Raw genomic sequence first — 70,112 nt, 5'->3', positions numbered from 1 at the left:
AAACTCTGTTTCCTCTTCCATCATTGAAACCGGATGAGAACAGCCTGTAGCCAGGATCCTTTGCCTCTGCTGAGGGCTTCCACAGGGCTCAATTCCCAGGGCGGTCAGGCCAGGACCTTTCACCAACATCACATTCACTGCAGAGTGAAGGAAAAATCGCTCTCATGTCTGTGCTGCTGAATGAGAAGCTGAAGCTGAGCATTGCTGAGGAGCAGTATCATGTATTTCAGAATACATGTTTTCCTCTTACTGAATGGTAATTCACCAGCACTGGCAGATTTCCCTTTCGGATTTCCCAGTGAGTGTTGGTTAGTCCAGACCTCAGCCTGGGGTCACCAGAACCACAGCCCTCTGAGACAGAAAGCATCGTTCAAAACATAAACACTGTTAAACCAAAATGGCAAATTTTCACAGAAATGAAATATTCCCTGAAAGAAGGGAAACTAAACACAGGCAAGTTTAGCATGTCCTTTCTAAGGATGAGAAATTCATTTTGAAACCTAGCATCACCCATTTAATTTTCTGTTACCCTAAAATTCTTGCTTTCCCTCCCTTACTCCATTATATTCTATGATTCTATGATTCTGTGATTTGTTCTGATGTCAATAGCAGGAGGGTAAGAACATCTCCATAAAGATTTCATTGTCCACTTTGTAACTCAAGCACTCCTGCAAAATTTTTAAAATCTAGGACATTTACCCATCCAAACCATTTGAAATGTTTAACCATCTGAAGGATTTCTCGGCTGCTTCCTCGAGTGTGAAGTCAAACATCGCCTATCCTGCGGAAAAGGGAGAGTGGGAGGACATGTTTTTTACATGTTGTACCTCCTCGCCTCCTTTGCACAGTCTGATTTCTTGCTCACGGCGTAGGTAACGGATACAGTATTTAAAGGAGATCTATCCTCAGCCAGAGAGGACAAGGGAGTAACAGGTGCCCAATCTGAATTAACTGACTCACCCCTAGGTGCAAAGCTGTCATCACCAGCCCCGAACCTGTTACGCGGAATAAAAGGCTAACATGAGAGGCACAAGAGAGCCTTCCCTCCCCGAGCAACCTGCAGCATATGGCAGGATTTCCGGTGGCACGAAGCACGACTGCCAGGACCTGCCTTCCCTTCGATGCTTGGGCCTTTTTGCAGCATTCGGGAAGTGCGAAGAGGCAACAGGTGAAACGCGAACCTGGCCCGCTGTGCTCACATTAAATTCCTCGACATGTGGTGTTTCACGCGAGTGGGATAGCTGTCAGACATTGCCTCCAAGGACACGTTCCTCAGCGAGCTCAGGCTGCTCAGAAAATCCTGGGTTCCTCTTCCACGCCAGGCAGCTCCTGGTTACCTATCTCTGCACCGCTGCGCCAGGTTCTGCCTGCTGCAACTGCACCGTGAAAATTGGGGCATTTATCCGTACCTCTGTGCTCAACGTTGACACAGCTTAGCTAAGCGCATTTCCTTTCACACCCTCACCACAGCTGCAGACTCCCAAGAGAAGCACCTAAACCTCCTAGGGACTGTGAACAGCCCCAAGAGTGGGACTGAAAAGTAAGCTGAGAGGGATATGTCCACAGTACACACTGCCATGGAGGAGAGGGGTTACCTGAGTTATCTGCAGATGAGCTTGTTCAGGCTCTGGAAGTAGATTGGGAGCTCTGGAAGTGGACTAGAAGGTATATGCAGATGCTGCTTGCAGCTGCAAGCCACTTGACATCAAACATGATGCATTTGGCACTAGAAAGAAAGGGTAGCTGTCTTACAGATTTTGCAGGAATTAATGTGTTGCAAACCCATCGCTTGAGATGTGAGGGGCCAAGTTATCTGCAACATAAAGATGAACAAGACCTGTGCATCAAATTTCCTACTAGTTTTCTGGCTGGGATGTCAAGAGGAGGAACAAGACAGTATTTTTTTGTTATGAGAATGTTCCTTTTTGGCCTGGACTTTGCCACATACATGTTATACACTGAAACAAAGATCAGGTACTAAGTAGGAGAAAGCTCCAAGCAGGGCTCAGTGAGAGACCATTTGAAGCTGCTATAAAGAGCTAAGTAACATCGCAGCAAGCTCATACCATGCCCCAGGCAAAGGGGTTAGTCTGACGTTGCAAAGGGGCAGAAGTGGAGGGGGAAGGTGACTTACTTTGGATATAAGAAAGAAATTTTTCACTCTGAGGGTAGTGAGACACTGGAACAGGTTGCCCAGAGAAGTTGTGGATGCCCCATCCCTGGAAGTGTTCAAGGCCAGGTTGGATGAGGCTTTGGGCAGCCTGGTGTAGTGGAGGGTTTCCCTGCCCATGACAGGGGGGTTGGAACTAGATGATCTTTAAGGTCCCTTCCAACCCTAACCATTCTATGATTCTATGATTCTATACTTTGCCTCTGCACTGCTCAGAGGCTTCTGCTCTACTTGTGACTAAGCATGTCTTCTGGATGGCACATGAAACTGGTACAGAAGAGCACATGGAACAGGCTTACTCCAGTCGAAGTGTAGAACAGCTTTTGCTGCAGCAGCAGTCTGAGCAAGGGAACTTCAGTAGGAGTAGGACACCCCAGAAGTGCTGAGCTGTTAGGAATTGCTGATGGCTAAGGCTGACATTAGGAGAGCACCTACCAAGGAGCTCACCAAGCCACACAGCCATAGAAATCCTTCCCGCTGCAAACTAGCCATGCTGTTCATGATACACAAGTAGGGTAAACACCAGCTACAAAATCATCATAAGCCACGACAGCCAGCAGGACAGACTCCATGCCAGGCTAAGTCACAGTGAATCAGAGCTGCATGATGCGGCCAGCGTAGGAAATGATTTTCCTGTTTCAAAAACGTTCGCCAGTGTAGCTGGAAGAGAGGTAGGCAAATAGCAAATGTCCATGAGACAAACTGCCAAAGGAATAATGCTTGGGCATAGTGGATCAACTTTAAAATGGAGCACTTTCCTCATCAGTGTCACTGCAAAGACGGCACCACCAGAACGAGTAACACCTGAGGGGACAGGTGACATCGAAAGCCTAGGAAAATGAATACCATTGTCAAGGTTTGATTTTGTATTTATGCAAAGATTTTTTTTTTTAAATCTACTGTTGAAAACAATGCAAAAAAAAAATAATCAGTGTGTAGATGATAGTGGGAATATCCTGTGGAAAAAAACTTAGCTTTTCTAAAGAAGTTAAAACAATTAATCTTTTTTTTTCTAAAGAAGTCCAAACAATAGGTCAGATTTCCTTCAAAGTGATGTTTAATCAGAAGAAAGAAATGATTAGAAATTACTACTCAGATTTAGTAAGGAAGTGATCCTATTGTTCTGATGTTATTTTGTTTTACTGAGGTTATGAGAAATTGGCTCCCTCTGGTTTGGATTTTTCCAGGCTGGCACAGGACAGATGCAACAAATGAAGAACGCCAGTAGGACTATAAATGGAACAAAACTGTAGTTTATAGGCTTAGTTATGCCTCTATCTCACATACCAGAACAACAACAACAAAAAAATAGGGAAGGGAGAGCTATGTTGACATGGAGTTAAGGCTGAGAGTATGTGTTAGTAAATTTAGGGTAAGATACATCCCAGAGCACTGTAAATCCTCAGAACTTAGCATTAACTTGAAAAAGAAAAATCAACCAACAATAGCTCTGGAAATGCAGAGCTAAGGGCACCCAAAAGAATGTGATTTTGTTGTACAGAGCCACTGTTGACCAAGACAAGAGCATGATTATAGTTATGTCATTTTGACATTTGAAGCCAAGGACCCTACCTTTTCCTGCCCGCCACCACGGTAATTCTCCACAGCAGGGGGAATCCATCTCTGCATTTTCAGATATCTCCATCTTTGGTTTAACCTTGAGCCTGAATTGCAAAATTTCTATTCGTAGCACATCAAATAGTTACTTCCATCCACCCACAACAGTTTTCTATGAAGTTTACATTTCCATCTTCATCAATATATTTTCCAAATATCTTCCATAATTTAAACATTTGAATATTCGCAAAGATGAGTGTTTCATACAAGATGAGTTCTGCCACGTCAGAAGTCTCATGCTCACCGATTCCAGCCTGTCTCAATAAATATTCACATGGGTATTTATTTTATTTAACCTTAAAGCAAAGCAGCTCAGCTTTGTTGTGTAGACGATCCTTATATTTTCTTGTTTTTGTGAATTTGTATACAGATAAACAACATTCAGGATCTGACATTTCACTTTGATTGCAAGTCGCTGTAATTAAGAACCAAAGCTTTATGAATTTTAATCATCAGCTGTAAGTGGTACATTATCTCTAGTTCACAATGAAAGCAATCAAGTGGACAAGATATTTTTAGAGACATTACTGTGGTAATATTACATTAAGTAGCGGTTAGTACACTATTTTCACACCCAGTGATTTCACGCATTAATGCGGCTATAGATCAGCGTTAATGACAAGAGAAAGTTATTTTTCAAGTAGTATGAGAAGGGTGGTTAAAAGAGCTACTGGGGATTTACACTTCAGCAGCCGGAGGGGCACCTCAGTGGGGCTTCAGCTGAAGACGCTCCAGCATCAGGGGCTGCTTCCACTCCTCCTGGAGACCAAGGCAGAAGCCCCCGTCATCCCAAGCGCGTATGGATTAACGACAGGTGTAGCATTCTATCCCCTCTTCTTGGGAGGAAAAGAAGGACAGGAGGGTAGAGCAAGGCAAAGTACCCCGATGCTGGCAGTAACCTCAGAGCTGGTGGGAGAAATCACACACCACATCTTGCCCAAGGCTGTCACTTCAGAAACACAACGCTCGCCGCTTGCAAGGAGGGCACAGTAGAGAACAAATCAGAAACACCCTGCGGCTTAATGGAAAAAAAGGCAGGGAGTCTGGCACATTTTAAAGTTTCAGTGTGTGCTACTCCATGCAGATACAACAACACTGTCTATATAAACCTGTAAATACAGACATCTCTTTTTCCGAGGCAGGAGAGACTAATGCACAAACCACACGGCCCCGAAAGGAGCACTTTTAAGGTACTATTGTCTCACTTAAGGATACTAGTTCATTCAAAAATTGTTTGTCTGAAACTAGGGCTAATGAGAAACACTGTTCTGGGAAGGAGAAATTCTTCCTTCTTCCTGGAATCTCGGATCTGGCATAATAGGAGAAGCTCCAGCAGCCTCATCCCAGACCTGCAGGCCATTTTGTTTTACTGCAGAGGTCCTACGAGATTGGCAGGGCTGGGATTCGGAGAGCCCAGTAGCTAGTTGTACTAGAGAGAGAATACGCCACATTGTCTGGGTGTCACGGTGGCAGACAGCTGTTGTGACAGCATCCTGAATTCTGTTGGAAAAGCCCTCACAGAAAGCTAGTTCAGCCACACATAAGGAGGCACCCAGAGGCTGATGCCCCTGCAGCCAGAACTTACTGACACCAGCACCATGACAGCACTTTGCCGTTACAGCTCATATCACCTGGTTATCCAGGCCAGCTGTTGATGACAGGTCATTGAAAAAATTTATACGGCATCCAGATGCAGTGATATAATGGCCTCTTTTGCTACTGTCCCTTACACAGCACCAGTTGCATCCCAGTAACTGGCCAGCCCCCAAATTCGGTATAGAAAGGTCTGCACTTATATCACACGGAGCTTTCTTCACTGCCTCCTTTTGCCTCTCCAGAGTTAGCTACGTGTAAAATGCTACTTTGGCATCAGTTGGCACACGTAGAGGTGTCTCTGCTAAGTGTGAGAGACACAGGGAACAGATACCTTTCTCTTATTCCCTTACACCAAAATACAAATTCCTTCTTTGGACTTCTCCGCAAAATGGGACTCAAGTCAGTGCCCTGTTTGTGATGATGCCACACAGGGATGCTTCGGAGAAACATGTAAGTATGCCCCCAAGAATCACAAAATCATTGAGGTGGGAAGGGACCACTGAAAATTGCCTAGTCCAACCCTGGTCAAAGCAGGTTGCTTAAGGCTGTATCCAGTCAGATTTTTTAATATCTTCATAGATGGAGACTCTGCAACCTCTCTGGACAACCTGTTCCAGTGTTCAACCTCTCGTCACAGTTAAAAAAAAAAAGAAAAAAAAAGTGTTTTCTTATGTTCAGACAGAACTTGTGTTTCAGCTTGTGCCTGTGGCCTCTTGTTCTTTCACTATATACCATGGAGAAGAGTCTGACTCTGTCTTCTTTGTTGTCCCCTCCTCAGACATTTAAACGCATTGATAAGATCCCCCTGAGCCTTCTCTTCTCCAAGCTGGACAGCCTTCTCAGCCTTTCCCCATGTAAGAAACACTCCAAGCCCTTAATCATTTTTCTGGCCCTTTCCTGGACTTGTTCCAGTAACCCATGTCGGTCTCGTACTGGGGAGCCCAGGACTGGACAACACTCCAGGTGCGCCTTACCAGTCCTGAGCAGAAGGGAAAGATCACCTCCCTTGGTGATGCTCTTCCTAATGCCGTCTGGGAGCTGTTGGCCTCCTTTGCCACAAGGGCACACTGCTGGCTCATATTCAACTTGGTGTCCACCAGGACCCACAGGTCCTTCTCTGCAAAGGTGCTTTCCAGCCTCTCAGCCCCTGGCCTGTACTCGTGGCATGGGGTTATTCCTGCCCAGGGACAGAGCTTGGCATTTCCCTTTGTCGAACTTTATGAGACTCCTGTTGGCCCATTTCTCCAGCATGTTGAGGTCCCTTTGAATGACAGCACAACCACTTGGAATAATCTGCCTTCTGCAGAGTGTTCTACCTGATACCGAAAAGTTCAAGTTTGGCTTAAATCTTGAAGGTACAAGGCATCATTACCTTGTAAAATTCAAGCACTCCTCTTGGTCATTTGAATGTCTAAGCACCCTTAGAAGTATATCTGAGAAGTACTTAGTTACATGCAGATCAATGTACCATCAGTATGAGATCACTGTATGACTCAAGAGTCAAAAGTAGCAAATCATAAGAGCTTTTTTCAAAGAAATAAAGCCTTTAAGGAATTGCCAAGCTTTCTATAGAGGTCATACCTGTTCCAAAAGACTTAAATCCACAGGTTTTTTCAAGAATCTGCTGAAACTATTTCGGTAACACTCCAGCTTTAAGGCCAGGAGGTGTCTTGTCCTGGTAGCTGTCTGGCAGGGTGCCATAAATACTTAAAGAATTTCCTTGAGCGGATCATCTCCCTTTAAATGTTTATGGATTTTACAGCTAAAGCATGGATCATCTACAATGTATGAGCAAATTCTGATGTTAGGCGTATTCTACACTTCCCCAGCCTTTGGAGACTTTTCTTTGTAACAGATTTTAAATTTGGAACATTTCATAGTCTGTGAAAGCAAATTGTTCTTGATTGTCAGTTGGGGGAGGGGGAAATTTCATACCCAGTAAAGTTACTGCTACTTCTCCATCAAACTGGAGAGGTGCACCAAGCTAGATTTTTGTAGACAACTCTCGCAGAACTTGTGTTACTCAATATTTTCATTAATGACAAGAATGAAGGAACAGAGGCTGAACTTATTAAACTTTTAGATGGCACCTTGCTGGGAGGGGCTGCAAATAAGCTAGAAAACAGACTTAGTATTCAAAACAGCTTTGACTATCTGAGAAAGTCTGGAAAAAAAATGTTATTCAAAAAAGACATGCAAAATTCTACAGTTACTCCAGGAAAAATCAGCTATTCAAATGCAGTAGACAGGAGCAGGCCTAGCTACACGGGAGCTACAATGGCAGCATTGAAAGACAGGATTTGGACTTATTATGGAAGCAAGCCCAAAATGAGCCAAAAATTCCATCACTGCACGTCTTTAAGAAGAGGGCAAATGTTGGTCAAGACTGACAGACACAGCTAGCCATGCTGTTGGGTAGAGGAATGGACTAGGAGGCATCCCAATGCATCCTTCAGTCCTAATTTCCAATTTTTCAGTGGTACTGTACTTGACAAGAAGGAAAGTTTCGCTGCTTGTTTCAGACTGATGGGTGTCTCTGAGCCATGCCCTATCATCACTGACAGACCCTCAATATCCCTTTCAAGATAGATCTAGCCCTCTGACGATAGGACGTAACAAGAAAACCAACAACTACTGCTTTTGGAAGTCTCTTCCAGAAGCTCTTCTCTCTGATCAGTAAAAGCCTTTCTCAAATTTTCTACCTAAATAAAGTCAGAATCAGTCTCTACTTTTTCTCTTTACGCCCCTTACCTTAATTAGCACTTTCCTCTACACTTCCTACTTCTAGTCTTCAATATATTTCAGTATCCAATAATGCTATCAGGACAGGATTTATCTTGCTTTGAGGACTGAATAAGCCAAGTGCTTTTAGCCTTGTGGGTACTCTACACAATACAGCTGCTTGCTGGTCCAAGGGCCTGGATTCCTAGCCGAAGGATATTCTCGCCAATCCTGTTAGAAGAAGATGTCCCAGGTTGCTGTAGAGGAGTACAAGCCACCTGTTGAACTCTGTGCCAGCTGTTTCGAATCTCTTCTGGATGCATGCATCTCTTGCTCCTCAGATCTTCAATCACCGGTAATTATGCACCCTTTATAAACTGCACGGTTTACCTGACAGGTAAAGTACAACTATTATTTTTGTAGCACAGGCAGTGCAGGGGGTACTCTGAGGTTGTGTGTTCAAGTTGCTAGCTTAGTGCCTGCTACAGGTTGGTGATTAGTCTACAGCAAAACAAAGACAATAAGGACAGTACCTTATGGTCTGCAATGGCCTTGAAAGCTTTAGAAATCTCTGGTGTCTCTGATGACCCTTTCATAATTTCCTTATCCTTTCCCGATCTTCCTCCATGTGTCTCACCTTTTATTTTTCCAAATGGAGATAGAGATTGATCAACTTTTTCTACAAACCTCCTCTTTCCTGTTGGTGATAGCTTTCAAGGTGGCCAAGTCCCTGAACTGCTCTCTAAGCCTCTGCTCTATAAGAACATTGGAGTAAGATGTGATGCCCCAGAAAGAACGTTCTAGATGTCCAGCTAAGAGGGGTATCATTGTGAAGGGAAGATCCTACTTCTGGGAAGATATGAACTAGTAATGCTTTGGAGGCCTTCCTGTCCTATTAGATATGGAATAAGAAGTTGTCCATCTTAGTGCCACTTGAGACTCAGCTCTTATAAAGTTTGAGGAGACTAAACTAATCACCATTAGAAAACAAGGGTCAGTAAGTGATAATTAAGTAGCTTGGGGATCTATTAAAAAAACTTTAGAAATCAATGTTTATACTATGTAGTTACAAATTAGCTGCAATGGGCATTGTTAAGAAACCATTTTTATAAGACAAACACTGAACATGTGCACATTAGAAGAGTTCTCCCATGATTAGAAATCACAGCACAACTCATTTTATCCCGTCCTTAAATTAGAAACTTCATGCCTCGGTTTATTAGCAGAAAGAAATTTTATTACATTCAAGCAATGCTAAGATACAGAAAAGCACAATTTTTGTGCAGTTCTACAAAAAAAAAGTAGTCGGAACAAAGCTGCTCACAATTACAGTTCAATGCTTCAATGTTTTAACAACTTGAATGAATTAAAGTCTATGGTGTCACAAATATCCAGGAATTCTCCAGTGATGATGCTCTTCAGGAAACAAAGTAGCTGAAGCAATGACATTGGTAGTGACAAGTACTGGGACTTTCAGAGGAACTGGAGCCCTCTCAACATCCAGCACTTGGTACATGAGCACGCCATTTGTTGCCAGTTGAATTAACGCATAAGAGCTCCTGTATTTCACATTGTTTGGGAATTGCTCCTAACCAGGAACCCCAAAGAGCTTTGCATTAATCACTGTCTGAGCTCCAGCTGATTGGTGCTGTTCAGCATGAACCTCTGCACAATGGCACCTCCTCTGAGACCTTCTGAAAGGTATGGGTCCCCAGAGCTTCCTTGAGGAGCCAAGTTCAACTACACCCAACTAATGGACAATGGCAGGTATGTACAAGCTGTCTGCTCCCCCTGATAAACGTCCTGTTGTCCCAGATGTCCCATGCCATCACATGTCCACTGGAAAACATGTACCTTGCTTAGTTAGCAAAATGCCCACTACTTCTAGCTGCTTGCCTTTCTGAACTGCAGCCACTCTAACCTGAACACCACCACCATCAAAGGCAGCAATTTACAGTCTCCCACCGCCCTCTGGAATTTGGGAAACGTGAATCTATTTCTCCACAGCACGCTCCACCTACAACAACCACTTCACATGATCACAAGGTGTCCGCAGAGCACACCCCATCTGTAATTGTTGTTTCTTGCTGTTACTATGCATCCATATCACTTGTGAAACACTGCCAATCCCAGGCTACAAAATCGTACCACGTTTTTGTTCCACATTCTCAACCAGCCCACCCGTATATGATATCAGTTTCTGCTAGCACAGATGTGACGATCCACTGCAACTGAGTAGTGCCAGAAGTGCAACAGATTGACACTGCCCCCTTTCTGGCAGTATTTCGACATCGCTTTCCACTGGCGTGGTAGGTTTAGGCGCTGGGGATTAGCTGGGATACACATGTGCTTGTACCAAACTGCAGCCCATTGACAGGCATCATTGTTATGTGCATGAAATCCACTGTCAGCAGGCACAAGCGACCTGCTCCCTTATAACGCTGTAGCGCCTTCCAGTAGAGACTACCCAGCAGCATGAAAATGGCTGCTTAGGACTCCCACATCAAGCTGATGCAAGCCTCCTTTGTTAACTTCCTTCTAGAGAGAGAATGTTTTCCACCAGCACGTGCTCCTCCATTTAACATCACTTGTATTTCTGACTATCGAGAGAGGCAGACATGTCTCGCGCTGCCTTCGGGCTCTGAATGGCTTTCTGTATCTTTATTTTCCTGCAACACTTCAAGGATCAGTTTTCTTCGTGCCTCAGAGAAGCGGTATCTAAATTGTTTTAAACCAAAACAGGGACAGAATAAGCTCTGCAAATCATTTTCTAGTAGAACCTTAATTACATCCTGCAGTGTCTCGTCCTGAGCAAACCACTAGCAATAAAATTCTGCATTTCATTTGAGAACCGACAGGGCTGGGTTTTTCTGTTTTGTTTTCCCCAATTGACATATACATAATCTAGCCTGGGACTTTGTTCCACAGCATTTTTGTCAAAGGCTCTGGAGAGTATGCCTGCAACTACTAAATCTTTCTCAGGTTCGCATTCAATTTGCAAGTTATACAACTGTAGCTAAAGAAAGAGATGTTCTGTTTGCAGGAAGGTGTTTGCCAGATCCCCACTGGCAATGGCAAAAAGTGATTTATGATCAGTTTTAGTTAGCATGGCCTCTCAAGCAGATTTAAAAAAGTCTTTGCAGCCATGGCTTAATGCCAAGGCCTTTTCTATAGGAATACACTCAATTTTAGCTTGTGTTGGTGCCCTGCGACTCAAATGCAAAGGCAAACGGGTACAAATATTGAATATATCCTCCTGATGAGACAAAGGGCTTTTTACCTTCTGAATCTACCAGATTCCCTCCATGCTCCACCATTACAAATCTGTGCCTTTCCGGTTTGTTATTTGTACGGGGGTGTTGGTGACTTTTAATCCCTCAGTTCATCCTTCTGTGCAAGAGCCCTACATTTTCTTAACTCCCCCAAGAAAGGTGGATTTGCCTGCTCCCTTTTTTAGGAGTACAAAAAACCAGGCTTAAATATATTTGTGGCCCCATGTTTATATGTGCACTTTCACATACAGTTCACACTAAACAGGTGTTTAAACAGCCCCTTTTAGGGCTGCTACACTCTGTTGCCATTATGAAAAATTCTTTCTAATACCGTCATCACTGTCATGAGGACAGGCATCCCCTGGCACATACAAATTCCGCAAGGGATGAAACCACTGCAGTTCTTGCCTCTTCTTTCAAGCACCAGATGTAGTTGGTTTGTGTCTCCCACAGCGTGCACAAGTACTTAAACTCTGACCTCAGGCTTGAGCTACAGAAGCCCCTTGCCGACTTTTTCTGGGATCCTCCGTTGTTTTCATTGCCTTCGCAAACCCTCAGGCTAGGCTGAGGGCTGGATTACTGGCCTCCTTCACTGGCAGACTCAGATGGGGTTTCATCAAGACCGAACTCTGGGATCTCCTGCACTTGTTTTGCCCAGTCCCACTCAGCAGTTGTGCAGGCCCTGCAGAGCCTTAGTCTGAGCCTTAGGTCATGACCTGGCCCTTACTGGGTGTCATTGTTCTGGTACTACACTTCTCATCCAATGCTCCAGTTGCTATAACAGTTCCATAATTAGCCTCTTTTGCATAAAATAATTGAATATTCAATACCAAACATCCCCAAGCCACGTACTGCAGATGTGGCCAGCTTTCCTGAATCCTGACAGCCACAGTCCAGCACCTCCACAGGGCTGTGTGTTACGGCGGACAGCTCGGAGCCAAAGGGGAAAGAAGCTCCACGAGGAGCTCAGCAACAGGAAACAATCTTGACTCTCTAGAAGCTGTGTGGCTTCTTGTGGGAAAGACTGGGCTCAGCCCCAGAAGCCCTGGTAATGTCAGTCACAGGTTTTGAACCTCAGCAGCCTGTATAACTTCCTTCTTCTCTCCGCTGCGCTTTGAGACTAGCTAAGCCTTTTGCAGCAGCCTAGCTCCACTGACAATTAAGCACGAAAGGTATAAGAAGAGCCACTTATCAGCTACTTCTCAACTTGGAAGCTTCATGTAAATGTCTGAGTAATTCCTCTTTTACTAGCACCACCTTTCCAGCTGCACATAAACCTTCTCTAGTTGTTGAGAACTTCAGTGCAGATAGGATAGCCATTCTTCATATGAAAAATCCACCATTATTTGAAGGAGTTCAGAAAACCTAAGACTTCCATTTAGCATAAAAGGATGAATTAAAGGAGAAAAGCTTCCACTGGCACCCCTGCACAAGCAGATAGTAGCAATTAGAAAAGCCAGACCACAGCTCTGAGAGAAACTCAAGATGTAGGAACCACGTTTTCTTTAGCTCAGTCTCATAACCAGCTTAGAGAACTAAACTCTTTCCCAAGCATCCTTCTTCTAACCTATGTTGAATATGTAAAGCAAGGACACCAGACTTATAGCCAAGTGATTTTCCACTCCAGGCACATGGAACCTGATGAAAGTAAATTTGTGGGTGTTTGTGCATGGTTTGGCTGAGAAAAAAAATGAGGGAGGGACTGTGTTTGAGAGAGGGTATCAAAGATCAGAGCCAGATGCTCCTGCACAGAGCTCTGGATTTGCAGGAAATTAAGAAGGTAGAGAAGGTGAGGCAAAGGCTGTGTTTGAAGTGAGAGTCAAGGGGTTCTGAAGCTTACAGCCATCCAAGGTGCTTGGGGGGAACTACAGCGCATGCCAAAACCACACCGCAGTGGCCCGGGGTGCTTTCATTATACAAAGCCTGGGAGAGCAGAGGCTGTAAATGTAGCTTCAAAAGGAGCTTCATCTTAAAGTCTTAGCTCTCAGGGCCTATTAAACATTTATGCTGACTACCACTCCTACTCTTTGCTTCAGAGGAAGCACCCGAAATAACCTTTGCTACAGACCGAATTACTACAGCTCTACAGGCTGTGTAGGAGACTAGCGGGGAGCTGTGAGAAACAACCAGAAACGGTGTTGGAACAGCGCGCTGATGTCTCTATTCAGTCAGCCAGGAAATAAGCAGGAAAATCTCGTCTGGAACCTGAGAGGCAAGACAGAAAACTGTGCTAGAAATAATGGGTGGATTAGCCATGTCGAGATGGGTAGGATTGAGTGAGGCCAGTGCAGGCAAATATAGATACGTAAGAGTACCGTCAATTTTTGCTTTTGCCTTACTTAAGGTTCACACTTTTGAGGGAGTCTTCAGACCAACCTCTAGTTTTGGATCTATGACTACTTCAGCTGTGAGAGACTACAGGGGAAAAGGAAGAATGCAGAACCTATGCAGAAATCAAAAGGAAGACAGAGGGACTCCAGGGGAAGATGGAAAGAAGAGACTAATTCCCCTGATTTGCTTAAAAATTATTTGGCTGTGCATCAGGAATTTAGGATGAGACAACCAGAAATACTCAAGGTTTTCATTCTAGGAAGCTGTTACTACTAATAGCAGATAATACAACATTCACTTATTCCCCTGTAGTTTACTCATACAATCACTCAGTTACCCAGTTGGAGCAACAGTTGAAGGACAATCCCAGCTACATACTCAGTAGAGGGTTGTGCTGACACACTAGCATCTTCCAAGCAGGTGTTCAGAAAGTCCCTCAAAGTCATTTATTTCAACAGATGCACTTATAATCCTGCAGTCTTTGCCTGTAGGAGCCCCTGCCTTCCAGTTACACAACCTACGGTTGATGCTAACATTCTCCTGTGGCCTTGCACAGATTGAGCAGACACTTGGTGTCCAGAGTTTATCAGGTCTTGTAGATTCAGCAGGACTACTGGTCTCCAGAATTTATCAGGCCTTGGGAAACCTTCACGCTCCTTCTCAGCACATGCTCTTCCTCTTTGGTCTGTTTTCTGGTGATAATTTCTCCATCCAGACTTCCAGATACCTACAGGACCAATTCAATTTCACGCAAAAGAGGCCTTTACGACAAGTTGAGTTGGTGGCTTATGTGGCTGACCACTCAGTGTTCACTCTGTAGGTAGAAACTTAAATGTAAATGTGGCTCCTTCCTATTAACAAACAGCTACGCCACCTCCTCCTGGAATCCAAAACTACCAAGCTGGATCTGGACTAGGAAAGATGAATGTTTAGTGTTGACATACTGTCCTCGTTTCGGCTGGGATACAGTTAGTTTTTCTTTTTAGTAGCTAGAATAGCCCTGTGTTTTTGATTTAGTCTGAGATTTGTTATGAGAAGAATGTTGGTAGCGCACTGATGTTTATAGTTGGTGATGAGACAGCAAGGACTTTTCAGCTTCCCATGTTTTGCCAGTGTGCAGGAGCACAACAGGCTGGGGAGGAGCATGGCCAGGGCAAAGGGCCCACAACTGCCCTTATGATTTGAACTTTGATTTAGGATTGAGGGCCAAATTGGCCAATGGAATATTCTATATCATGCAACATCATGCCCAGTATATAGATGAGGGTTGACCGGGAAGTTTGGAATTCTCTTCTGACGGCTCTGTCAGACTCTGGGAGCGCTGTCTTTTTCTCACTCTCTTTTTGGGCCTCTCACTTATCCAGAATTGTGGTGTCGGGACTTATCTGTTTCAGGATTGCTTGCTGGGAAGGGACAGGTGTTGGTCTCTGGGTGGTGAGCAATTACACTGTGCATCACTTGTTTGTATATATTGTTATGGTTATATATATATTCATTCATCATTATTATTATTCAACTGTTTTTATCTCATTCAGAGTCTCCTTCCCTTTTCCCCTTTAATTCTCTTCCTCATCCCCCAGGGGAGTGGGAGGGTGAGCGAGCGGCTCCGAAGAGTTTGGTTGCTGGCTGGGTTAAACCACGGCACATTTGAATACACAGACCCCATGAGGAGGGGACAGGCTTTCCCACACTCAACCTCATGAAGAAACATCCATCAAGTGGTCTGGATTCATGTTAGGATAGTGTCTGCTTAGCCCCAGCCCCTCTGACCTACATTCATTTGACTGCTTATCAGCACGGTTATTACGACCAGTACTGGATTAATGAGCCTGTCTCCTAAAGGCTGGCCCGAGTATGACTGAGCTGACCCAAACACTAAGTGGAGGGTAATTTTGAAGACTGTGTTCTTAGAAACCGTTTTGATAAGAAATGATCCTACGCATTACGTTGATGGCACCCAACCACCAACTCTCAGTCCTGCTGTTTCTCTTCTTTCTTGCAGTCCACATCCCTGACTCTGCAGAGAAGTTTACACAAATCAGTCTAAACCTTTATACCATAATGATGAGATTCATGACTTAATCCTAAATGATCAAATTGAATCAGGCTGTGGCAACAGCAAGAGGTCGGGATAGGAGAAGGAGCCGCTTACAGATTGAACAGACTGCTTGATGAATTCAGGTGTCAAGGGAAGTTCTCCCTCAGAAACCCCAAAGGGAGCGAGGGCCACCAGGTAGACAAGATCTGCATAAGGTTTGTGGGATTCCAGAGGCGCACGCGAGCGGAGCTCGGAGGTTATTTGCAGGGACTATCACAGATGCACACTCAGGCCTTCTCTGGCCAGTGGATACCTTTGCGACACAGTCTCCACCTACTGTAAGCCCCTCCACGCCAGTGCCTTTATTTGCGTAAGTCACAACAGCCGTCAGCGGTCGCGACACAGCCCTGGAGCGGGGCCGGACACCGCCGGCACGGAGCCGCCGCGGGAACTACAGCTCCCATCAAGCGCCGCGGCACAACGCCCCGCTCAAAGATGGCGGCGCTGCCGGCGACGGCCGCCATCTTTGGTTGGGGCAGCACCGTCCTCACCTGCCCCAGCCGACGGGTCGCGCATGCGCAGAGCGGTGCTGGCGGCGACGGCGGCGGCATGGGGCGGGCGGAGCTGGTCCTGTGGGCGCTGGCGGCGGCTGCCGTGTGGCGGCTGGAGCCCGCCGCGGCGGGAAGCCCGGCAGGTGAGCGGCGCTCGGGGCTCTTCACATCGCCCAGGTGTGCTGGTGTTGCCGGGGAAGGCGGGACGGGGCGCTTTTTCGCGGCCGGCGGGGAGGATCGGTGGCCCGGGCGGGAGCCTGCGCGTCCTGTGAGGGCGCTGAGGGGAGTTTCGCCTCCTCCTCCTCCGCCCGGCCGGGTAGCTCCCTCAGCACCCCGCGAGGGTCCCCGGGCTGAAAGGGAAGCCGGGAGGAGCCTCCGGCTCCTCCCGGCTTCCCTTTCAGCCCGGGAACCGCCGCGAGGTGCCCAGGCCACTGCCCCTTCCATGTCCCGCCTCAGCTGAGTGGCCCTTCTCCTTGCCCTTGAGGGCTCTTCTTTCCCGCGCTGTCGTTGAGCTGCATGGACTGGAGCAGTACTGGAGTGTGTTACGGGACTGTGGTGCATTGCTATTGCCAACTGCGCCAGAAACCCTGTTCAGCTCCTGCTAGTTGCTCTGGTAGTTTAATGGATTGATCTTAGAATCATAGAATGGTTAGGGTTGGAAGGGACCTCAAAGATCATCTAGTTACAGCCCCCTGCCATGGGCAGGGACACCCTCCACTACACCAGGTTGCCTTCGACTTTTCCTTCCTGTGTGTTTTAGATGCCAAATGGAAAACGATAACTGACCAAATCAAGAGAGCTGTGGAAGTCTATAAGCCATGTGTAAAGGAGAATTGCAGCTGCCACCAAAGGTGAGAGACTGGTTTCCTTTTGACCGCACAGGCCTCTGGCCATGAGAGGAAATCCTTTTGCCAGCACCAATGGATAGGAATTAGCTGGCAAATATTTGGGCTCTGAAGTGTTGCATCTGCAGCCATCATAGGTCATGGGGCTTGCAAGAGAGAGGTTATTAATGGTACTGCGAGAAACAGGTTGGCCTCCATAGTTGCAATAGAACGTGTGCCTGTCTGCAAACTGATCTCTCTCCTTGTTGTCCTCTGTGATTGAACAGCATACACCATGTCAGCGTTTCATGTATGATCACACAATAAACCCGTACACAGTTGGTGATATTTCTGTATTAACTTCTGCCTTCTCTCTCAGTGCTATGCTACTAACAAGTCTTTCTTGTGGGCTTTTAGAAGGGGAAGAAATCAAGTATGTGCAAAGTATTTTAAAAATAGCTAGATTAAGAAAGATTGTTACAGAATACAGATTCATTTGGTATGATAGTGTGTTGTACTTTACTCACTCCCTGTGCTTGGGCAGGGCTTCCAGTGGACTAGGGGAGGGGAGGATGTGGAGAAGTGTTCTTTGTAGGGAGTTTAGCTCACTGCTTGTGAAAACTGGAGTGGCAATGGATGTTTAACTACCTGATTTTCACATGACCAAAGTCTGATACAAGAGGAGCTCATTCAGGAAGATGCAAGTCCTGTTTATTATTTTATAACTGTGGAGGATTATGCAAAATGCCAGTACTCTACCTAATCTTCCTACAGTGATTTAAAGCAGAGAGCTAGAGACTTATATGTGGATGCAAGACCACTGTAGGTGGTACAAGTGTAGATGTAGCCAAACCAGACTTCCCATCTGTTACCACTGGTAGAGCATGACTTCAGCGTGGAGAATATTACAAGTGTGTAGGTCATCACTGTTAATCTTGGTAGGGACTGTAGGACTGGGTTTTTCCGATGTCTTTAAGCAGTGTTTTTATTTAAAGTGGAAGACAGAATACAGGGAACAGTAAAAATATTCTTTTGTTCTTAGGATTTGGATTTGAAATGCAGATACATAGATGCCTGTCGTGGTTTGTTTTTTTTTTTTTTGGACTGAGGGTCGAGACAAGAACCGAGCGGGAGCACCCACCAAACATGGTCTCGGGCAAAACATGACTCAGGCTTTCTTAATAAAACAAAACAATTTATTAACAGTTACTAAACAAAAGACAAAAAGGGAACGAAACCGGTTACTTGAGAGGAGAAAGAGAAAACAAGGCCCGATCTTAAAACAACACCTCCCCACCCCCTATTTTCCTTTCGTTCCTGGCTCTGTCTTCCCCCCAGCGGCGCAGGGAGACAGGGAATGGGGGAGGACAGGTCAGTTCATCCATGTTGTTCACTGCCGCTCCTTTCTTAAAAGAGGAGGAGTCTTTACACCATTTTTCCCTTGCTTCGGTGGATCCCCTACTCACAAAGAAAAAGTCCCCAAACTTTTCCAAAGTAAGTCCTGCCCGCAGGATTGCAATCCTCCCCATGGATCGCACCAGTTCGGGCTTTACCAGTCTCGGCCTCTTAGGGAGCTGCTGCCACTCGCGTCGGCGTGGGTCATCCCACGGTCTCCAGATGCCTCCACGACCTCGTCGTGCATTCCATGCCCCATTATCAACAGTACCTGGTCGCGCATCCCCTGCTCCACGACCTCTCCTGGTCTCAGGCATCTCCTTCCCGACGTGGGTTTCTCCACGGGCCACGAGTGGGTCGCTGCTCCGCCGAGTGCACCCTGGCTGCAGGGGGGCCGCCTGCCATCTCACACCGATTTGCAAGGGAAGCCTCAGCTCCAGTACACCTCCTCCTGCTCCATCTTTGCTGACCCGGTCGTTGTGGTTGTCTTCTCTTAGATATTAATCCTCTCTGGGGGAGCTCGGCCCGGCGGGCACCCCGGGAGCGGGGCGCTTACCGAGTCCCCCATGCGGCTCCCCGGCGCCATCTTGAGCACATGGCGCCGGCCCAGGCCCGGGCAGCCGCCCGGCCGGGAGCCGGGAGCGAGGGCAGCGCCCTCCTGCTCTCTCCTCGCTCCGGAGCAAAAAGCCCCTTCCCGCCCCTTTGTCTCAACTTAAATAGGGCAATTCGCAGAGGCGCCAATTTGGCTCAACCTCCCCCGGGGGGGATGGGACTCAGATCTGGTGGCACAGGGAGCAAATCCCCTCCCCTGCCACCAGAACACCCCCCCACACATCAAACTATCACAATGCCCAACTTTAAGCCTCCTATTTAAAAAATACCAGATGTGCTCACTTATTTTGGCGGTGAGATGGAGCACTATATCCAGCTTTTAATAGCAGATGAGTCTTGCCGGGCAACTGTTTGTGTACTCTTTTTGGAGTTTTTGATCTTCGTTGCTCTTGAAATACTGATAAGGAAAAGTCTCTTCTTGTTTAGCCTTCCAGTTTGTTTCCTAAGTTGCAATTAAGATACAGCCTAAAGACATCTAATCTTTAAACATATACTCCACCATCTCCTGCCCACCTTTGGGTAGAACACCTTCCCAAGTGGTTACAACCTCCAAATCGGCTTCAGAACGTGAAAGTCGATAGTAACATGAAGTTACAGTTGCTGTGGTTCTCGAAACCTCGTTTTTACTAAAACAGTAGTTCATATAAGGGTTGTTAAGGAGCACTGCTGTAGTGGCAGGCATTACAAAAGGATTCAGGAAGATAATACAGCACGCATGCTGCATGGCACTTAAGAAACTTAGTTCGTTTTGATAGCTGATTTGGAGGTATCCAAATATGCAGCAGAATGCTGAAAGCCAGTGCTTTCCCCCATGTGACAGATTCTACTTGTGTCCAGTCTTTTGTGATTCAGTGGCCAAGGACTGAAGGTCCTAACTTGTTCATTGCTACCTTTCAGTTGTCCCTAAGGTTACGATGACATGGATGTGCCGTAAAACTGCAACTTTCTTCCCATTCTCAAGCTCATTACATTTGCGCCCCTGCCAAACTGCTTATCCTGTGGTCAGCCCATCTGCACAACAGCAATTCTTTACTGTTTTCTACCTGATTATGAGATAGCAGTATCCTGGATATTGAAGGGGACCTCTTGAGATCATCAAGTCCAACCCCTCTACCCAAGCAGCGTTGCCAGGACTATGTCCAGTCATGTTTTGAATATCTCAAAGAATAGGCTCCACAGCCTCTCTGGACAGCTTGTACCAGTGTTTAACCAACCTCACAGTGGGATCACCCTTTGATCCATTGACACAGTGTCTGTCAAAAAGTGGGGAGGATGTCTCCATGGCTGTTACAATCTGACAGTGTTTGTTAAAGCAGTTAGATCTGAGGACCTTTAGACTAAATTTATGTAAACTGCATCCTCCTGTATTTTCTTATATTCATTAGGTTTATGTTTTCATACAGCATTCCTGGAGCTCACTGGTGATGTGCAGATGTCACAGAACATGGGCTACATGGGCTTGTCCTCCTGGGCTGGCTTTCACTGCACGCAGCGTTATTGGGCGATGCTGTTCCTTGCAACTAGGCTTTTACTTTCTTTTTTAATGTCTAAATAGCATGACATTATGTGAGGAATTTGATCTGGTGTGGCCCATCATTCATGGAAGGCCAGAGCACAAGCTTTGCAACTCAGAGGTTAAGTGAGCTGAAGGCTTTTACCCATAACCTGCCAGGGTATGTAAGGTCCTTTCTGGGAAAGTAGCTAGAGTTGTCCATGTTGACTTAGCCTCAGAGTCCTGTGCTGGGCTTTCTGTTCAGGCAAACAGCACAGAGATAGTCAAAGAGTGAAGCTTGGACCTTGAGTCTCTGAGTACCAGCCCTTCCAAGTGACTTAAGTTCTCCATTACGCAACACGTTAGCAGAGCTCCTGGAAGCTACACAGAGCTTGTTTTAGCTAGAAGTCTGTTCTGTATACTGCAGTAGTTTAATGCACAGTGTCCTCCCTATTGTGCATAATAATGGCTGATTGTTTTGTTTCAGTGTCTGGAAGCAGGACCTGGCTCCTTTTCAAGGTGGCATTTCCAAGGAGACAATATCAGATGTGGTGAGCCGAAAGCTCGGGACACACTACCAAATCATTAAGAACAAATTGTACCGTGAGCAGGACTGCTTGTTCCCTGCAAGGTAAGAGCTGTGCAGAAGATCTCGTCTGCCTAGCTGGGACACAGGAGTATTCTGACTCCACCAAGTTGAAAGTCATTTAGCACAATGATATTTCAGAATTCCCCATCAGAGCAGGAGCCTAGGAAATTGTGTATGAGGCTTAAATGTAGCAAGAGCTAAGTGTCATTGTTGCACTTCAGTGTACAAAGGGTTGGTTGGTTGTGGGATCTCAGGGAAAGCTGCAGATCAGGCCAGATTTAACAGGATGAGTTGCTTCATTGGTGTCTGTACTGCGCTGGGGCTTAGAGGCTGCTATAGGCAGTTCCCAGCCTGCATCATGGTGTGGCTCAGGCTCACCATCTCTTCTGCTCTGCGCAGAGAGAAGGGCCTGCAAGAGACTGCAGGATTCTGCTTTCTCCTTGTAGCCCTTTGCCATATATTGTTTCTCCACAGATGCAGTGGAGTTGAGCACTTCCTTCTGGGGATCATCAACCGCCTCCCTGACATGGAAATGGTGATCAATGTGCGAGACTACCCGCAGGTCCCCAAGTGGATGAAACCCATTATCCCAGTCTTCTCCTTCAGTAAGGTGCGCACACCTTTAAAAGCCAAGCGTTCCTGAGACATGCATGTCCTTCTTTCTCTTGGGAACGTATTTTTGAGGATGGTTCCCCACAGGTTTTCTGTGTGTGTCAGAATTGCTTGTTGTTTTTCGCTCTTTATATTTCCTTTTGCTTCCAGTTTTCTGGCAGATAGACTTGAAGATTTATTCAATAGAACAGTTTTTCCCCTCATTAGCTCCTCTTCCAGGTCAAAAAATGTACCTCTGCTACAGTGGAATGACGCGCAGCTGGATGCGATATGTGCCAGCATCGCTGTCATTTGCTACAATGCCTCTCTTAAAATTGTAGCCGTAGTTTATCAGCATTGTTGAGGGTTTTTCATCATCAGTCAGCTGTCATACAGTTAATCTCATTTAATGTGACTATTTCGTCCTCTTTTTTGGTACCACAGATAAGCGTTTCTTATTTTCTTTTCTGTAATATGCTATATCCTGTGAACCCTTTTCCGCTGGATTCCATTTTCCATCTGCAAACATGCGCACACACGCAGAGACGCGCACACACACATAAAGACATTTGCTCTCTGCTTCTCTGTTCCTGGACTCGAGAGCCCCCTGTGTGTTTTCCTACCTCTCCCATTGTTAAACCTGACTGTAACATAGTGTCTCATCCTTTCCAACAAAATATTGTTACACCTCAAACTTCAGCTAACCTTGCTTTGCCTTAGTGTATGCCCAATGTGCCCAAATCCTGCACCCTCACTACCTGACCCTTATCATGATCCTGTCCTTGGCTGAAGCCCAGCAGATGGCAAGATGCAAAAAGAAGCAGGAAACCATTTGCTCTTGCTAGTTCGGGCCCTAGTCTGTTTCTGCTAACTTGCAGCATCTTACTCTGAACCCAGGTCTTCAGCTCATGCAGTCTGAACCATAATATGATCCATAACTATTGCCTAGTCCCCAGCCATCCTGAAACTCTGGAATTTAATTACAGCATTGCAAGCACTGTCATTCAGTAACCATGTTTGCTGCCAGATGCAGTGGTAAAGCTTGCTGTCTTTCCCCTTGACCATTGGCACAGCCTTAATTCTAGCCATCAGAACCCAAATTGATGCAGAGCAGGTTGCAGGATTTTAATCTTTGCAGCTGCATTCATCATGCTGCTCCTGGGTGCCTTGCAGGACCCTGCAAGAAACTGGATTCTCCAGTAACCATTGTCCAATATCTGAACTGTAACCTCAGCCCTGTCCTTAACTGAAACCCAGTGATGGAGGCACAGCTCACATATTAGTGAGCCAGTGTTAGGAAGGCTCCAGGATGCTGGTTCAGGGTGCTTTCTAAAGCTGAGAGCGTAAGGGGTTGAAGGATTGTCCTATTCTATGTCTCAGAAGGCTGACCCTGGGGTGGTGGTGGAGCTGTCATGGTTTGTTACCTAAGCCTGTTTATAGCAAGACTGAGAAGGAACGGATCATAGAATCATGTACTCATTTAAGTTGAAAGGGACCTCAGGAGGTCACTCAGTCCAGCACCTTGCTCAGAGCAGGACCAACTAGATCAGGGTGCTCCAGGTGGCGTTCTGCCTGGTTCTGACCACCCTCAAGGACAGGGTGTCCACAGACAGTGTTTGACCTCCATCAGAATGAAAACATTTTTCCCCATGTTTAATTGAAATTTCCCTTGTAGACAAAGACTGTCACCTCTCACTCTATCTCTGCACTTCTGAAAAGAGTCTGCCTCCATCTTCTCTGAACTCTCCCATTAGCTAATAGGAGACAGAATTTAGATTCCCCAAGCCTCCTCTTCCTGTGCATGAACAAACCCATTCCTCAGTCCCTGTTCATATGTCGTGTGCACCAACCTCCCAACTACCTTGGTGGCCTCGGACTCTCTCCAGTATCTCCTGGTGACAGGTAGATGGATAATTGTACAGGAAATTTATTACTAGTGCAAGGAAGTGGCCTATAGTCTGGTTTCCTGAAGGGGTTTAGTCTTACTTAAATGCTGGTCTTCCCTCTGATTATACAGAGATCTAAGCATCCAGAGAGGAGTGAGGAACTGAAATTCTTACATGACCTGGATATTTGTTAGAGTGAATTGTTAAGTGATCTCTAGGAAAGTTGGAATGAACTGAAGTGTTGGAAACCTAAATTTCAAAGTGTCTACAAGTGCCTCTATCTCTGAGGAAATAATAATAATGCCTCTTAACTTATCATCAGTAGAAAACATTTGGAGCTACACATAGGCACAGGTATTTAAAAAGGCAAGTGGAGCTCGGGTCTTTTGCTATTTACTAATCAACTATGTCATGGACCTCCTTTGTTATTTTCTAGAATGAAAGTCCTGTGTTGTCATGCAGCAAGACATAGCCTTTGTAAAATCATTGAAACATCTCAATATTGGGTTGTCTTCATATGAATCCCAGCAACACCATGGTGACTAAAAAGCTCTCATAGCTCCTTACGGAACAGTAACAGAGAAAGCCAACAGAACTCCTAGAAGGGATGCTCATTACTGGTGGGCTCAGTCAGTAAACTGAGGTGGATGTTACTCTTATTCTTACACTGCTCTCCTTTTTCCTTAAGACTCCTGAATACAATGATATCATGTATCCTGCCTGGACGTTTTGGGAAGGAGGACCAGCTGTTTGGCCAATTTACCCAACAGGTTTAGGGCGTTGGGACCTCATGAGAGAGGACCTCAGAAGGTACGTTTTGGAAATGGTTATGTGTCGGAGCAGGTCTAATGGAAAACAAGCTTGCAGTAAAAGCTTATCTAGCACTGGACAGCGTTGGGCCAACATTGAAGTCTAAGGCGATAGGTCTGCTGGCCTGTGATCTGTCCTCCTGCCTCTCATTAACTACATACAGCCTAACTGCTGTATCGGAATTCGCCATGGAAACCTTGGATGATGTAACTAGGAGTTATAATTAGCTTCTCTGTTTCCAACACTTTAGTAAGGAATGCAGAGGACAAAGTATACACATTCTTCATGCTGTCAGGGCCAGATTACTATCATTTTTGGTGGGATAGCGTTTGTCAATAAAGCAGCAGTTATCTTTTGCCTGCAGAAATCTCCCCTGACACATGGAAGTATTTTCCTTTGTTTTCAGCTACATCTCTAGGAGCTGTGGTTTTTTCCCTGCAGGGATGATCCAGGATGTTTGTATAAGCTTCTGGAAGGGTAAAGGAAAGCCTTCATTAGATCTGCTTTTACTTGAGTATTATTGTGCAATAGAGAAACCAGGAATAATTCCCAAGAATTATTACTGGACTGAGAGTGAGACAGAAGACGTTTCTGACTGGGAGTCTTTCTTTTGGCAAGATCTTTGACTATTAGCAGAATAAGGGGCTGTTTTCCCTGGGGACTGACAAACAAAGTGTGCAACAGTGAGTTAACATAGAAACATGACAAGAAAAAACACCTTGACGTCAGTCACTTGACATCAGAATGCAAGGTTCAGTGTTTCCCTCTTCAGAATCCGAAGATCTGTGGGACTAACCATAGCTGAAGCCGAATGTGATGTAATGGAATGAAGGTCCAAAGCACTTGCTTATCCGTGCTTTCTCAGTGAACCCCGCGTGTGTCACTGCATTATAAGCAGATGCAAAGCTTGACCTACGCAGATCAGTTTGGGGATCAGGACCTACCTGTCAAGCCAGGTGCAACAGAAAAGTGTAACCAAGAGTTCCTCAGAGGGAGGCAGGTGGCTGCACTGACAGAAACAAAACACGTGAACCGTGATTTTGAAGGACTTACTTAGATTTAAAATGAAAGTTATTTGGGAAAACAACCCTCATGTTTTAAATGCGAAACACTAGGCAGGGTTTTTTGTTCTTGTTTAGATGCTTTTTTAAATGGGAAATGACAGTGGTTAGAAACTCTCTAGTCATTTTGCACTATCCATCTTCAGTGAAGTACAGAAAAATAAAGCAACAGTACAAAAAGTGAATTCAAATTTTAGGTAAATTTTCATACCCTTAAAGGTCTGGTGAGGGGACTGTGTGTAATTCATTGTTTTGACTGAAAGGTATTCTGAAAAGTAGCCTGTGTCATGTTGCCTTAAACACGATATTCACAGGAAAACCTGTTTCGTTGGACCTGGCTGAGAGTTTTTTCTGCTATAATGAAGAAAGTGATTTCCATCAAAAATGAAGAATAATAAAAAGAGATCATGCTGTGAAAACTGATGAGAGTGCTGTTTCATGGTTATACTAAATCATTTATTGCCATGTATAAACAATATTTTCAGATCTGCAGAAAAATGGCCATGGATGAAAAAAATCTCTAAAGGATATTTCCGAGGATCCAGGTGAGCATATTTTGCTGTAACAGGAGATTCTACTAACATATGCTGTGACAGCTGTCTGTATGCAGAAATTTATTTCCAAGACCTAAAGAAGCGTAACCCATAATGTATTTTTTAAAAATAACGGAAGTGAGACATTTTGTACAGCAACATTTTGCCATTAGTGATTCTCCATAAGAATTCCCATTTGCAAGTAGTTTATAATAAAGTCTAATATTGGAAACAGAAGTTGTGATGGATTTGCTGTGTTATTTCTTGATGAGCAAAACTGTCACGCTAGGAACAAGCTTGTTTTGTTCTGTGGAGGGAACTGCACGTGCATGATACAAATTTGAAGACACGATATTGATGCGTGTGCTTCTTGCCAATGTGTGAATACTTTTATTTACTACGCAAACACTCGACACTGAATCAAAAGTGTTCTTGCTTTAAGTTACCTGAGTGATGGGGGGTAAGATAGCAGATTGGTTTTGCCCACTCTCCAGTGAGAGTTTGAAACAATGTTAAACCCAATACTTTGTTCCTCTCCTGTCCTCAATAGGGAAGGATTTGGTAACTTACTAGGTAGGCTCAGGAGATGATGAGGAGTGAGTCTCAGGGATGTCGTAATCTTATTTATCGGTAGTGTTTTAAATCGGTGTCAGAGGGATCAACGCTGAAGATGCTTAGCATCTCTTAGCTCTCTCTGACTTAGAAGGGAGTTGACGTATTTGGCACCCATCAGGGTAAAGCCTGAAGGAAAAAAACACCTCTACTGATTTGTCCTGGGAATTGCTTAAATAATACTATTAAATATTTAGTCAGTAAAATAAACAAACATGGCCTCAAATAATTTTGGTACTCATTCTCTTCCGCTAATACACCCTTAAACAGAAGTATGCTGTATGGTAGGCACTTAATAATGTTTTCAGGGCACATGAGGAGGTCAGCCTCAGAGAGGCAGGGTCTTGAGTCCTGTAGTTTGTTAGCTGTTTTGGGTCATGTGGATTGACCATTACTGGTAGCATTTCTGTTGCAGAACGAGCCCTGAGAGAGATCCTCTCATTCTGCTTTCCCGAGAAAACCCAGAACTTGTTGATGCTGAGTACACTAAAAACCAAGCTTGGAAATCTGAAAAGGTGTGTGGGTGTTGTCTGTCTCCTGAGTGTGAAGGCCAGAAAGGGTAGCATTGCAATATGGCTTTGATGATTGATAAGCATCTTGTTGGAGAGTTGTGGGTGACCCTCTAGAGCAGGGAGGGGCTTGTAGTTCCCTTGATGGCCACACCTCTCTGGTGGATGAAAGCAAGGAGTCTCTAGAGTCTGGCTGGACAAACGTTTTTTTTCTCCATCTACGCTTTTTGTTCAAGGAAACCAGCACACATAAGAAACGAGCCTATACCAGTCCCTTCCTCTTCTGTTACAACAAAATTAGCCAACTGTTTCCCTTCTAGCCCTGAGCCGCCTGTGTAATGGTGTGAGTCTTTTTAAACCTTTTTCTGTCATCTCCATTTCTTGGTTATCTTGTTGATAACTTTCTGATAACTTTTTAGTTCTGTACTTACTCTACAGTCCAGCTCTCTCTAGACAGTCTTGGTTAATCTGGTTACACTTGGCTTCACATAGCCCATTGTCCCAAGCTGTTTTCCACTCTGTAACTGCCAACTAAACATTGTCGTTTAATGTGTTTGCGCTGGCGTTTGCTTACAGGCAGTGTGTAATTTACTGAACTTTTTTCCTCATTTGAAGGGTTGAGAATTCTTCATAATACTTCTAAAAGCCCACCAGAGAAGGTTTTCTCAGAAATGGGAATGGAGGGTTTTGAGACTGCAGCTTTGTTTATAACTGAGAAGGAAAACAAACATGAAATCACCATATAAAGCTTACTGATTTTTTTTTTTAATTCTCTTTATTTTAAGGACACCTTAGGGAAGCCTCCTGCAAAGGAAATTCCACTGGTTGATCACTGCAAATACAAGTAAGAGTTTTGATTAATAAATCTGTTCAAGGGCTGTAGGTTATTTCTTTCCTTGCATGATATAAGGTCTCATTTTATTTTAAGGTCTAATTCCAGCAACCAGCTCCATGCAGATAAGAAAGCTCATGAACAGACATAAGGCAGTTGAAAATTTGGGAGCTTAGCATGCCCTCTTTCAGTGTCAGCTTTCCCCTGTCAGGTCAGGAGGAACAAAGTGCTCTGAGGAAAGAAAAGGTCTTAGATCACTGTTGTGGTTTAATCCCACTAGCAACAAAATGGCACACAGCCGCTCACTCACCCTCCCCTGTCCCTGGAGGATGGGGAAGAGAATTAAAGGGGAAAAGGGAAGGAGACTTGTGGATTGAGATAAGAACAATTTAATAATAATAATAACATAAGTTTAAAAGTAATAATGATGATAATATATTAAAAAAATGGTAATATATACAAACAAGTGATGTGCAGTATAATTGCTCATCACTTGGTGACCAATGCTTGTCCTGTCCCAGCAAGCAATTCTGAAACAGTAAGTCCTGGCACCACAATCCCAGACAAATAAGAGACCCAAAAAGACAGCGAGAGAGATAGCACTCCAAGAGTCTGTGAGGAGACTGAGAAAGTGCCCCAAAAGAGAGAGAAAAACTTCCTGGTCAGCCCTCATCTATATACTGGGAAGGACATTGCATGATATGGAATATTCCATTGGCCAATTTGGCCCTCAATCCTAAATCAAAGTTCAAATCATAAGGGCAGTTGTGGGCCCCTTGTCCCAGTGGTGTTCTCTCCCAGCCTGTTGTGCTCCTGCACACAGGAGAAAACATGGGAAGCTGAAAAGCCCTTGCTGTCTCAGCATCAGCTATAAACATCAGTGTGCTATCAACATTCTTCCCATAACAAATCCCAGACTAAGTCCAAAACACAGGGCTCTTCTAGTTACTAAAAAGAAAAACTAACTCTGTCCTGGTTAAAACCAGGACAATCACTAATAGACATATAGATCAATTTTTTTTTTTTTTTTCAATCAAAAAGACTTTCTATCAATTTTTCTTTATATTCCCATACCAAGTGATGTGATCAAAATTATTTTTTCAGCAATAGTGTTACTGTCTTCAAAGCCATAAGGAATTAAGGAATCATGTCTCCATATGCATGCTGGGGCAAGTGTTGCCATTGGGTGCGTATAGCAAAAGAGAGAACCTGAAACATGATTGAGCAGATACGGTACTGATTCATACTTTGTATGTTGTTTGGGAGAATGTGGTTTTGATTTACAAAGTTTTTTATTTTTTAGCTGCTTTAGGGAGGGGTTTTTGGTGTAATATTCTTGTGGGTTTCTGTGTAAAAAAAAAAAAAAAAAAAATCAACTCTTAGTGTGTATGCACTTGTATGTCTGATGTTTTGTTTTTTCTTTTGCTTTAAAATTACCTAGTTACAATTCTGCCAGCTGGAATCTGCTGATACAAGAACTCAGTCATTTGGCTGGATCTGTGTTTTTGTGCAAATGTGATTGACTTGTCTCATTTTATATTTCACTAGACTGTTGCCCAGATTTCTCCCTTCTGTTACCCAGAGGCTTCCCAACTCTGATGCCTCCTAAGCCCCTCTTACAGTTTAGGCTGAGATATTCTTACATGCTTTTGTCGGAACCCAGGGTCTGGTAGGGTCAACGTGAACTTCTTCCTGCTTCCTTCAGTGTAGGTGCTGTAGCAGGCTGTCTGAGAGCAGCTCTCAGTGATTTGGCTGAGGTCATGGATGGTGGGAGCTGTGTCTGGAATTGGACAGAGGCATTTCCTCGCTTCCAGACCACTGTTCTTTTTATATCTCTACATATATTTGTTGTGTTCCTAATACAACAAGCTCCTCATCCCTGCCTTGAGCTCCTAGGTAATACAAAGCCTGCAAAATACCTTCAGATTTACTCCTTGTCACTTACTGCTGAACTAAATTTAGCTATAAGTCCCATCTCACCCAAAATGTATAATCCCCATCTCACCCAAAATAGCTTCATTAAAGGCAGAACTCCCTTCCCCCAGCCCAAAATGTTTGACTTCAAAGATTAGTTATATGTACTGAGGAGTTTTACCCACAGGAAAAACAGTTTTCCACATAATTGGAGAAATGTGGGTTTAAAAATGAAAGCAAGGAAGCAAACAAACATTCCTCTGAGATACAGTTTGCTAAGAGAAATGCCCCCCCCCATCAAGCCCACTTTACTAACTTGGCAGAAAATACTGAAAACAAAATGGTGGATTCTTTGTTATCTGCAAAGTCCATCTGCTGTGTGCTAGCCTGCTTAACCTCCTAGGATTGCATTCCCAAGTTAATACAAAACAATTAGATTCAGATTAAAGCAGAATCTCAGAAGAAAAAACAAAACAAAAACCCAACTAAGATAGGTGTGGCAGAGCAGAACAACGAACAGAAAAGCTCACTGCAAGATGAGAGAATTGGGAAAAAGCTCCTTGTGGTAATAGAGTCTCTGAAGTGTAGAGTCACAGGATCACCATCCACATTGTGACCTTCCATGCCTTGTTGGCAGTTATCCGTGAGGCCTCCTTTGGTTTGTCGCAGGCAGGACGTTTTTTCCGAGGTAGAGCCTCACGCCTTGATTATCTCCCTCAGTTCTGACAGGCAGCAGAAACTCACCTACCATATCCTTAACTTCACCTTTCCTGTGAGGAGCTTCAAATAAATATCTTCCCTTTGTTTTAGCAACCGGCGCGTAGCTTAGTGTGAGGGAGACACCCCCCTCCGCCCCTGCAGCTGCTACCTGTGAGGGAAGGCTGACTGCTACTCAGAGCCCAGTTTCTTCGTGCATGTCTTCACAAAATGCCGAGTGTAATCAGGTCCTTCTCTTTGCTTGTCCTTTTAAAGGTATCTGTTTAATTTCCGGGGAGTGGCTGCCAGTTTTCGGTTGAAACACCTTTTCTTATGTGGTTCACTCGTCTTTCACGTTGGAGAAGAGTGGTTGGAGTTCTTCTACCCCCAGCTGAAGCCTTGGGTGCACTACATCCCAGTCCGATCAGACCTCTCCAACGTCAGGTGTGAGACCCCAAGTGTGCTCAGTGGAGCATTGCATGCCACAGGAGAACACTGCTGTGTTTGGGAAGGCGGTGGGTTTGTGTTACGCTAAGAAGTGCCTCCGCTGCTGGGCATCAGACAAAGGCTCTTGGAGGTCATGTTCTTTTCTCTGTATTACTGCCCCCAAAAGAATTCTTTGCTCATATTACTTGGAGAGTACAGTTTCACTGGAGTGTGTAGGTCTGTCACCTTCACCAAAATCAGCAGACACTAGGCACTTAAATTTGCAAGTGGGCCATGCAGCACAGATAAGGGGGAAGAGGAACTTATCACTGGGCCAAAAACGTGCTCGCCCCCAGATTTCAGCATGCTGTCCAGAACTGATATGGAACAAATGAGAAAGGCAACTTTCTTCTCTGCTCTGAAATGGAGAGCACTAGTTCCTCGCTCACTTGTCAATCCTTAATCTCATCCTCCACGATAGTTTAGCTAAGGGACAATGTTCTCCATTGAGCTAGTTGTTTTATAACGGTTTTTTGGTCTTCGTTTTAGGGAGCTGTTGCAGTTTGTAAAGGAAAACGATGCCATAGCACAAGAAATTTCAGAGAGGTAAGCCGTGTGTCCTTTCTGGCTATCAGGCACTCTTCTTCCAAAGTATTTTCTTACACAGCTTTTGAAGGGGTTACCTATCAAAGACAACCTAGTGTTAATAGGGTGCAGTATAACTGATCTTCTGCAATAACAGCAGGAGGGTTGGAGAGCTTGTAACAAGCAGGGGGAACCAGAGAACAAGATTATACGCTTAGGTCCTTGGTTAGATGTGACCCGTGTCAGGAACCCCACTGAAAGCTATCAGAAGTTGGGAGCTTCCGTCTCAGTATGAGGCGAGTTGACCGCTGGGAACTGTGTCTGCGTTACAAGCGTTATGAACCCAGGCAGGCAGCGACTGGCCTCTGAAGCAGCGTGCATGAGTGCTGCTGGGGCTGTATCTGATACGTGAAGTCTGATATTTATTATCTCAGATAACAAATACCATCTTGAGGATAACAAAAGCACTGCAACTGTCAGAGCTGTGAGTGTGAATGGAAGCTGCGGAATTAAAGTAGGCGGTACAGAGCAGTGCGTGTTGTTTCTCATTTCAAACACAGAAGAGTGGAAGTTGATATACATATAAAACAAAACCAAAGACTCTTGTAGAAACTGGAAATTGGTTCTGACTGTGCCTTGTGTGTCTCTAGGGGACGCCAATTCATCACCGAGCACTTGCAGATGGAGGATGTCTCTTGCTACTGGGAGCATCTGCTGTCTGAATATTCCCAAGCCTTGACTTACAAAGTGAAGAGGAGGAAGAGCTACAGCGAGATCGCTTCTGAATGGCTGAAAACAGAACTGTAGAGACTTCTGGTTTTTTTTCTTCAGCTCACACTGATCTCTGTGGAAATCTGAAGATCAATGTATCTTCTTTCTTGTTGTCTCAGACTTCTTATCCTTTACACTAGACCTAGGAGAACAGCAATAGGCTACCTTTGAAGCCGTCCTCATACAGTGGGACCCTGTTTTACTGTCGCTGTAAGAACGTTAACTAGAATGTTGGATGGTGGCTGTTTAATGGGGTCGTTATGCTTGTCTCTGGAAGAGGGTTGTTAGCATTTGGGACTTAGTTACTACCTGTCTCAGAATGATCCTAAATCCCATTCAGTCAATGAGAAGCCTTTCTGTTAATTTTACTGGATTTTTTACCAAGTCCTCTGTGGGCAGAGATACACAGACTGTCAGCTGCACTCAGCTGGGAGATACATTCTCCTTTTTTTGGCAAGTGGTCAATGTTTTCTCACTTGTGCAATAGCACTTGGGATATTAGGTGTTCTCTGACAGAAGCAGGTACTGGGATTTGGGGTAACCTTTTTTAGATAGCTTAAAGCTTACGTTTCTGTCAGGTTTTAGAGGTTGATGGTAAAGCTTTGATATGCCATTGAAAGGACAACTGATCCTTGCACAGTTGAACTACCTACCTCATAGGGGAGCGGCCGGCGATGATGATGATGCTGCCGCAGTGCTAAGCCTGAGTAGCACAGTTGAGCAGTTGGCAACTGAGATAGAGACAGTTCATCCTCCAGCAGATGAGCTGGGTGCCTGCACAGCCACACAGAATGGAACCCCTGCTAACAAGCTCTCACCGGTCGGCTGGCCAGACATCCTTAAGAACCCCCAGAAAGTATACGCAGAGGTAGAGTCAGCTTTTCTTTTTTCCAGACGTTCACAGATTCTCTACTCTGACCCCCTTCTGTAATCTTTCTAGGGTGGTTTTTTTTTTTCTTTTTGAGGCTGGTGACATGTCTGCTCACTTCAGTATTTGCTTTCCTTTCCCACTGCTGTTACATTCCTTTTCTCATCTCCTTCAGTCCGGTTGAGGGAACATCTTCAGTCACATGGTGGCAGCTGCTCCTCACATTACTCGCTCTGAGATCAGTCACAGGTTGCTTGCACTCCCTGTGTTTATGACCGCTACGGGCCGCTCAGCTCAGCGGGAGCGTGACTTCTGAAATGCCCCGTGGCCCCCGAGTTGAGAGGCCTGGTAGGAAGCGACATCTTTTCTGGCATCCAAGCAGATGCTCAGAATAGCGTGGGCAGCAGCACGGGATCTCAGGAGGGCCGCTGCCTCCCAGGTTGAGCGGCCTTGACAATAAAGCAGCCTCAAGGCTTGGGAAGCAGCACGTTAACGGAAGAGAACGATGCAACAGCTCGTGGTCTCCTCTGCAGTCAGTTTGGATCAGAGAGGAAGAAAACAGTACAAGGAACGGTAACACTAAGTGCACCTACACGCGTAAGTGCTCACGCAGAGGCCTCGTGTGAGGTCAAGTGCCGGTTGCTGGAGCAGCGTGCCGGTTATGTGACCTGTGCCTGGGTTATCCCAGCCTGCGAAGGAAACAAATCAGGGTGTTAAAATAGTCTGGTTTCTGAGGAAAAGAACTGTGCAAGAGTGGACGGGGTTTTCTGGTTTTGTATTTTTAGTTAACAGAGAGACGGCACTCTGAGAAACTGAAACAGCTGTGTATAGTATTTTTAAACTGTTTTTAACAAAGTGTTTTTGGAATAAAACAAACGAAAATGAAGTTTCGCTGGATGTGTCATTGCTTAGTCAGAACCATACCAAAAGCTCTGGCTACCCCCCAGCTGTTTGCCAAAGACGCCGAGGTGGGTCTTCCTGTGTTTTCTCTCTCACACAGTGATCTTTAGGGTGTCTCTGCTTCCAGTCTCCTGTGGCAGTGGCTGGAAACTTCCTCCGGGCACTCGCCTGTTACCTGCGGACTTTTTCAGTCCGGTTCCTTTGGGGTTTTTTTCCGCGTAGCTAAACCAGTGCCGACACGTTACTCTGGGCAGAGAGGAGGCGGCCGTCGCCTCTCCCTGCGGCCCTCGGTGCCGCCGCCGCGGGCGCTGCGCTCCGCCGCGCCGCGCCGTGCGGTTCCCCCGCCGGGCGGGCAGGGGGCGCTGCCGCGCCCGCCCCGCGCTGCCGCCGCCGCCGGCGGGGAGGGCCATGGCGGAGGGGGTCGGCGCTCAGCCGCAGTTCGGCAGCCCCGCGCCGCCGCCGCAGACGGGCTGGGAGCGGCTCAGCGAGCTCTGGCGGCGCGAGTGAGGGCCGGGCCCGGCTGGGCTGGGCTGGGCTGCGCAGGGCTTGGGCTGCGGCGGGTGTCGGCAGGCGCTGGGCCCGGCGGTGCCCGCGGGCCCGCCATGCCCGTCCCGCCCGATCCCAGCCCTGCTCTTCCTTTGCAGCGAGCGGCAGCGGTACCCGGAGGAAACAGTGAACATCGTCAAGTCGGCCTTCACCGGGGGAGTCGTCGGCTGGTTGTACGGCGGCCTGCCCGCCTTCCACCAGGCCCGCAAGTCCTTCATCGAGGGCAGCCACGGGGAGCTCTTCCAGAACCGCGCCGACGCGGTGGTACGAGCCCAGCGCGGCCCCGGCCCGGCCGAGCCCACCCGCGAAGGCGGGAGCCCCGCCGGGGAGGGGGGCGGTGCACGGTGGGGAGGGGCCGGGGCTCCGTCGGGGGAGGGGGGTGCGCTGGGCATCGCCCGCCGCTGCAGGGACCGGAGCGTCCCCGGGTATCCCCGGGGAGCCTCCCCAGAGCCTCCGCGGGCGTGCGGGGCGCGGCGCCGGTGACGGCTCCGGCGGCGGGAGTTGCCCTCGGAGGCTGCAGTGTGTGGGGGCACCGCCAGAGTCCGTCCGGGACCGAGCGGGCTGCGTTAGCGCTGTGACACGTGTGACACGCGGCGCCGAGCGGGTGCCCGACTTGGGTACTGATCGTGCAGAAAGACCAAGGTGCTGCCGTTAGGGTGTAAATGTGCACATCTGCCTCGTCAAGGTGCCGCCCTTAGGGTGTAAATTTGCACATCTGCCTCGTCAGTTGCTCGGTAACTTAGCCGCTCCGAGTTACCCAAATTCTGCACGAGTAACTTAAAAGAAGTTGTCCCTAGTTACAGGAAAGGTTGGTAACAACGCTTACCGTCCTGTTAAATGGCTAGTCACCGTGTTTGGAACAGTCTTTTGGCTTTTAAACGTTAGCACGTCAGCAAGAGACCTCAAACTGGCATTGTCCTCTTATGTTATTAATGGGAGTTATTTTAAAGCAGTTTAAAATTCTTTTAGCTTATCGCTATACCTCACAACAAAGAGCATTTGTGACGTTTTATGGATTTGTTTGAACTTTTAGGGGTTTTCTTCAATTAAAATGTTGGTTACCTAGATTATTAGGAAAAAAAAAACCTTTAAAAATCTGCCTAACTTTACATCGTTCACTATTGAGATTGGGCCCACGAGGTAGTGGCCAGCAAAGTATCGGTGCCGGGCTCCGCTCTTTCCTTCTGCTTACTCTTGTGTATCTGCATCTGCATTAAGCACTTACACCACAGGCACTGGAAGAGAGAATTTATTTTCTTTTATGGTGTTGTCTGGAAATATTTTAAATTTTTATGAAGCTTCTGTTTATCACGTCTTTTAAAAAGCCGCTTATTGCCAAACTTTTAAGCACCAGTGCTAAACTGTAGAGCTTGATGGTTTCTTAACATTTAAAGTAGGTGGTTATTATTTACTTATTATGTCATTATTTATTAATACTTATGAACTCATAACAATGACGGAACTAGTTTCTAGTTTGCTCCCCCCCCCATTCTTCTCCTTGCTACTCTACTGTATTGTCGTCAGAAAGCTCTCCCTGTACCCCCAGGTGTGTTTCGGCACCAGAATTAGAAAGACATTACAAACTGGAATTAATTCTTGGTTGTCCTGTTGGTGGCTGGGGTAAACGTGAGTGGCTTTCCCGCTGAAGATGGCCGACTTGATTCCTACGGGTCAGGGTTTTATCCCCAAGTGATATCAGTCCCACGACCTGCTGTGAATACCCCACATTGCAGCAGGCTGGTGGTGCTGGCGAGGTGGAGCTGGGCTGTGACCTGTAACCTGTCTCCTCTCTCCCCCTAGCAATCTGCGCATCGGGCTGGTCTCCGGGGTTTCATCCGCTACGGCTGGCGCTGGAGCTGGAGAGTAGCCACTTTTGTGACAATATTCAAGTGAGTGTTTCCTGATGGTGGTGGGAGAAAAGCTGGCTTATGCTTGAGCACTAGTGGCAAGGAGCCCTTCGTGCCAGCAGCGCTCGCAGCTCCTTGAGGGGCTACTGGTGATTGATGGAGGCTGAAAGTGTTGTGTTAACAGTGAGTCTGATTGATAAGGTGTGAACACAAAGAGGATTTAACCTTTTGTAGTTATCCCAGAGTTCACATCTTCTAATGAACCAACACAAGAGCTAAAACTGGAAAAGGCCTCTTCCTTACGTCTAATCCGTGCTGTTATTGACTTGAATACTGCTCTTCCTTGTACTTGACGGCTGCTTTCTGCTTTTGTTTCCTCTCTTTTTTTTTTGCTTTTTTCTCTGGGAGAGTGTTACAGTGTGTTGGCTGTTTCTGGAAGAGCTTTCTATCTCATGCTGATTTTTCTCCTTTTAGTTATGTCTCATTACTCCTGGTTTTGTATATACTGGCATTACTCACAATTCCTTGTTCTTGTCCTCAAATGCTTGGAGATGATCGTCTTGTTATTAGGCAGTTGCTGAACATCAGACCTGCCAGTTGTATGTACCTCTTTAGGCCCTCAAATTCTTCCTGCGCGCACAGCCATCTCAGAGATAGCATTCTGCTTTCCTGATTTTCTCCCTCAGATATGTCAGTGCTTTGCTGACAATATAGCATCAAACTAAGCATGCTCTTCCGAGTAAAGCCCTTTTGAACTAGGAACATCTCCTTCCCTGACATTCAAAATGGTAAATCTGTGTGTAGTCCTAAGCCTGCATTGACTATATCTGCAGGTATGTTCTGTCTAAATTCCCCTTCTGCTTTTAAGGTACCAGCAGTATTGAACTAGCATTATTTTATATTTCCATCTCCCTAATATTTTTGTTTCTATCTGGATTTCTTCCTTGATCTCTCTTGGTTTCTTTGGCTCCTTTTGGTCTGGTATCTGTTCTTAGGTATAGTTAGCATACTGTTTGCTTTCTCTCCTGGAGCTTTTGACTTCTTTAAATTTTCCTGGGCATGACGTGTAACCTCCTCATCTTCCACCAGGTGTCTACCCCGCAGTCAGATCATCGTGCTTTTCTACCATCCCTTTGTAAAAGACGTTGAAAGAAGATATTTGCCCCAGAGCATTAGTTGCTTCTGTAAAGTCCAAGTTGAAGGTTTTGTCCCGTGGTTGTGCGAATTCTGAGTTTCGCAGTATAAAACCAAATTGTTAAGTTTTACCGTGTACAAAAGCTGGGGTGACATTACAGCGTGGGGAGGAGAGGAGGGTCGCTGTTGGCTTGTGGATGTCATACAGGCGGTTTGCCAAAGCGCGGGGGAGGATGTGGCTGCTGAACTGAGAACAGAGAGTGTTTTGGGCCTTAACTGATGTTTTTGGAGGAGATGGTGTACCTACCCTGGTGGGAAATCTCATGCTGCAAGAGTAGGTGACCCTGCTGACATCCTGAGTGTGACTTAGTTCTAGTGGTGGGGACTGTCTACATCAGGCAAGATCTTACCGACACCCGGATACAACTTCTGGGGGTAAAGGCGCTACGTCAGGACTGACCGACTGACAGGACCTTTTCATTGCTCGGTTCCTTTTATCCTTGAATATATGATGGAAAAAAATATCTGTGATTAAAAAGAAAAAGAATGTTCCAGATCCAGGCTGGGAATCCTGGTATTCTCTGACTGTGCAGCTGCCTGCAGTAAAGTCACAGAAAGCAAGGCACTTGTGGCTGGTGTGTGTGCACGTGGACAGATGGGCAACAGGGCAGTTAGAGGCACCCTGAGGGTTGGCTTACTGAAATCCAGCTTTATTTCAGGCTGTGTTTTGCTACCTGTCTTTTTCCATGTGCGACTGCTGACTTCTTCTGTGCCTTATCTTTGCAGCATGGTGAGCACTGGTCTGTCTGTGTACCGCAATAAAACCACCATCGGTAATTTTGCTTCGGCAGGAGGTAAGACTGCTGTATCTTTGGGTACTTTTCTCTTTATGAGCCAGGGTCATAAACGAAAAAGCATAAGCAGAAATCCATCTCTCTTGGATTCGGGCAGGTCTCTAGCTTCTGTGCTCCTGGGTTTTGTTCCCTGTTCTACCGACTGCTGTTGTGACTTTGCCCTGGTTTTTAACTGCCTTTATTTGTAACGGAGAGATATTGCTACACTTTTGAAACCATTGGGCAGTTTTGTGGTTACCAGTTCATCTTCATACTACTTGCTGGAGCTTTTTGGGTGAAAAATGCTTGTGTAGGGTAAAGGCAATGCTTGGTGCTTAAGCTGCTCTCATAACCACCTGTTTAGCAGGGAAAGTATTTCTTGTTTCCCCTCTTTATAACAGTTCAGTGCACTGTTTATAAGATACCCTTTTCATGCAAAGTTTTGCATGTCCACTTTTGAAAACAAGAGTCCAGTTAAATGATCTGCTTGTTCGGTTTCACAGGCTTTATTGCCTTTTCAGTTGGATGCGTGTTTTACTGATCTTTTCTGCCTTACATGGCACCTACTATTATTAGCTGTTGTTGAGTAGATACAAAAAAAGAACAGGGGGGAGGGATCATGCTCTAGCCTGGAGAGAGCTCCATTTTACTTTCATAGATACTTTTACTTCTTAGCATTTCTTGGGGAGTTTTTCTGAAGCAGAAGGAGCTTTGTGCAATGTTTTAGTGCAGAGACCACAGTGACTGTGGGGTCCCTCCCGCTGGACACGGCACTTGGTTTCTGCTCTGTTAAAAGTCGATGTCAGCTCATGGAGAGGCTCCCTCTGTCTCTGTGTGATGGCTGGTGGGGGGCTGTTTGTGGTTTCAGTGGGTTTGTGTTTTTAGCCTTCACAGGAGCCCTTTTCAGAATGCACTTGGGCCTGCAGGGACTGGCAGGTGGCTTCGTGTTCGGAATGGTGTTTGGGTGAGTCGTGACTGCTGCCTGTGAGTGATTGAGACACAGCTGCTCTTTAAGGGCATTTATTAGACAGTGGCCCCACGCACCAAGCCTTCAATCGTAGATGGGGCTATAGAAGCTTACCTTCTCTATCTCTCTTGGGACCTCGTGATGACTTTTCTTCCAACCTTTGAACTTTTCTTTTGCCTTCTTTTTTTCTTGATTTGTGCTTTGCTGCTTCCTCAGTGATAAGTACTTGGCACTCTCAATAGAGCATCTTACTTGCTGCCATTTGCTTATTAGAGGAGACACTAGCTACTGTTAAGCAGGAAATTACGAAGATGGGTTATAAACATGTCTCCTGTCCCTCTTCCTTGGTGTGGTCAGTAATGAGCCCAATGGTTATGTGCAGAACAGTTGGACATCAGTTTTAAGGAGCTATGTTTTCTATGGGTAGAGGCAGGAATGTAAGAGATACAGCTTCTGTGCTCCCTTCTCAGCTTCGTCAGCAACTGCTCCTATAGCAGCTCAGAATCCAGACGACGCAGAAAGGGTGTTGGATGTCATGATGACACCTTTTGAAGAAGGGAGCACCCTGGGAACTGCCAGCCCCCAGGTTAGGAATCTGTGTAAAGATTTTTTTACAAAGTAGGCTCCATCGAAGCCAAAATGGGCATCAGCAGCCATTAGGAAATGCTGAGGAAGAAACTGCATGATTGGGCTGCACAACCCAAGGCTGTAAGGTGGCCCACCTCTTTGTGTATGTCTTGCAGTTGTGTATCTCCTAAAGCTCCCTGGGGCGTGGAGGAACCCATGGTTCTCCCTCAGGGGCTTTGTCCATCAGGACAATGACCTCTTAACTCAGGAGAAGTTTGACTTTTAAAGAAAAGCTGGGATTTCTTCTCAAAGTACTGACTTGTGAATGTCCTCACAAATGAATTTGGGGATCCTGCCTGGACAAGAGAATGAGAATGAGCTTTATATGTGCTACTTAGCACTGTCAGGATGGTGTCAGCTGTGGGCATGCCTGGAAGCAGCATAGGGAGCTTTAACAGTGAAAACACAAGTACCTCCAGAGCCAGACAGAAGCTAAGCAGGGGTGTGACTGTCTAAATTATGGCTTAGGAGATCTACAGGGGTTGTTTGGGCACCTGAAGTCCTTCCACCCCTTTGCCCTATGTGTTCCTGTCAATGAGTAAATTAAAAATATGTTATCGAAGGGGCTGCAGTGAGTCACAGCTGAAGACAGGCTATGTTTGGTGGCTGACCCTAGAACAGGAGTACCTTAGTCTGTGGTGTGGTGTGGGTATTGGGAAACAGCATGCTCCACTGATCTGGTGGCTGGCCCCCGCATGCTCTTTTTGGTGATGCCAGTAAGTTATTACTGTTGTGTGTCCCCTGGGTGACTTGTGACTTTTCTGCTTCCTCCTCTAGGATCCCTGCAGGGGGCCTCTTGGTGATGATGCAGAAACTTGCCGGTGAGACCTTGCACGAGAGGAGAAATCGGGAGCGCAGGGAGCTGTATGAACAGAAGTTGGCAGAGTGGTAAGGAACAGCTCTGCCTCTTCCAGTCATTGACTAGAAGTGTGTCTAGGTCTGTGTGGTTCAAACACGTAAAGAAACCATGACACACTGGGTTTTCTAAACCTCAGTTCTTCTGCTGTTCAGTTTCTGGCGTGTTTCACATACCAGTTTGAGAACTGCTGTTTTGGTCTTCCCAGGGTTAGACGTTGCCGCTTGTTTTGTAACGAGTTATTTTGTTCAAAATTCATGCCCTGCCTGACCCAGTAACTCTGCATCTGGTTTTCGCTTTCGCAGTGGCTCAGAAAACAAGCGGGACCATTATTTCTTTACCAAAATTGAGAGAGGCCAGAACCCTGGCTTTTCCTTCATTGCTGCCTTCTTTCCATCCCTGTTAAAGAGAGGAAAGAAAAAGGACAGCTGGAGGCTTTGGGGAGAAAATTTTGGCTATGACACTGGTTGCGTGAGTTACTATATGACTCACAAGTAGTGCCAGTTCTAGAAGAAACTTTTCAAGCACTGGGATTCTGCAGTGATGCCTCTGTCGGAAGGATACAGGCATAAAATTACTTTGCACTCTCTCTTCTCTCATTAGGCAATCCAGGCTCAGTGTGACTGAAGTCTTAGGTGAAACGGAAAGCAACACCCAGGGAGGACCGCAGACGGAGATAGCAGGAGAATCTAGGAGCTACTGAGTCTTTCCCAGATCTCCGTTGTAAGCAGCTACAACATATGTTGATTCTGCTTGTAAAAGGCTTCAGTCAAGGGGTCATGGAGGTCTTGTGTGAACGCAGTTAGATCCTGTGTACTTGTGAAAAAGCATTTTGCTGAAAACGTTGTTCATGGATGCATTTCAATACACAAGAGCTTGGAAGGGCCAAACCTCTTCCACCTGAGAAGGTGGAAATGCAGACTCTGCAAGGCTAGGAAGTGTCATCTCTGTTTTGGCAGGGGGTGAGGGCAGCCCCAGAGCCTCTTCTAGAACCCATTTCACAGCTGAAAATGTCCAAACCGCCAGCAATGTAGAAATTTTCAAGGTAAAGGAGCCTATGAATAGTTTGGATACTAAAGGTCCCCTGATTCCAAAAGCTATTTATGCTCTGGTGAAAGCTGCTCTTCAGACAGCACCTGAAGAACTTGCTATCGAAGCACAGTACGGGCAGCACCACAGTAAGCGATTGTCCTCCTCTCACCATCCGCCTCCCACAGCTTGACTTGGCCTGGCTGGGACCGATTCTGTTTTGCTGACAGTGGTTTCTTCAGGCTTTTTGCAGAAAAACACGCTTGGTTCCTACAGTGGTTGGGGTATTTTGCAATCAGTGTTGAGGAAGGGTGGAGGAGTTGGGTATGATATGGAAGACATGTTTTGGGTTCCTCAACAGAAGTGTGGTTGAGGGGGTCACAAAAAGGACGACTTGTTTCTGGTGGTGATGATGATGGAAGAATTGGCACTGTGGGTGGTTTTTAACAACAATAAAAAGGCCTCTAATTTCATTTGAAGCTTGGAAATCAGGGGATTACCTTTGGGGGAAATGTGGTTCAAGACACTCAATAAAGCCATCTAGCAGTGGTATTTTGTGTTCATAAGCTTTTTATGTTAGTACAGTATGTATTTTATGTTAATATACAGTATTTGCATTAGAGAAATGTACTTGAATGATATCCCACGAGAAGAGCACTATCTAAGATCCAGCCAGTGAGCAATGAAGTCTGGTGGCAGTGTCAGACATTCCTCTATCTGGGCAGTAACAAAGACAAGAGCCAGGAGTGGGCCAGCTCTACCAGAGATCAACTGTGAAGTCATAGCTGTTACTTATTAGTAGGGCTGAAGTTAATGTGATAAGGGCCAGGTGGCCCATCACCATTTCCCTCAAAGCAGAAGGTCAGAATTCTGGTCTCCTTTCTTTGTTGGAGTAGTTTTCTCCTATTAAAGAGAATTACATCCAGGCAGGGGGTTCAGGCCTCCTTCCCACAAGAAAAGAGTAGTCAGTCTGTTCTGATTGAATATTTTCCTCTGTTGCAGCTGATTACTGTTGATTGAAATATGAACAGTCTATTCCACAGAGCACGTTCCACCTACCCAAAGCAGATTTTTGGCACAGCTTGCTTCGAAGAAGGTGTTGTGTTTTCTGACTTCTGAAATGAGCATTTTATTTTTTTAAACACCTCAGTGTAGTTCATTTTTCCGTTGAAGAAATATGTGTGTTTGGGGGTTGCCATCAACCAATTTCAATTTTCCTTTTCTGTGTGTAAGGAGGTGAAGGACCTGAATAAGCAGAGGTATGGATATGTCTCTCCCCCTTCCTGTTTTAAGCTCTGCGTGCATTGGTGACAGCAGTGTTACTGTCCTCTGCCCCCTCAAGAAACAAAACAGCAGACCTTTTGGAGTCACATTTTTGCCATTGTGGTTACACAGCGATGTTTTACCTTTTTCTTTTTTTTCCTCTCTCCTTTTTTTGCTGTTACATCCCCACCCACTATCCACACTTTTATCTGCACAACAGTTCTGATTACGTTTAGCTGTGTCATTGCTCAGTCTTTTTTATCTCTATTTTAGAGGCTATTTGATGTGATGTCTGAAGAATACTAATTTTCCTGTGTCTATGACCATTGTTGCAGGGATGTTTTTCCGTGGGAGTGTAGGCAGAGCCAAGGTGTAGTGGTTGTGTGGATTTTCTCTCCGTGTAAGGAAGGAAGAGCTGCTAGATGTCCTTATGCTGCACATTAGCCAGGGGAAGTGGAGACTTCTAGCTACACACAAGATTAGCAGCCATTTCTTGCTCTGTTTCCTGCTGAATTTAGTTCCCTGCACTTCCACATTTCTTGTATTCAAAGTCACTGTCCAAATGGAGAGTGAAGAGTTAGTTCAGAGCTTATTTTTTAAATACAAATGTGAGGGATTCTTCACACCCTCACTCCCTCTCCCTCCCAGCAAAAGCATAGCACTGAAGTTCCCGGTCCTCCACTTTCAGGGTAGGTAGCACAAGTAGCAGGGGTACAGTGAGACCACCTTACACTGGATTTTGCTTTTCAGAGAACGTCCCTTTTTGGGAGGGAGAAGGAAGACCCATCGCAAACTTAGCATCATCGAGCACCATGGCTGTGCTGCTCAGTTAATCCCTGATAAATTGTCAGACATGAGGTGTGTGGAAGTTACAGGTTGGGTACCTGAGTGCCATTTTGTCATTGCTGTTGAGCACACCAAACAGAGCTGTGTCTGGATGCCAGCTGTACCTGTTACAGCTTTGTCAACCAGCTGCATCACCTACCTTGATGCCACACAGCCTGCGTTTTTAGCAGCTGCAAAGTGGTGTCTGGGGCTCACGTGAATAATTGAAAGGCTCTACCACTTCCCAGCACGTAGAACAGACATCTTTTATTACTGAGGAAAGGAAACTGAGTTTACAATTTATTTTTTAATACAATTAAAGAGGAACCCCGGGAAAAATGTTACATACAAACTACCTGTGATAAACAGAGCAGCTCACCTGGTACAAAGACCCAGATATTAAGCTGAAAAGGTCTCACAGAAACCATTTGTGTGCAATTCACTGAATACAGCATAAGGCAAAGAGAAAACCTGATTCATAGTATAAGTGCTTAAGGAAAAAATAAACCAAATAACCTGCCCGTCAAGAATATAAAACCAAACTGATGCTAAAGGTATTTGTCAGTGAAACTTTGTTTCCTTTAGAAGGAGTTACTTAAAGTGTCACAGGAGTCTGTGATGATGTAGAAAGGTTTGGCACAGTGCAAAAGACAAACCTCCAGGAGGCTGTGCAATCATCTGTCAGGAGCAGAAGTAGAGCATGGGATAGCTGGAGGGAAAACGTCGTGCCGGTACAACTGTCAGAGCTGTGGTGTGGTTGGTAAGGTGGAAATGCATCGTGGTTATAGCAGGGAAGGAAGCACAATGCTGAAAATGAGCCAAGCAAATACAAAAAGGGTCTTCGGCCTGCAAGAAGTTAGTAGTTTGTGCTGGAAAGAACAAGCATAGACTGAAAGAAAAGGAAACTTGAAAAGTATGAGAGACACCATTGCCCATACACCAAGTCCTGCAATAAGGTCAGGCTGCTTTTTGGAAGCACTGCTTTCTGTGTCAGCTATGTTCTGCTTGCAACCAGAATGGACAACTGCAAAGAGTATTGTTTCCTTATCACTCACCTTACCTCCTTTTCTCTGTCAAAAATCCCTCCATAAGAATGCTCTGAAGTTCCCATTTCACTTCCTACAATGGGAAAGCAGTAAAAAAGCTGATGGGGCAGCGTGACTCTGCACGAGTAGAAAGGGAGCAGCGTCTTGTTTTTAACTAGCGACTTGATCCCTCAGCCTCTCATAGCTCAATCCTGTATAAGCCGCTTTTGGTCCTCCTGTTTCCTCCAGCGCTTTCTCTCTCAATATGTATGTGCTAGAAAAAAGTTAAATGGATGGAATATTTGTTTTCTGTGTCCTAGCAAGATACGCAGCTCAAGCACCAAAACATCTCACAAAGAGGACAGCATGGTGCTTTCAGACTGGTCTGGTCTGCTAACTACACACATGGACAGAGCAGTAAGGGAATGAGTGCAACTTGCAGTGGGACAGAACAAAAGGGAAAAACGCCTGTCAAACTTGGGGCAGTTAAGTTAGCATGCAGAGTTGCTTAGGAAGCTTGTTGGGGCTTTTTCCTCTTCTCCCCTCAAAATGAGAAACCACTTTTTCCTACACAGTAGGCAAGAATATAACCCAGATCAGATGAGTCCTATCCAACGTTAGCATCCTGTAGGCATCCTCCTTCAAATCCTGGCTGGGTAGAGAGAACACTGGCAGAAAGCAGCAGCATTCAATGCAAAAACTATATCCCTGTGTTGCTGTGAGAGACTCCCAAGAATCTGGAGAGCCTACCCTGATGAGTATTCCTAGGCAAATGTACACACACACACAGACACGTTTATCAAGCAAGGCCCTGAGTTACGTTTCATTACAGTAGGTCCGTGAGATAACCCCTGAGTGTTACAGAAATTTAAATGGCGCTTTATGAGTGTGGGTAGAAATGAAAATATAAAAGCATATGAAAGCTTGTACATGTGTGTGCGCAAAGGTGCGCGTGTGCGCGCGCTCACACACACCACCAGCAGCGGGCTGCGCTGCGGCAGGTGTGCTCCTGCATCTCTGAGTAACGCCCTGGAGGAGCCGTATCTTGGTACCCGGGTTGGTGAGGCCATCCTTTCAGGAGACAAAGGTTACGAGAACTTCTGCCACTGCTGTAGGTAAGCAATATTAGTTAGCCGTTAGGTGTGCCGTCAGTACGTATCGTTCCCTAAGAAGTCTCATAGCACTGAAAATAAGCATGAGGCATATAGTCGCACCTCAAGGTGCTTTTTCATGAAAAGTGCCTGCATTATTGCCTCTTTAGGAGAGAATGGACATGTATCTGGTCAAGTCCAAATCCAAAGTCCTCCAGCACAAAGAATAGTACTGGCAGATACCTGTGCGAGGCTGAATCTAAAAGAAGTTTTAGCTGCTCCCAGTCACAACATGGAGGCACAGCCTGACTTGAGGTTGTGTGTCAGGGTCTGGGGTCTCCTGAAGGCCAGCTCTGCGTTACTAAAGGGCGAGGTGGGCATGGGCTACCTACCAGGGCTCTGCAGGCCCCCTGATTTTCATAGAGGCAGCAGTGAAGCCAGAGGATCCCAAACTTTTGAACCGATGTGTCGATGCTGATGATGCTCCTCTTCTGCCCTGTTGCAGGAACACAGGGAGTCCTCCCAGCTGGAATTCCAGTGACTCCCTTGTAATGAGACCACCCCACAGCTTCTGTGGCATAGGTGGGGTTTTGTGTCCATTCACACAAGGTTATGTTGTCAGTCTTCTTGAGCAGAGTTTTCTACTGCTGTCATCCCCTTTCAGGGAGCCGAAGGGTCAACGCAGTAAGCATTGCTGTACTACAAACAGTGGGAACTGCAGTGCGGAATACACAGGATAAGAAACCTGAGGGACACAAAGGAAAGATTTTACTGATTTTCCCTCCCTCGTTTTTAATCCTAAAAGTAAGCCAGAACGTTGCAGAGCTGAGACAAACGGGGATCACCGGCGGTCGCCTTCCACAAGAGGGCTCCTGTTACAGTAAGGCCAGAGCTGTTCGGAGCCGGACAGCTCACGGTGGGCACCAGAGAGCCACAGACGGGCTCAATGCTTCCTGCCAAAACCTTTGGACGTACGGAGGTGCAATCCCTCTGCAGAGCCGGGACGGCTAATGGACGTGCTACTCTATTTAAGCAGCAACAGGACACGGCTCAGCACATCGCACAGTTACCAGACGACAGTCAGCCACTGAGGAAGCACAGCCTCCATCCCTGTCCACGCACAGCAGCTGTTCCAGGCACTGGAGTTGGGAAACACCAGCCACTTTTACAGAAAAAGCCTGGCAAACTTTTATAGCAAAAGAGGAATGTGGCAGAAAGGATTTATTCAATAGGTGAACTCCTGCCACTCCCATGACAAAACCCCCCAGAATTCATGCTAACCAAGGCTCTAGTATCTGTTCCAGATAGGGCCTTCCCCAGAGGAAAACATGAGTGGGTGGTCAAGTTTGGAAATGAGACGAGTAGCCTGAATGATAGTTTCTCCTCCTTTCTATCTCAAAAACGTTAAGCTTTAGATTACTGCAACTCACAGCGTGACAAATTCATGACTTCTAGGACTCTACAGCTGTTACTCTACAGCATTACCCTGGCAAGTCAGCATGCTGTGGTGAGAGAGGAAATGCCGTCACCGGGATAACGGTGCAAATAAGAACAGTTAGCCGCTAATCTTTCCTTAAGTCTCTTGACTTGAAAAATGTCTTTTTGGAGGACATGGCTCTGAACACAGCTGAACTTTCAAGCCAAAATGAACATAATGCTTTGTAGTCATGGAACATTGGTAAGCTGGACTCTTCCCCTGCCCGTACTTGGCAACACTTCATTATCAAAAGTAATTCCTTTTAAAATATGAGCGTTTCCTGGGCAAGTCTTGGAGGGGAAACTTTTCCTTCTCCATTCCTCCAACTGCTGAAGGGAATGGGGCTATCTCAGAAGTGAACTGGCATTGCTAATCTTAGTGGGAAAGATGGAGTTGTTCTCCCGTCACCATCGTTTTGTCAGTCTTTCGCTTCTGTATCAGGGATGTTCCCATGTTTATGCATGTAGATCTGGTACATGGCTCACAGGGCATCAGCCAGAAATCACTTCTAGGGGATGAAGCCACATGTGGGACCTGTAGTAGGGATGAGCTACTCACAAATGAGTCCAACAGGACAGGAACTATAAGATTGCCCAGTTCTCAGTTGGGAGGCACATACAATGACCACAAGGGCAGTGGCAAGGGATGTCACTGCAGATCCTGATAGATGGATGACTGTGCTACAAACCCAGCTCTCAGATACTAAGCTTCCTCACACAGGTTCAGAGGAGACACTGACAGTCAAAGTTGTCAAATGTTCCTTTTCTTTCATTTCTCTCTCCCTTCATCCTCATTTAATCCCTAAAAATTTATGTTAATTAAAGAAAGGAATGCCACAAAAACTTGCCTGTCATACATGCAGGGCCCATTCTGTGAAGAAAGCAGCGGAGCAGCCCAGGAAATTTGTTCCTCTAATGTTTTTCACTAGATTAATTTATAGAAATTTGAAATAAGCCAAACAAAGCAATGCCCCAGAAGCAACATGAGCATCATTCCTCTAGTTACCTGACTGGGAAACACCATGTGTCTGAGTTGGCAATAGGGCTCTACAGCTTTTATTTACCCTAAAGGACAGCACACACTCCTGTTAAAAGCCATACGTGGTTAAACATCGCATGAGAATCTAACAGTATTTGAGAAGCTATTTTGCCAAGAGAAGAATGATGAAGAAAACTACCTGCAAATGCAATCTGGTCATACAGATGACGTTTCAGATGTCACTTTAAAGCTCACGGGTGGCTTTGTACATTCTTTCACACCCTCTTCCACTGAATCCTGAGGCTTACAACAGTGAGAACAGACTGAAAAAGAAGATCTCTCATTAGTGTTTGGAATTCCAGAAGACATAGAAGTGCTGAATCCAAATGTCTTCTTCAGCAAAGTAAAGTATAACTGAGAGTGGGAAGAAAGGAGAGAGAAATTAAAGAAAATGAAAACTTTTAGGTCTAGTTACTTTGATTTTTCCTTGGCAGGACTCATCACTGCAGTACCTCTGAATATGGCTGGCCCATAGCCACAGTCTGATCTGAGAGAAAGCTCTGTTCTATATAGATGTTATCTATATATTGCCATATGGAAAAGCAGTTCTCATTAGCACAGGGCTAGGGCCTCAGCCTGGCAGAAAGACAGGTTGCTACATGTTAAGATAAGGTCTGAAGGGAAATAATGGTAAAAGTTAAAAGCTACATGTCACTAAATGCAGTTTACCAAGCGAGCGATAGAATGCCGGTGTTAGAACCCGCCAACCAACTCTTTCAGTGCTTTAAAAGGAGTTCAGATTAAAGGAGCCCCCTTAGTATCTCAGCATCTATGAATTACTTTTGTTTTAATAATTCAAGTTGAATTTCTCTGTACTATTATAGCAAATTGTGCATGCACAAATTTTACAACATGGATCCTAAGCTGTTCTTTAAGCCACCTCTAATCTTGTTTTGGTGCTTTGTGTTAAATTAATTGAAGAGCCACAAAAAAAAATCTAGATAGTTTCCATTCTTAAATTACTGCAAAGATAGGCTGTGAGCTCCTCAAAGTAGGAGGTTGTGAACCTCAACAAAGCATCTACATGTTTTGGTCACCACCACAATCACGCATCTGAGAACTCTTATTTCCGTTTTGCTCTGTCTTTGTCTTTCTGTTCTTCCCTCCCACACTTCAGGTCTTTGAAGCATGGCTTTTTGAGCTCAGAAACAACTCAGCATCAAGACAGCTCCCGACCTCAGCTTTCCATATGCCAGAACAACAGAAGTACTCTCAGACCTATTCCAAGCTCCCACAATAGCTTTTGAAAGGTGACCTGTAGCAACACCAGCAGGAAGCACTCTTAGGACAGATATTTCCCTTCCCAGTCAGGTGGCAACGCACGGCAGCACTGAAATGTTGCAACTGTACAAACCGAGAAGTTGGACTGAAGCTCTAGTTTCAGTTTCTTGCAGTCTATGCCTGGTCTGGAAAGCGGCTGTACAAAATAGCACCACCTGACTCGGCAAATCTGCTCCCTGTGCGTACTAGGAAAATGGGACTGAAGGGGAAATTCCGGTTTATGCAGCCATGTCCCGTGCTGTTGCAGGTGATCACGTTCTACCACATTGGTATGCTTTTTACATCTACTTCATAAGCTATGTGGTTTCTATATAAAAGACTATCTCAGAATGCTCCAGAATCGTACTAATTTAATGGTAAGGAACCTTTTAATTTCCAGCCTATATTTGTTTAGAGCCAAATCTTCCAATTCCAGTTCATTTTCTCCTATAATTAAAAGTTCATTATCCACACAGCCAACAGCACAGGCTGTGATCAGCTGTGATTTTCTTGGTTTCAACCTGCTCCTTTCCCATTGACATAGCCCCAGGGAGCAGCAGGGCAGAACCAGCACTGGGGCACATGAGTGGAAAACGAGGAGGTGCACAGGTGTAGCCAAGAGTCACTGCCTTCCAGATGTTCCCTTTCTCTGTGATAAAACACCAAAAGGAAAATGAGCTCAACCTGACTCAGTGGTCACATTGGATTTTCAAGGGATGTGGTTGGTGAGGAGGGGAAAAGGAAAATAGTAATGCTACCTCCACACCTCTGACTCGCGAGTGAACTTGTCTGAAGTTGAAATAGAGGTAGCAGAAGTCACAGGCACGACGAACTTACAAGTGTCCCTAAGTGAACCGAGTCCCCGCTGCCTGTTAGCAAGTAACCTCTTTCCAACGGGGGATACCGCTGCAACTGTGATGAGCTAAGATGCTCAGGCTGGTGGCTTCTGGTTTAAGTGGGCTGAACATAGAGCGCTCTCAGTGTGGGATTCTTGCCTCTGGACTTGACTTCCCCAGCGACCTGACAGAACTTGATTGGGTGGTATTTATAACATGTTGCAAGGCCCGCTGTCTTTCTCCAGGACTGCTTTACAAAGCTGCTAACGGGGTGTGGATAGGACATCTACTGCTGTGGACTTTCAATACTGACTGCATGCCTAGCTGCCTTTATAAATCCATTAGATCTCTACCCACATCTTTAGGAGCTTTCTGCCTAGGTTGGATTAGACATGATTAGCAACAGCTAACAGATGAGATTTTTTCTGAGCCACAAAAAACCAAATAAATCTACTCAGCTGCCAGCTAACCCTGAGATGCTCGAGGTCCCCTTTGCCATTGAAAAAACTCCTGGAGACATGTTTGCAGTTACTGAAGACTTCATAGGGTGGGACAGGGAACCTCACCTGTGCTGGTTTTGGCCACACAAAGAAGACAAATCCATCTCTTCTGATTGAGATTCTCCTAAAAGTGGGACATTACTATGCTTAAGTCCTTTCTGTGGCCCTGGCACTATGTGTTTTTGTGACTTTGGCTCTGTGACTTTTCTGAGGGATTGTCTAAGTAGGGTGTGTAGAGATCCCGTTTTGAAACTGTCAGTGCTCAGCTGTATCTGTCATGATCACCAAGGTCCTTGGCATCTTCAAGCATCTTGATACATAAAAATGGACCTTTGTGAATCTTTTCAATTCTGTATACCTCTGCTTTTGCAAATATTCTGACCTGGTGTCAAAACTCTCCATCACCCCTTCACTGTCAAACCTGAACCCTACTGCTGCCTGCACACAAAATGTAGGAAAGTCCTGAACTGGACTTAGTTTTTGTGACAGTAGATGCTGCATGAAAAAAAAAAAAAAGAGAAAAAAGGAAATGAGAAGAAGATACAAAAATACCTAGTGTGTCAGTATAGTTTCTATAAATGTATATTTTACATAGAAACTCCATAAGCAGTGAGACTTTCTTGAAAAAGGAGCTACACTTACCGTGCCTTCGGAGGTATCTTGCTGCTAGGATGATAGCCAAAAGGAAGATGATAATGATGATACTTGAAGCAGTAATGACATTATAAGATGGAGGCACAGTAGGGACAACGCAGATGCCTGTTTTTCCTAACAGAAGAAAGAAAACATAAATAAAGGCCCAACAATATATTGGCATTTTCATGTAAGAGCAGGTATGTGAATTTTGGTGGTTCTGGCCAAATTCTAACTCAGATATTCCACCTGAAAATTCACCTATTCAATGAACAGACAAAGCTGGCACCTAAATTTCTTCCATTCCCCCATATTTGCTATGTGCTGAAATTTTTAACGTGTCCACAGAATCTGAAATGCTGTGTCTTTGTCCTGAACAGGACTGAGACAAGCAATACTTGAACACACACAAGCTGCTTTTAAAGAAACTGGTTAGGCTTGGTGGGAAAGTCTGAGTCCATATCTAGGAAACTTACATTCTCAAAGGCACTCTGCAGTTTTTCTTCTTGTTTTCACCAGATTTATGCCAAATTTTTTCCCTTTGATTTCACTGGTGGGGGAGAATGATGCATTGAACAAACTAGAATAGACTTTTTCCTGCATGGCAGGAAAAGAGTGTTGTGGCAGAATTCAGTTTCAGTGGATCTGAAGCCTTTGGCTTTTGACCACTGGAGATGACCATTCTGCCACTTGGACATAAGATAACGGGCCATTCTTGTACAGTATAGGACAACCCTAATTCAACAGGAGGGACAGACTTGGTGCATGTTCATAGGACTTCAGATTTTTATCATCTGCACCTGGCACAGTTAAGAATCATTCACCTTCTAAGACACCAGTCTGATCTGCTGTACAATCTTCCCCTCCACTGTAGGGTTGGCCTCCTACGTTTACCAGAGACTGTATTGTCTGGAACTCCAGGTTCATGAAAGACTTGTTTGGAGGACCATTTTCATCATATCAAAATGGGAGTGGTTCCACATCTTAAAAATCAAAAAGTGGGGGTTTTGTGACTGCTGTTGTCACTGTTGTTTGCACCTTCCCCTGAGAATGTGTGGCAACAGCGTATTACTATTATTACTTCTTTTTGTTGCTCTCCTTTTCTATGTAGTATGATATTCATAACCTTCTTCCATTACCTTCTTCCATTTCCATCTCTAGGGACATTATGCACCTCATCCAGAAATAACCAATATTCATAAAGCACTAGTTTCTGGCATTCATCCTGAAGCTGAATGGCACCTCTCCTCACAAGCCCCTTTGATTTTAGTAAGATTGATGAATAAGATACCTTGATGAATAAGGTAAAATTCCCTAGGAAAAATAGCACTTCTTTAGCTTCCCTTGAAGGTGCCCTTATCTCTACAGTGAAAAGATCAGACCCAGATACATTTCAGATACTTTTCTGGTAACAACATTAAAAAAAATAAATCCTTTGGGCTTTAAAAATTTTCTTGCAACTCCCTTTCTACTGCAAAGCATCTGGACTGTAGTGTGCTGCTTTCCCTCATGCTGTTTCCACTTGTGCCTCAAGCTTTTCAAAGCATAGACTTATCTATTATGTTACCACTTTTAAGCCATGCACAGTGATGGAATTTCTTCCGTATGAGTTAACCCTGTATTAAACATGTGTATGAAAGCAGAATTTTGTCTAGACCCAGCTGACAGTTTCTGTCACTGCAGCAGGAACAAACATGCTTGTTAAACATGGAAATTCTTTTTAAGTGTAAGCCATGGCTTTTTAAGGCACATACATTTCTCAAGTCCCTCCATTCAAATACCAGGTCTGTTTCACGCAACTGGCAGCGAGACCATGCTGGTACAGAGGGGCACTGAATGGTGCAGCCTTAATCTGTGAGAGCCACTGAGGCTGACGTCACCGGATCACAACTGGATCCAGTTGCCCTCTCAGCCAGCTGTGACTCACAGTAGAGCAGCAGGAAGACAGAGCTGTCTGTAACTCTCCTCTCCTACCCCTGCTGTCTTACAGCCTTTGAAATATTTTGGTGTGCAGCTTACAGGCAGGATCACTGGGTCATCCTTGCATGAACAGATACACAAAATCTACTGATTTCTCAGAGAGGCAACTCAACAGATTTAACAAACTGATTTCGTAACACAAACTATCAATAAAACCTACTCAGAAGCAAACTGGTGGACTTGGCAAAGCCATTGTATTCAATGGAGCAAGTGATGCTGACGTCTTTGGTCACGTTGAGCCGCAGTTTGCCAGTAACGTTGTATGGGCTGAGGCTGGATTCGGACACCCAGCTGGCATTCCACACCACAGACTCATTGTTGAGGGCTCCAGAGATTTTGGGTTTGGGGAAACCTCCATGAGAAGAACATCTTACCACCATCTCGGTCCATTCACAAGAATTAGCGGATGCTTCTGCTGTTATGTTCGGCTTACTGAAGTCAGCTGAAGTAAGAAAGATTTAGTTACCATTCTGTCAGATTACAGTGAGGGCTGCAGTCCTAATCACCCACATTCAACGCAAAGACTCCCCACAGTGTATTCTTCCTCTGTCATAATATATTTGGCCTTTCTTGTGCCTTAGACGTTCTCCCCACAGCCTTGACTGGATATGGCCTTGGCCTTTGCTTCTCCTCCTCCCTGGGCAGTACACAGACTGCATGACCCCACCTCTCCAATGCTGCCGTTTCTCTCTACGTACAGCAGTTTGTGGAACAACAGAAGAAATCATAAAGCAGGTAGGAAAAATATAGGGACTGAATTAAAAATCCGTATTACGGGCAATGGTGGACAATTTCCTCTTCCCTCCCTCATGAGTCCCTTTCCAGCCAGAAGCTCACAGAGGGTCCTTCTCTGCTGGGCAAGGAGGTGAGTCACATGTTGGTCTCTCAGCTGGGATGGCCAGCAAGAGACTGAATTATATTTTCTGCATGAGAGCCCCTCCAGAAGGCCCAGCTGAGAGCAAGACCAAGTCATACTAGTCATTGCAAAAATGCGTAGCAATACACAGGTCCTCTCAGACCATGTTCTCACTGGACTTTTTTCTCCTTGTCCAAGACAGTTTTCAGAGGTTTCCCACCCACACAGTTTGTTCCCTGACTTCCTGCCTGGTCAGACGTACTGCTCTAAGCTTTTGTGAGGCTGCATGGTGAAATAGATGAGAGCAAAACTCGCTGCAAAATGACCCTTTTCGGAGCAGCTAAGGATTTGTCTGCGGTTTCTCCCTGCGTGACTCACCATTTGACCACAGGACTGCTGGGGTAAGGCAGACAGCCTTGCGGTTGTAACGCATCCTCCACGGCTTCTGCTGACCATGAACCCATGGTCTCGGCTACCGAGTAACTAGTAATCAGTGAAAGAAACATGCTTAACATTGCACGGCTGACCAGTGGCAGACGAGAAGAGACACGGATTTCCTTCTAGGCCCATTGCCTGTTGAGCAATACGGCACTGACATCCAGTCTGGAAGGTCCCTTCAAACCTCCTAGCCAGCTTCACCGAGGCTCCCAGCCTGATCAGTCACCAGGGAGTAACACCTTTCTGCCTCACTCAGGGTAGCTGGATTCCAGCAGGGGCGAGGGGACCTTTCCCTTGATCCCCACAATAACTGATCCCACTTTTCCAAAGGGAGCAGAAGTCTATCACAATTATTACAACTGATCTGTTAAGACAGCAAGGATTTCTGGAGAGAAAGAAACTGGAGTATTTGCGTGAAGGAAAAAAGATCCGTTGTTTCACATTTTTCATGCAGTTAACTCCTCAGCCCTCACAGCTAGAGAGGGTGCTGGCAGTGCACTTCCCTTTTTTCATATCAGTTCCCAGAAAGATCGCTAAATTTATCTCCTTGCACATATGCCCACCATGCCCTCAGGCAGGCAGGCAATGGCCAGACCTCAAGAGTTTGAGGGTTTTTGCTGATCAATCTTATTCCAGATGGGGAATGCTCATTCACTGGCTTGTCCGGAAGATTACTGGAACTCTCTGTTGCTAAAAGTATTCAAATGTATGTATATATTTATATACGTTACCAGTATCTTTGCCTTTGGTTGAAACCAACTGCCACAAAAACAGTGGTGGAAATGGAAAATAATATCAACGGAACGTTTTGTAGCCTCCAAGAAAAGACTCAGATTCGTTTTGAGCAAAGGAACTCGATGTGTTTCTTTAAAGTAAAAACCTCAGATCTCCAGCAGAGTTCAGCTTTAGGCTGCGGAGCTGCAGTGCAGCTGGCAAGCTGGCCGGCCCCCAGGACAGCCTTGGCTCCCAAGGAGTTGGATGCAGGGTGTGGCCACAGACAAGCAATGCCACCCCATTCCTCTTTCGGCTTGGACGCTTCCTGTGCACCAAGGGCTTGGTCTCTGCTTTGCCTAAAAGATAGCAGGAGGCAGAGGCAGCCTAGGGTACCCACGAGCAGTGGTACCTGAGATGTCTCAGGGGTGTCCTTACCCAAGAGGGAGGCATCAAGGGGAAGATGTTGGACTGGTAGTGGGAAAGGCAAAATTTTCTGTACCTGGGATAGCCTTGGAAAGGTAAGGAGGGAGGCTGCTAGAATGGAAATAGTTAACACACCTTCTGGCCTCTCTTAGGCTTCCTGATGAAAATCAACTACACTATAACTAAAGCTGGGAGGAGTGTCCTTTACCCCCAGAGGCTGGCACCAGAAAGCCTCAGGAGACAATCCACCTACCTGTAACAAAGAGGGCGACAGACTTATCACACACAACAGTTGGGTTCTGCAAAACTCTGAGGTGCTGAACTATACACTGGTAAGGGCCATTGTCCAGGATTTCCACGGGGGAGATCCACAGGGTGAGATTCCTGGAGTCCATCTCTGTCCGGTTCTCATACCGATTGTGCTTGGAGATCTTCTCCCCCTCTGCGTAGGCAAGCACTACCTCCGTAGTGTTCTTCTGCCAGTAGACTCGGTAATTACGTAGGGTTTCTGAGCTGGGAATTTCGTAACAGCAAGGCAGGCCGATTTTTTCCCCCACCTTGCTTTTGACTACTTTCTTGTCCAGTGCATAGCCTGTAGGTGAGGGCAAACAGAAGTCAATGAGACGGTGGTATAGCCTTGTGTGAGGACCTGCTGCAGAGAGCTCACCTCTTTGTGCTCTGTCTGCGCCCGCTAATGTATCTCATCACCCACCAAGCTGTTGACAACTTCAGCTCTGCACTGAGGGGAGGCCTCCCTTGGCATTGCCTTTTACGTGATGCTCCAGTCCTACTTAGGATCCCGAACTAGCGAGCACACAACAACTTCTGCATGGATTGGAAGGCAAAGACAGGAGAGTTACCTGTCTGAACAGAAATTTTGCTGGCCACTTAAAAAACTCCACACCTCAGAGTAAAGAATTGCCATTATTCATGTGAAAGGATAAAAACATACATACCCAAACTGCTACCCCCTCCGCTCTCCCTTTTCAGAGCTCAGTGTTTGGAAAGTCTGTGTCACCCTCCGGTGAGTTCCCTGCATGCCAAACAGGGCTGCAGTGGACTACTAGTTTGGGGCTTTGGGTTTTTTTCCTTTTACAAAGCTTTTACAAGCTTTCAAGATCCCAGAAGCTACAAGCAACCCTACAATGATAAACGAAGTTTACAGCCGTACTGTCATCAGCCTCCTAGTATTAGCAAATGAGCAATTTTGCCTAGTCTAGCTAAGACAAATTTTTATTTGCAAAGGCCCATGGGCCTCCTGTGGGGCTACTCTCAAAACAGTGCAGGCCTTCCCCAACTCCTGCGTAGGGGCCGTGCCGGTGCCATACCTCGTATACAGGCATGTGCCTACAATAACAAGGTGAGACCCTCGCTGGGGGAAATGAGATACAACTTTGCTCAGGTTAGCAGTAATCCCCCTGCTTCGCACTACTACTTTGATGCACTCAGCTCTCATCATCAGCCCTGCTTTCCCACTCTTTCCTCTGTCCAGTGGGTAGGCAGGAGCAGCCTAGCAAGGAGCTCCTGCTGTTGCTGGAAGAGTGACCCGTACTGATGTGTGGACCTGTGCTGCACCAAGGCCAGGGCACATGGCTGAGCTTTCGCCAGGGTTTGTGCAGCCTTCAGGATGATGCTTATCCCTGCACACCCTGCATTGTTAGCCCAGAAGGTCGGGTTGCTTTACGTTTGCCCTGCTTGCCTCAGCCTCACTAGCTAAGCACCCATCTCCAGTACTGGAAGGGGGATACCAATCTGTTGCACTCCATTGACTGAGAGCAGAAAAACAAGGAAACAGCCAGCCTCAGGAGAGAGAAGAGTCAAATTCCCTCTTCCTTCCCTGCAGAACAGATCTCAGTAAACATGTCTGAGAGAGAAAGTGGGAAAGCCCTGACCAGGGAGTGTGTCACTGATGGGGAGAGTGCAGCATCACCCCTCAGTGGAGGTGAGACCTCATGTGCACAGCCTTTGCCTGAAGCGTGAACTGAACGTTTGGCAAAGCTGAGCCTCAGAACTGCCACCCACCCCCAGCAAAGTCCGGCTGATGCTGGCTCACACATTTATTGTCATGGTTAATGCCCAACCACAGCCATGCTGCACATTGGCACAGAGTGCAGCGCTCAGGGTGTCACCGGGGTGCTGTGACAATCAGATTCAGCAGAAGTGTCCAAAACAGCCACAAGCTGGTTGCCCACCGGGGCTCATTTGCTTTGTGGCAACTCACAGACCCCTGGGACGCTGTCACGCAGCCAGCAGCAAGACCCCTGTGGCATGCTGAGCTGCCAGTGCTGGAGGGAGACAAGCAGATGTTCAGCCAGCGCTCCGGCACAGCTGGATCTTGGGGCAGCATCAGGAGCTGCTTGCTAAAGTTAAGCCCAGATACAGAGCCTAGGACAGAATATGAAATAAGCTTTCACAGCACACCTATCCCTGTCCCACCCACATGCTTTACATTAAATTTGTAGGAAACACACTGAAAAAAACTGGGGAGGTCCTGGCAACACTGTGGAATGTTATAATACTAATTAAATAAAATAGAATAAGTAATTAAATGAGCAACTCCTCATTTAACTGTTTTCCCTCCACTCAGCTACTTCATTGGTCTTCCAAAGAGAAATATTCAAACTGAATTTTTTTCCCCCCACAGCCTGTACTTCCCCTTAGAATGCATCGCAGACTCGGAGCAACCAGCCTGGGGCAGGCCAGGAACCCACTCAGCCTGCTGACCTGTGTCAGCCAACAACCAGTAGCAAAATGGTAGAAAAAACAGTTCTTCCACACCACACGGGATAACTGCCATACCCTGCCAGCCTTTGGCAGCCAGGAATTCAGGGATTTCTTGACCCCGGCAGTTTAATCACTACTGCTAGACCTACGCTTCAGGAAGAATTCTTGCCCCTTCAGACGTACAGTTTTGGCTTCCACAACATCCTGTGACGATGAGTTGCACAGTTTGATTACACGCTGTGTGAAAAAGCATTTCCTTCAGTTCACTTAAAAGCAGTCTGCTTTAGGCTGTGATTCTTGAAGTTCCTCCTCCTACATGTCTGCATGCATTTGTGTGTGTATGTGTGTTTTTTCCCCTCGACCACATCTTCGCTAGTTCTCACAGTTCAGCTCTTACTATTGCTGGAGAAACTCACAAGAGCAACCAGTCAAACTTTGGGAATGTGAAGCCCGATAAAGACAATTTTCTATTTTCTTTTGCAGCAATAGGGGAAGAGTAGGCGTACACTAAACGTCAGGGTGACATCGCATCATGAGTTGCATGAGGTTCTCCACATCTTGCCCCCAAGAGTCTCCTTTGCAACCAAAAGGAGAACAAAAACCTTCTTGGCAGTACATGTGCAGGGGCTGGAAATTCCTGCTGATGTCACATTTACCCTTAAAAGGCTCTGCACCCTTGAAACTGCAACCTGAATGCTACAAGCCTGAAGGAACCAAGTCCATGAAGAGTCATTCAGCCCCACAAAAGTTCCCTTTCACTTTAAAGGTGAACTGCAAAGCAAAAATGAAAATTCAGTTCTGTCCCATTTCTGTGCTGAATGCTCTCTGTAAGCAGGCTGTGGGGGAGGTATCCACCGTGGAAATAATTTTTAATGACTTTTCTAGAAAAAAACAAGATCTCTCCTCCTCCCCACCCCCTGAAGCCCACCCACTCCCTTGCTGTGCACGCATGTCGCTCTGTCACTGGAAATCCGCGGCATGTGGCAACACTGAACAGATGAAAGGGTTGACTTTCTGTTCCTCGGGCAGAAAAACTTACTTCGTTCAAACTATGTCTGTGCTGCAGATGCCCCAAAGAGCAGGGCTAATTAGAACAGAAATGTGAGTGTAGAGAAAAAACGTCCTTTCTTGCTTGCTCTGAGAGGCAGCAAGCAGGAGAGCTGTTGAGCCCGTATCCTTGTTTCCTTCACTCCTTGCCCAAACCATGTTTCAGAAATTCCCTGGCCACAGAGAGCTTGGTTATGCTAACCACACATATGGTCAGGTGGTACAGGAGAGCAGATTGTCTCTGCGACAGAAGTCCTGAAGAAACATTTGACTGTAAAAGGCAGCAGAAGACCATTCAACACTCTAGGGAAGCAGTGTTGAGGTGTTGGAAACCTTCTGATAATTCCTGGTGAACAGAAAATGCTTTTCTTTCCCCTCTCTTCCCCATTTCCCTGCCCTTCTGAACTGCTTTGCCTTTTTTCAATCTTACCTTGTGCCACTTCACTTTGCACACAACCCACAAAGCAACACACATGAAGGGAAAGGTTCTTCTTGGTGGACCTGGAGTCCTTTGCCCCTGTGTAAGCAGCAGGTAAGACAGTGGATCTGCACATTTTTTCAACCAACAGTCCTGCAAAAAGCTCTGAGGCAAATTGCTGGTGGCCCTCCAAAACCAGCAAGCTCAAACCAGCCTTGTGTTGCTTTTTGGCCATAAGGTTCTCTATTTATCTTTGCAACAGCAGCAGGTGTCTCTACTCTTAAATTATTGGCATCACTGACTTTGCCTAGGACCATGCACCTGGGACTTCTGCTCCGCTGGCGCACTGACATCTTTCCTGCCCTCTGCCTGTGCGTGGTCTGGAAAAACGGACTTGGGGCAGCTCTGGGAGGTGGTGCGCATCATGCCGTGGTGAGGGAAATGCAATTCTGGTAATGGGGGCTGGGCCAGCTGAGGAAAACATGTCTTGTGGAGCTGCAGCTTTCTCCTGGTGGCCATCCCCTGGGGTCAGCGCTGGAATCGCACCCAACAGTCCCTGGGTAATTCTGCAGCTCAGGTCCCTCATTTTCTGTGAACAGCACATTCGCCCCAAACTTGCAAGATTTATCCTTTGAGGACAATGCAGTATTTTATGGGGATTTCTGAGCAAGACAGATAATCAGTTGCAAAAATCAGCTGAGTCTTTAAAGGACTAGACGCTCCTCCTTGGTCTTTTCTTTATCCCAGGTGATTTTACCAGTGAGGAATCAGATTCTCTCAAAGCTTTTTGTGGAGTTAAAATTCAGCAAACGTCCTGTCCTACTCTGAATACGTGAAGAAATGCTTTGTATCTAAATCAGTGTTATGACAGACTCCTGTGAATACACTGATCACAAAAAGACCCCGTTAGATGCCCAGATAGCTCCTACGTGGAGACATCGTTTCAGCAGTGCATAAAAACACTGCCTTCCTCTGCATTTCACTGTAAAGACCTTCTGCAATGAGAAAGATGGGATGCAACAAGAGAAAAGTGGGTGCTGGCAGGCCCTGCTGGCTGTCCTTTTTAAGAAGCCCGTGACTGCATATTAACCCTGGGCACGAGTACCTGGCAAGCATGCTAGGCTGCTTCGACCCAGACTCCACTCCAGCAAGTGGAAGCATGCAAAGGGAGGTCTCAGCATGCAGAGGAAGGAGGAGCAGCCCTTTCCCCTTGCACAACCCCAAGCCCAACCTTCCGGTCAGGAACCACAGTTGCTCTAGGCTGTTCTGGCAAAGCAAAGCAGCTGCAAATCCAGATCGCTTTGCGTATGCCATGGTGACCTCTTGTAAGGTCACGTTCCCTTACTCATCCCAAATGCGGTGAGAGAGGGGAGCAGAAGAGAAGGCGTCCCGAAGAAAAACAGCAACACACTTAATTCGGTAGCGGTTCCGCTCAGTCTCGCTTCCCCGTATCCACTCACGCTACTCGAGCATGCCTGCAGCAATTAAGTGACAGGATTAATCCTGGCTTATGATGACATCATGGCAGGCCTGAGGTAGGGAAATGGTTTGAAGAGGTTTTTCTAAAAGTTCATCTCTGCTTGCTTCTGCGCCGTAACCTCAGGGTGCCCTGCTTGGAGCAGTACAGCAAGGACATGGCACCCCTTACGTGGCTTTATGCACTTCTCATCTTCACCTTGCCACACTTCTCCTAAAGAACACGGTAACCTTGCTTTGTCCAGCTCTATATTGCTTGATTTGGCAATGATAACATATCTCCGTGGTGTTTTGCTGCCCGACTCCTTCAGCAGCCTTCATTCCATTTTACTGCTGCTTTGTTTCATTTGCAAAAGTCTTTAGTGAAGAAATCCTTGAAGTTGCGAAGCAGCTGTGAAAACCAGAAGACACCTTCCTGCGTCTATAGACAGAAAGACTTTGGGGGTGGGCACTAATCCCATTATTTTTCCAGCAGCATGCTAACTCAAAGCCCTGTTGATGACAAATAAAATTATCAATCTTATTAGTGTCCCTGAGCATACTTTGATAAGCAGTATAGGTAGCACTCATTTTAGAGGGGTTCACAGGGCGCTCTCAACACTTGCTGGTGCCCAATGTGGGCCCAGTTTCTTAGACACGCAGTACACCTGCTGAAGCCCTCCCTCCGACTGTGGTTTCCTTTGCAGGTTGCAGACCGAACACTCTCACTCTGCCTTCTCCAGTCTTAATCACTGCTCACCAGAAAGCAGATTTCAGACTCCTCTGATTGCCTTGTGCCACAAAAGCCAGAAAGGCAACCCAGCCAGACAGGGAATGAACCATTAATAAGCCACGACTCTATCAAAAACCTGGCTTCAAAGGGAGGAAACTCCATTAATCACAAAAAAGTTTCATGATTGGCAATTAGCAACTGAGAAGACGAAAGGGAATCCGAAATACTTTGGTAAAGGGGCTCGCTGCAGCGCTGGGGCAGCTCCAGCCAGCCAGTACCCCTCCCTCCTGCTTCTGCCATGTCCAGCTCACTTTCCAGTACTTCTTGAGATACAGAACTAATGCTTTCTAAAATCTACTGCTTTTACACCACCTGGGTATGTCCAGTCTGCTTTGTTTACAATATGAGTAAGATCGCAACTCTTTGCAAGTCAGTCGGCAAATTTCTAATCTTGACACTAGCCAGGAGGTCAGATCCAAGCAAGGAGCTGCAGATGAGATGCCAAAGTACTTGGGGGTGGGATGGGGACTATATCACGTCTTAAGATCTTCCCCTTTGCTGCAGAGCCCTTCACATGGGCGTTGGCTGGGGAGGAGAGGAAGGAGGGCTTGCTTATCTCTTGTGCTGCATACATACCGGCAGGGACACCAGCCATGGGGACAGAAGGACGTCTTTGACTTGGGGAAAGGAGTGAAGGAAAGAGTCTTCCTCCTTTCTCAGTTCCCAGCATGCAAGTGGGTGACCCTGCTAGAATAAGAAAGGGCAGGGGGGACACTAAATCTGGATGTCCTCAGAGGATTTGCATATTTGAATTGCTTTTGAGATAAAATTCCTGCAACTGGCTCAGCACTCTTATGATTTCCCAGTCTGGGGGCAGAAACTAGATGTGGCGGTTGTGTAAGACAAGCCTTTGGGGGAGATTTGTCACACACAAAGACAAAAATAAATTCGTTAATTTTTTCCCCTGCAGACTTTGTCCCTCGCTGACTGGATCACTTTGTACTTCCTCTATATTTATCTCCCAGCTGAAGCTGTTCTCAGATAGTTTTCCTAATTCCTCCAGTACCACTGCCATGCATATTGCTGTCCTTGCAGCACAGCTTTTGAAGTTGAGGTCCTCCCCACTGCTTCAGGCCCCAGTTTTCTTCAGTGCTGGCTAAATCTCACTGCCTCACATGCTCTCCAAGAAGCCAGTCCACTCTTGAAACTAATAGAAGGTGAAAGTGCCCAGTAACCAAGAAAATCGAGTATGATACTTCTCACACAAGCCCAGTTAAAATCAGAAAAATTACATTCCTTTATTTTTACCTGTAAAGTACTTGCCATAGCAAGTGCCATAGCACCATTTACCAGTGCAGCCAACAATGCTACAGGCCTGCCAGCCATTATCCTGTTATAAAAACCTGGTCCCTGTTCAGGCACTAACTCAGGATCACTCTGCAGATAACAACCTTGACAATAACCCTGCAGCTGGAGGACTGGCAGCAGGAGGGATTAAACAGCTGTATATGAGAGCATAGCATGGCAAATGGTAATTAACTGAGGATGAAAGTGAAATTGTCCAAGGCCAGGCTGGATGAGGCTTTGAGCAACCTGACCTGGTGGAAGGTGTCCCTGCCCATGGTAGGGGGGTTGAAACTAGATGATCTTTAAGGTCCCTTCCAACCCAAATCATTCTATGACTCTATGACTAACGAAATGAGACCAAAGTGGTCCAGAGGTGTCTGAAAGCTACAAAAGCCACAGAGGGAGTGAAATGAGAGACTCGGGCAGGGGTTGCTGGAGGCACCAGCTGGGAGCATGGCAGCGCAGGGCGGTGTGGGGAAGGGGATCTCTCGGCTGGTAGGAAGCAGTGTTTGACAACGAGGTCTGTTCAGACTGAAGCACTTGCCCCTGTGTCGGGATGAAATCCTTGTTTGCTGGGCATTTAAAACTACACTGGAGGGTACCCTCTATGGCGAGGGCAGCAGTGTGCAGAGAGACTTGCCCCGACGGTCTTCTCTAACTTTTTATATGATACAGTAGCGTTCTGGGCTTGCCAAAAGGTGAACGTCTTTTGAGCGTAGCGTAGCTACAGATGCCACCATTAGCCAGCAGTCAGCACTTTTATTTTCAGCCAGGAGTCCCCTGGGACAAATGATAATTTAAAAGCATAATAGTGAAAAAGCAGAAGCAAAGCCCGTGGCATTTCCGTGTTGGGAAAGATTTACATATTCTCAAGTGACCTCCTGAGACTCCCGATGGCAATGGCTCTCCAAGGGGACAGAACTGCTACAATTAAACATGGAGTTCATCTATTAAAAAAAACCAACTGACCTCCTTTTGCCAAGCAAACAGCCTTCACTTCTTTCAGCACATTTGCCTTGCCACCTCATGAAAAAATATCACATCTACACGTGCACAGCACTTACAGTAGGAAATGTGTGAAAGGAAGGAGAGTTTCTCTGAATGTGGAAGCTCTCTATCAGCCTGGCACAAACTCAGGGTGCAGCCAGATGACAAACTGGCATTGATCTCACACCTTCCCCACATCAAAGGTGATCTGGCTCTCCTTTCTCTTCCAACCCCAAGTGTTCCCACTGTTTTCCTTGCAGGGCTCTCCAAAGGCTGGTTGAATATGTCACATTGGTGTAAAACAAGGGAGGGGGGGGAAAAAGAAACTTTCTGCTAAGCTGGGAGTCAAATTGGCTCATTCAAGGATCAGAGACATGCCAGAAGCAGTGCAAAGGAGGGGAGGATTGTGCAGCCAGAAGCAGAGGAGGGAGGAGCAGGATTGCACCTTTGGGTGGCAGTGACCTGTTTGGCCCCCTCAGTCTGTCTGCATCCCACTCCTGGCACACAGCATTGGGTGTAAAAGCAGACGGGCGCTGAAGAGAGTGGGCTGACCCCTGCAAAAAATCTAACTCATCACAAGCAAGGCAGGAGGATAACTCTGTCAGTGGCAGCCTTTGATCATATCAGATTAATTACACCCATTAAACCATGCTCGTAACTCAGAAGTGAGGCAGCAACGAGCAGGAGAGGTGTGAGGGCATACAGGGTGGCAACTTCTGCTGGTAACCTACGGCACTTCGTAAAAACTTCAGCCCCAAACTTTGCATGTTTAAATGCAGCAATGTCTGACATTCACGTTGCAAAACAGTTACAAATGTCTCAGTGATCCAAGAAATGCAAAAAAGCTGTTGCCCTCAGAGTAATGTGAGCTCACTGGGTTTATCTGGGTTCATTCTGATCTAACTGGAAAAAGAAAACAGTATGTGTGAAAGGAATGTTCCGCAGTGGCTTTACACACTCCGGTATGCAGGCCTATAACTGTATTCTGACTGTGTACCAATGTAGCTTGTCTATGTTTAATTTTCTGTGTTTCTTTCTAAAGAATTCTTTCCTTTAAAAAAGCACAACAGAAGATTGGATTTCTTTTTTTTCCGGACAAGCTGTTAGAGCAGCTTTCACTCTGGAGAGATGGACAGAAAAAGGAGTTCCTTAGTTCCGCTGCTCTTGGTTTTGAACTAAAGACATTTCTTTTCTGCATGTCTGGAACAGGAGGAGACAGAAACTCATCCAAAAAAAGAAATTAAAAGAAACAGCTGAAGGCAGCAAGAGCAATAAGACAGAAACTCAATTTGCATCCAGTGATCAAGTGGGCAAAGTTGGTACATAAAGAAAAATGTCTCCCGTCTCCACCACAAAACGAGCCCTTTGCACAACCTATACCGGAGCTGGCATGGAAAATAACTGTCGAGCACCTAAAGCTCATTGTTAGGCCTGCCAGCATTTGGGGGTGGCCACAAAACAGGGAATCTTTCTCGTTCTCCACCTTCTTTGTCCCTTTCCGAAACCAAGCTCCACTCCGAGCTCTTTATCGGCAGTAACGCGCGAGAGGGGATTCCCAGTGAGTTACTTGTGAGCCAGCGCTCGCTCACAACGCAGAGGGAAGTGGCTATTCCCCCTCCCTCCCCGACTCTCCAATAACTCAGAAAAACTGCAGGGATTTTCCTCAAAACTTCCCAAAAAATTTCACCACTGGGAAGAAACCGAGACCTAGACGGTTCCCAGGCGGATGAGAAGACTCCAGGGAAGCCTAAAGAATACTCCATGACCAAAAACTGGGCTTGCTGGGGCCCTGTAATCAGTGTCTATGCCACTCTTGCACAGAGGGCAGAGAAAGGTCGTACTAGGTGACTTCTAGCAACATTTTCCTACTACAACGAACTGGGACTGAGACCATCCTGATATTCCTAGGTAGATGTGAAGGTGCAATGGCAGGAGAAATACAAGCCCATGGGGATACCAGCAATGCATTCAGACTGTAAATTAAGTTTGTGCTGTAATCAAGGCTGTTTTGCCACTTTTCCACTGTCCTGAGACAGTAAGGTAGACATGCACATCAGTGTCTCCAGCAGCAGATGACATCTCAGAAGCAGCTCTAAAATACACTGGCATTTCAGTGGGTCACCTCAAGTGAATCCCAAAGTAGCAAAATTCAATTCAAGGGGAAACAAATGTATCTGCGTAACTCGGGCATACACAATTTCCTATGAAATACAAACTTCAAATCATCCTTTTTAATTAAGGCCCTCTTAAAGCCACCTTCTGCTATGACATAAAAATTCAGCCTGACGTTCCCTATATTAATCTTTCATTTACTCAGGGCATACAGAGATCACCTGCTTTCATCCTAGCATGCTACTTAACCTTTCAGAGCACTACGGCATGGAGATGTGCCAGCGCCAAAACACCCAGGCTAAACCCAAGGACATGAGATGTAGCCACAGGCTCTGGGTGCCAGCTTTGACTGTGCCTTGATGTGGTCATGACCAGCCCCACATGGGGTCAGTTCTATAAATGCCGGCCTTGGTGACTCATGGGACAACGCGTGGGAAGCCACTGGCAGGGCCATGGCAGGCTGCCTTTCTGGGCTTCACCATTTTGCCGTGACACGGTCAGAAATTGGTCCTTGTGGTCCCTGTGGGTGACCCAGGGAAGGCATCACCCACAAGTCCCAGTAAAGCTTTTAAAACCACTCGTTTGTGGGTAATGTAGCGTGTATTTTCAAGGGTCACTAACGTAGGAATATCTCTTTTTGTAGAGAAAGGTGACAGGGCATGAACACATGCAGACAGAGGAAGAAAGAGCGCGTCAGATGTGCTGTCCTTGTCAGTCTGCCAAGCAATCCGCTCCCGAGGCACCAGGTCTTCCAGTGTTGGAAGCATCTCACAATTATGCCCCAAACGCCGATACAATGCTTTTAGAAAAGCTTTTTTTCCACTCTGCCTCTTGCAGGATTAAACTTCAGAATTTTATTATAAACAGATTTGGAGAGGTAAGTCTTCTCAGCAACAGAATGACCAAACTCTGCTGGCGTACGGATTTGTGCCTTGTGTTTCCTTGCCCAGGCACCTCTCCCCATGCCTCCCAAGCCCATTCCCCAGTCCCCAGTGCCGCCACACTCCTTACAGCCCCGTCGCTACTGCCTCTTGCCCTTTTTGCCAGCTGGGCACAAGGAGGGGTAGTGCGGGCTCCAGCTGTTCGAGTGCTGCCTGTGGCTAGCCAAGGGCTTCCATGCAGTGGGAAAGGACACTGCACCTCTGCCAGCTCTGCCTCCCTGTCAAATTCTGTTGAAACTGGGCAGGGGATGCGAAAGTTACAAGCAGGGGCCTAAAGAAACAGACAGCGAGATAGAAAGCAGGATAAACTATCATCCCCTTTGTAAGCCATATTAAAAGATGCACAACTACAGGAACACCTAGTTTTCTATTATCAAACTCCTATTTCTAGTACTGAATATTAGCATGTATCAGAATGCGTATCCAAGTATTGCCCATCTTTGGTCTTGGAATCTGCGTCCTTTTTAGAGAAACAACATGACTGGTGAATTACCACATGCTCATAATTACATTGATAACATACCACAAGCTCTTACAGTACAGAGAGAGAAGCATTTCTGCCCACGACAGATTGTTTGCTGATTGCTCTACAGACAAGATATATCGGTGCTTGACACGTGCTTCGCAAGCACCAAGGTAGGAGAAGGAGCGCAGGGAAAGACGGGAGAGCAGAGATCTCACAAGCGACGTTTGAGGCGGTTGCTTTCTTTACAAGCGAGCTCTGCCATTCAATCCCTGTTAAATTCTCTGAGTTTTGTTTTAAGATTCTGAGAGTGAAACTCAAAATTAAACTCAGCACCAAATATCTCCCAGTTTCACAACATCACCACGAAATACTCTTAATTTCGCAACACTTGATTTTTAATCAAAGCCTCGGTTTAGCCGGGGTTTGCTCCAGAGTATCATTAGCTGCAATGAAACACTAAAATTGCCAGTAAGCACAACCTATTTTGCACCCACAACAAAGCCCAGCTCAGAAGCGAGTTTTGTGTGGTTTCAAGGTTAACATTTCACACAGCCGAGAAGACTCATCCCAAGCCTCTTGAGGTCAGGGGGTACCTGTGGAATTCAGCAAGCTTTGAGGCAGGACCTCAGAGAAGGATAGGGGACAGCCCTTGCAGTCCCCCGACTGTGAGGAATCACTCGCCGGGCACCGCGCTGCCCAGGCAGCGGAGAACCCTCCGACCCACCACCCTGCCCTCTCTTCCCCATCACGCACTCGCTTTTAGCCACCCAAAGAACTCCAGAAACCGCCCCACCACTGAAGCTGAAGCCCAAGGGGCTGTGACACATGCCATGGACATCGGCCATCCCAAAAAGGCCCTCCTTGCCCTCACCCTGGCTGGGATGGGTGACCACCTCACCCCTCTGGGTGCCGGCAGCCTGGCACCACTGGCCTGGGGAGCTGAGAGCCCGCAGGTCCCCGGTGCCCGCCCGCAGCTAGCGGAGCCAGCCACCCCCAAACCCTGCCCAGCCTCAGCCCTGGCGGAAGATGCCAGAACAAGTGCCCAGGGGGCTGCCATCCCCCAAACACCGGCAGGTGGGCACCACCACTCCTGCAGGCCCAGCACGCCCCTTCCCACGGTCCTGCATCCGCTTACCTGCACTGAGGCAGAGCAGCACGAAGAGCCCGAGCCCCAGCCAACTCCCGAAGGCCAGCACCGGCGGGGCGGTGGGCAGCCGCGCCATCTTCCTGCAGCTCCCGGGCCGGGAGGAGAGGGGGACGCGGTTAGGGGAAGGGTGCCTGAAGAGCCACAGCCACCACGCCTCGCTCCTTCCTGCGCGCTGCCACCTCAAAAAACCACGAGCACAAGCCTGGCCCACCCGGCTTCCCTCCCTGGTACCCCGGGGTACCACGGCTTCCTCGGCAGAGCAGCCCCGTCGCCACTCCCTGAGGCGGGCAGGAGGCAGGGGCCTCAACGTCCAGCCATGAGCGCCCGGCTCCTGC

General features: G+C 46.3%; 3 protein-coding genes across 3 annotated transcripts; 2 read left to right on the top strand and 1 right to left on the bottom strand.

The window, feature by feature from the left end:
- The first annotated feature begins 16,354 nt into the window (after window positions 1–16,354).
- Window positions 16,355–33,384, top strand: POGLUT1 (protein O-glucosyltransferase 1). The gene is made up of 11 exons (XM_086631150.1): window positions 16,355–16,439; window positions 17,057–17,147; window positions 21,107–21,250; window positions 21,683–21,818; window positions 24,374–24,495; window positions 26,042–26,101; window positions 27,117–27,216; window positions 27,996–28,054; window positions 30,929–31,096; window positions 31,628–31,684; window positions 32,314–33,384. Exons 1-11 carry the CDS (start codon window positions 16,355–16,357, stop codon window positions 32,468–32,470), a joined length of 1,179 nt encoding a protein of 392 aa, XP_086487276.1. The 3' UTR covers window positions 32,471–33,384.
- Window positions 33,385–34,610: 1,226 nt separating this feature from the next.
- On the top strand, window positions 34,611–42,579 carry TIMMDC1 (translocase of inner mitochondrial membrane domain containing 1). The gene is made up of 7 exons (XM_086631127.1): window positions 34,611–34,705; window positions 34,847–35,012; window positions 36,549–36,637; window positions 38,516–38,583; window positions 39,448–39,526; window positions 40,934–41,044; window positions 41,616–42,579. Exons 1-7 carry the CDS (start codon window positions 34,611–34,613, stop codon window positions 41,713–41,715), a joined length of 708 nt encoding a protein of 235 aa, XP_086487253.1. The 3' UTR covers window positions 41,716–42,579.
- Window positions 42,580–46,976: 4,397 nt separating this feature from the next.
- LOC104377342 (T-lymphocyte activation antigen CD80) lies at window positions 46,977–69,853 on the bottom strand. The gene is made up of 6 exons (XM_086631352.1): window positions 69,766–69,853; window positions 56,654–56,992; window positions 54,130–54,411; window positions 51,999–52,124; window positions 48,900–49,023; window positions 46,977–46,990 (listed from the first exon to the last, which is right to left on the bottom strand). Exons 1-5 carry the CDS (start codon window positions 69,851–69,853, stop codon window positions 48,917–48,919), a joined length of 942 nt encoding a protein of 313 aa, XP_086487478.1. The 3' UTR covers window positions 46,977–46,990; window positions 48,900–48,916.
- Between the last annotated feature and the right edge of the window lie 259 nt (window positions 69,854–70,112).

This window comes from Tauraco erythrolophus, chromosome 1, assembly GCF_009769465.1.
Source record: "Tauraco erythrolophus isolate bTauEry1 chromosome 1, bTauEry1.pri, whole genome shotgun sequence".
Taxonomy (NCBI): domain Eukaryota; kingdom Metazoa; phylum Chordata; class Aves; order Musophagiformes; family Musophagidae; genus Tauraco; species Tauraco erythrolophus.
The sequence above is the reverse complement of the archived record's forward strand: the minus strand, read 5'-3'. Positions and strand labels throughout refer to the sequence as shown.

Excerpts from the sequence above, each read along its gene's own strand:
- POGLUT1 (XM_086631150.1), top strand. The coding sequence starts at position 16,355 with ATGGGGCGGGCGGAGCTGGTCCTGTGGGCGCTGGCGGCGGCTGCCGTG. Across the intron at positions 26,102-27,116 it reads GGATATTTCCGAGGATCCAG|AACGAGCCCTGAGAGAGATC; the intron begins GTGAGCATATTT and ends TTTCTGTTGCAG. Across the intron at positions 31,097-31,627 it reads TCAGACCTCTCCAACGTCAG|GGAGCTGTTGCAGTTTGTAA; the intron begins GTGTGAGACCCC and ends TCTTCGTTTTAG.
- TIMMDC1 (XM_086631127.1), top strand. The coding sequence starts at position 34,611 with ATGGCGGAGGGGGTCGGCGCTCAGCCGCAGTTCGGCAGCCCCGCGCCG. Across the intron at positions 35,013-36,548 it reads AGAACCGCGCCGACGCGGTG|CAATCTGCGCATCGGGCTGG; the intron begins GTACGAGCCCAG and ends CTCTCCCCCTAG. Across the intron at positions 36,638-38,515 it reads ACTTTTGTGACAATATTCAA|CATGGTGAGCACTGGTCTGT; the intron begins GTGAGTGTTTCC and ends TTATCTTTGCAG.
- LOC104377342 (XM_086631352.1), bottom strand. The coding sequence starts at position 69,853 with ATGGCGCGGCTGCCCACCGCCCCGCCGGTGCTGGCCTTCGGGAGTTGG. Across the intron at positions 56,993-69,765 it reads GCTGCTCTGCCTCAGTGCAG|GCTATGCACTGGACAAGAAA; the intron begins GTAAGCGGATGC and ends CCTCACCTACAG. Across the intron at positions 49,024-51,998 it reads AAGATACCTCCGAAGGCACG|TCTGTTCTCACTGTTGTAAG; the intron begins GTAAGTGTAGCT and ends CTTCTTTTTCAG.